The sequence below is a fragment of the Arachis hypogaea genome, chromosome 11, assembly GCF_003086295.3.
Source record: "Arachis hypogaea cultivar Tifrunner chromosome 11, arahy.Tifrunner.gnm2.J5K5, whole genome shotgun sequence".
In the NCBI taxonomy this organism is placed as follows: domain Eukaryota; kingdom Viridiplantae; phylum Streptophyta; class Magnoliopsida; order Fabales; family Fabaceae; genus Arachis; species Arachis hypogaea.
Window position 1 is genome coordinate 93,319,753 of NC_092046.1, and position 72,089 is coordinate 93,391,841.

Below are 72,089 nucleotides of genomic sequence, written 5' to 3' on the forward strand. Positions count from 1 at the left end.
ATTGACTCCCTGGTGGAAGAGGTCAATATGACTGAGAGTCTCGAATCAGAGCTAGAGGACATTTTTAAAGATGTTCAGCCTGATCTGGAGGAACCAAAAAAAATAGAAAAACCTCTGAAACCTCCTCAGGAAGAGGAGAAGCCTCCTAAACCCGAGCTCAAACCACTACCACCATCCCCTGAAATATGCATTTCTGGGAGAAGATGACACTTTTCCGGTAATCATAAGCACTGCTTTAGAGCCACAGGAAGAGAAAGCACTAATTCAAGTACTAAGGACACACAAAACTGCTCTTGGGTGGTCCATAAGTGATCTTAAGGGCATTAGCCCAGCCAGATGCATGCACAAGATCCTATTGGAGGATGATGCTAAGCCAGTGGTTCAACCACAGAGGCAGCTGAATCCAGCCATGAAGGAGGTGGTGCAGAAAGAGGTCACTAAGTTACTAGAGGCTGGGATTATTTATCCTATTTTTGATAGCCCCTGGGTTAGCCCTGTCCAAGTTGTCCCCAAGAAGGGAGGCATGACAGTGGTTCATAATGAAAAGAATGAACTGATTCCTACAAGGACAGTTACAGGGTGGCGTATGTGTATTGACTACAGAAGGCTCAACACAGCCACCAGGAAGGATCATTTTCCTTTACCATTCATAGACTAAATGCTAGAGAGACTAGCAGGCCATGAATACTACTGGTTTTTGGATGGCTATTCAGGTTACAACCAAATTACAGTGGATCCTCAGGACCAAGAGAAAATGGCATTCACATGTCCATCTGGAGTATTTGCCTACAGAAGGATGCCATTTGGTCTGTTCAATGCACCTGCAACCTTTCAGAGGTGCATGCTCTCTATCTTCTCTGATATGGTAGAGAAATTTTTGGAAGTCTTCATGAATGACTTCTCAGTATTTGGAGACTCATTCAGCTCCTGTCTTAACCATCTAGCACTTGTTCTGAAAAGGTGCTAAGAGACTAACTTGGTTTTAAACTGGGAGAAATGTCACTTTATGGTGACTGAAGGAATTGTCCTTGGGCACAAAATTTCGAATAAGGGAATAGAGGTGGATCAAGCTAAGGTAGAAGTAATTGAAAAGTTACCACCACCTGCCAATGTTAAGGCAATCATAAGTTTTTTGGGGCATGCAGGATTCTATAGGAGGTTTATAAAGGATTTTTCAAAAATTGCAAAACCTCTGAGCAATCTGCTAGCTGCTGACATGCCATTTGTCTTTGACACAGAGTGTCTGCAGGCGTTTGAGATTCTGAAAGCTAATCTGGTCACAGCACCAGTTATTTCTGCACCAGACTGGACGTTACCATTCGAACTAATGAGTGATGCCAGTGACCATGCCATAGGTGCAGTATTAGGATAGAGGCATAACAAGCTTCTGCATGTCATTTATTATGCTAGCCGTGTTTTAAATAACGTGCAAAAGAATTACACAACCACAGAAAAGGAGTTGCTTGTAGTGGTTTATGCCATTGACAAGTTCAGATCTTATTTAGTAGGATCAAAAGTGATTGTGTAAACTGACCATGCTACTCTAAAATATCCCCTCACAAAGCAGGATTCAAAACCCAAACTCATAAGATAGGTGTTGCTTCTGCAAGAGTTTGATATAGAAATAAGAGACAGAAAAGGGACAGAGAACCAAGTAGCAGATCACCTGTCCCGGATAGAACCAATAGCAGGAGCGTCTCTCCCTCCTACTGAAATCTCTGAAACTTTTTCAGATGAGCAACTCTTTGCCATTCAGGAAGTACCATGGTTTGCAGACATTGCAAACTATAAAGCTGTGAGATGAACCATATCTCTTTAAGAGATGTGTAGATGGAGTAATCCGTAAATGTGTGTCTAGAGAAAAGGCACAGAAGATCCTATGGCATTGCCATGGATCACAATATGGAGGACATTTTGAAGGTGAGCAAACAGCCACAAAGGTTCTCCAATATGGCTTCTACTAGCCTACTCTTTATAGAGACTCCCGAAAGTTTGTACGTAACTGTGACAGTTGCCAGAGGGCTAGTAATCTGCCTCACGGTTATGCCATGCCTTAGTAAGGGATCTTAGAGATTGAGTTATTTGATGTATGGGGTATTGACTTCATGAGGCCATTCCCACCATCATATTCAAACGCTTATGTTCTGGTGGCAGTAGACTATGTATCTAAATGGGTAGAGGTAATTGCAACACCCACTAATGATACTGAGACAGTGATGAAGTTCCTCCAGAAGCATATCTTCAGCAGGTTTGGTGTCCCTAGGATACTGATCAGTGATGGAGGCACTCATTTCTGCAATAAACAGCTTGACTCAGCTCTGGTCCGATATGGAATTAACCACAAAGTGGCGACTCCATATCATCCGCAGACAAATGGGCAGGCTGAAGTCTCAAATAGAGAACTAAAACGAATCCTGGAACGGACTGTAAGTACCCGTAGAAGAGATTGGGCAAGAAGTCTAGATGATGCTCTGTGGGCATACAGAACAGCATTCAAGACCCTTATAGGGACCTCTCCTACCAACTTGTGTATAGAACAGCCTGCCATCTGCCAGTGGAACTAGAACACAAAGCCTACTGGGCAACCAGATTCCTCAACCTTGATGCTAAGGTAGCTGGAGAGAAAAGATTACTCTAGTTGAATGAGCTGGAGGAGTTCAGACTCAATGCTTTCGAAAATGCTAAAATTTACAAAGAGAAAGCAAAAAGATGGAATGACAAAAAGTTATCATCTAGAGTCTTTGAACCAGGGCAGAAGGTTCTGCTGTTTAACTCTAGACTCATATTGTTCCCTGGGAAATTGAAATCCCGGTGGAAAGGACCATATGTGATTACAAGTATGTCACCATATGGATATGTGGAGCTTCAGGATATTGATTCTGACAAAAAGTTCATTGTTAATGGACAGAGAGTCAAACATTATCTTTAAGGCAATGTTGAGCAAGAGTGCTCAAAACTGAGACTAAATTAACAGCTCAGTAAAAGTCCAACTAAAGACAGTAAAGAAGCGCTTTCTGGGAGGCAACCCAGTCATTATAAAAAAATTAGATGTTTATAACAATTATATAAGTCCATTTAATTTTGATGCTTTTCAGTGAACAAGTCAAGGAAATAAAGGTTCAGAACAAAAACAAAAGGAATCACAAAGAAAAAGAGCTCACTGGCGTTAAAACGCCAGTAAAGAGGCAATTTGGGTGTTAAACGCCAGAATGGCTACCATTATAGGCGTTTAATGCCAGTAAAGGTATCATTCTAGGCGTTAAACGTAAGAATAGGCAGCATTCTGGGCGTTTAACGCCAGAAATGGCAGCATTCTGGGCATTCAGAAAAACACCTAGTAAAGAAGGATTTCTGGTGTTTAACGCCAGCCAGGGTACCTGGCTGGGCGTTAAACGCCCAAAATGGTCACCAGATGGGCGTTAATGCCAGAATGGCTATCATTCTGGGCATTTAACGCCAGAACAGCTATGGGGAGGTAATTTCGTTTCCAATTCAAATTTTTTAGAATTTTCATGTTTTAATTCATAATTATCTGCATCAAAATATTACAAATATTCATTTTTTATTTCCATTCCCAAAAATTAATAATCTTGTAAACTCTTTTTAATTCTTTTTCAATTCTTTTTAATTCTTTCTCAAAATGTTTTTGAAAACTCATCTATCTTTCCAATTTCTTTTCAAATCTTTTTAATTCATTCATATTATCTTTTTCTTAGATGCATAAACGAAAATTCAGATTTAACTTCCTCATATCATTTTCAAATCTTTCATATTTTACTAATCATATCCTTTATCAATCATATCTTCCTATCTTATCTTTTCAAAAATAATTCGAAACCCATTCCCTCCCTCCTTTTAAATACACATTCAGCCAGCCCCTCTTCACCCATCATTCGAATCCTTCTCTCCATCTATTCATCTGTTTTCTTTTTATTTTGCTTGAGGACAAGCAAATCTCTAAGTTTAGTGTGATTTCCGTGGTCCCTGAGCTAAAACAAACGAATCTCATGGCTCCCAAAAGAAGACAAACCACTTCAAGAGGCAAGAAAGAAAGCAATCCAAAGCCACTGTGGATGCATGAGAATTTCTTCACCAAAGAACATGCAGACCATTACTTCAAAATTGTGTGCAGAAGATTAATGATCCCAGAAGTTAGGTTCAATCTGAAAGAAGATGAATACCCGGAGATCTAAAAACAGATTCGAAACAGGGGCTGGGAAGTCCTGGCCAATCTTGAGATACATGTTGGAAGAAACATGATCTAGGAATTCTATGCAAATCTGTGGATGACGGATAAGCAAAGATTAGAGGGAACTCCTTTCCACTCCTTTCGGACCATGGTTAGAGGGAAGATTATTTACTTCCACTTTGACAAGGTGAGAGAAGTTCTCAAGCTTCCTCAACTACAAGATAATCCAGAATCCTTTAATAGGAGAATGGCCAAAGATAAAAGGCTAGATCAAGTTCTAGAGGACATATGCCTCCCTGGAACTGAGTGGATTACCAATACAAAAGGTGTCCCAAACTAGCTAAAGAGAGGAGATCTCAAACTAGTTGCTAGAGGTTGGCTAGATTTCATTGGGCGTTCTATACTCCCAACCAGCAACCGTTCTGAAGTCACTGTCAAGGGAGCAGTAATGATTCACTGTATTATGCTGGGGAAAGAAGTAGAGATTCATCAGCTGATTCCTGGTGAAATTTACATATTTGCAAACAAGGAATCCACTGATGCTAAATTGGCTTACCCAAGCTTGATCAGTCTGTTATGTAAAGATGCGGGGGTACAAATAGGCGTGGATGAATATATCCCAGTTGAACGCCCAATCACCAAAAAGGTGATGGATGGACCTCAAGTTTAAGACAACCCCATCAAAAGAAGGGCGCATGAGCTCCTCCCAGAAATTCCTCAATTTGAGGATTGGGCCCGCTTAGAAGCATCTGTTACCAAGCTGCAAGAGGCTATGGATCAACTCAAAGAAGAGCAGTAGAATCAAAATAGCATGATCTGCAAACTGCTTGATGCTACAATTTTAAGAAATTGCACGATCGGCAAAAATTCCTTCCGGCAAGTGCACCGGTTATCGTCAAGTAAAAACTCACAATAGAGTGAGGTCGAATCCCACAAGGATTGGTTGAGTGAGCAATTCGGATTAGAAGTGTGTTCTAGTTGAGCGGAATCAAGATTTAGATGAGAATTGCGGAATGTAAAATTGCATGAATTAAAGAGCGAGAAGCTAAATTGCTGAAATTAAAAAGGGATCGGGGTGATTGCATGAATTTAATTGCAGAATGTAAAGAGAAGTGATAGATCAGAAATGGGGAATTCATTGGGTTTCAGGAGATATTGAGATCTCCGAATCAAACATTTTTTTTTTCCTTCCTCAACCAATGCATTCATTGAATTTTGCTTGGCAATCTTATATGATTGGATCCCAATCCCTTGGCTCACCAATTCTCTCTAAAAACAAACAAATTCCCAATCCCTTGGTTTAAATGTTCATAAGAAGAGATGATGCTCGATCACTGATTATACCACACAGTTTCATGAACCACAATTTGGTAGGATTACATGTCACAATATCCATCCAAACCCCAATCCAATTCGCTGTGAGAAAGCTTCTCTAGCATGAATCCTCCATTCCTTTCCCAAGGTTCCGAAGGATTCCAATTATGGATAGTTTCTTTCCCAAGACAACTAACCAATGGAATTAGATCGAGAAGCTTTCTAACAAAATTCAAGAGAAAAGATTGAAGAAGAAGATAAAAACTATTATTGATTCATTGAATTACAATAGAGCTCCCTAACCCAATGAAAGGGGTTTAGTGAGTCATAGCTCTGAATTCAATTACAAAAAGTATGAAAACTAGAAAAAGTGATCCCCCAAAATTCCCCCCGAGTACCAACCAACTTAAATTCTATCCTATTTATACACTTTCTAAATTGAGCTTCTGTTGTGTTTCTTGGGCTTTGAGGCCTTTCCCTGTTTCCTTTTGCTTTGGGTTTATGATCCATAATCCTGATGAGGCTGCTGATCCAATTCTGTAACATTCACTGAGCCAACTTAGTGATAATCAAGTAATGACACATGACTCAACAATTTGAAATTCCAGACTCATCAATTCTTCAGGCCCAATCCCATAAACCATGATATTCAATTGGGTTTCATACCAGAGTACGTTTAAGTTAATGTTTGTGCTCAAATGCTAACTTAAACTGCAATATCTTTGGCCCAGAAACCTTTTCAATTAGTGGCGTTTAAGTTGCAGTTTAAGCTTAAACTGCAACTTAAACGTTGGACACTCCTGGAGGTGGTATAATTCAAGCACGTTTAAGCTTCAGTTTAAGGTTAAACTGAAGCTTAAACGTGGAAATGGAAGAAGGCAAGTCTGGAGTGTGGAGTTGTCGAACACGTTTAAGCTTCAGTTTAAGGTTAAACTGAAGCTTAAACGTGGAAATGGAAGAAGGCAAGTCTGGAGTGTGGATTGTCGAACACGTTTAAGCTTCAGTTTAAGGTTAAACTGAAGCTTAAACGTGGAAATGAAGAAAGCAACCCTGGAGGAGAATGGTCGAACACGTTTAAGCTCCAGTTTAAGCTTAAACTGGAGCTTAAACGTGGAAATGGCTCCCTGGTGCATTTCTCATTTCTGGCGTTTAACTTCCAGTTTAAGGTTAAACTAGAGGTTAAACGCCACTTTCAGCTTTTCCTCAGCTTTCATGATTTTGGCGTTTAAGCTCTAGTTTAAGCTTAAACTGGAGCTTAAACGCCACTGATAGTTCCCAGCATTATATGGCTTGGTAGTTTGAGTTCCAGTTTAAGCTTAAACTGGAACTTAAACTCCACATGTGATATTCAAGCTTCCTTTATTGATTTTGTTGCTTCCTTGCCTAGCCTCTTCTTCCCTGAAATCATCCAAACAACTGCATCAAAGTCTTGCAAAATTTCATGAGAAATCTTCCATTCATAGCATTCAAGTAATATAACTAAAAACTCATGGAATTTGCATCAAAATCATACTGTTTGGATGGTTCATTGCTTTGTTATTCATTTAACCATTCTTGGTTACTTTAAGCTCAAGAAAATGCATAAAACAACTAAAACTAACAGAAAAATACTAGTGAAACTAGCCTAAGATGCCTTGGCATCACAACACCAAACTTAATGCTTGCTTGTCCCTAAGCAAGTCCTGAGTTATTTGAGAGGAAAGTATGAAACAGAAAGCAATTACATTGGCTATATTAGCAAGCATTTGAAGTTCATCAAAAGGGTTTTATGCAGAAAGTTGCAGCATCACTTTTTCATTCTTATCAGGTAAGATTATCACTTTTTCATTGCATCCATCAAACACTGCTATGGCCTCTTGTTATTCTTATGTCCTTGGCACTTTTCTCTTCTTTGTTTTTCTTTTCTTTTTCTTAGAGCTCCTTTGCTCCTTGTTTGCTTAGTGTCATGTGTTGCACAAGCCTTTGGCATTTTCTTTTTCTTATCAGTGCACTACACATATCCACTACAGGTATTTTAGTTCACATTTCTTCTTGAGACATTGGTGCCCAGCACCTCTTTGTGTGACTAAATATTTTGTATTTAGGTTGCTCTTGATAATGGACTTTTGGTTGATAATCCCGGGTTAGTTAACCCAAGTTACCAAGTGTTGAAACACTCCTCAGAACCTATTCATCCAAGCATATCCTTAATACATAAACACCACAGGCATTTGTCTCAGAAGTTCAAACCATTGGTGCCTAGCTTATTTTCTCAAAATTTTTTTTTTTTTTGGTTGCCCTTTTTCAGTGGCTTTTTCTTCTTCTTTTTCTTTCTTTTTCATGGCCAAAGACATTTATTCATCAAGATCCATAGACAGTATTCAAACTTCTACACAAAAATGATAATTCTACACTCAATTTCCAGTGATCTGACTAAACAATCAAGCATGCATACCACCACTTAATTCTACTTAATTTGTCACTAATTGAGCCAAGCTACTTTTGTTCAAACTTTTCTTTTATTTTTGGAAAACAGAACAAGCATGGCAAGCATTTGTTTAAGAAGGTGAAGTTATATCCAAACATCTAGGCATTCACTTTATTCAAAGCAGTAAACAGACAAACATACTAGAAATTTCACATAAAACTTAAATGACTTAAAATGAAAGAAAGCTCATAAAGACACTTCACAAACTATTATTTGATTATTAAGGAACAAGACCACCTCTCATTTGTTGCTTGGTTCTTCTTGACTCTTGGGGTCCTGTTTCTTCTTGCTTCTTGTCTCTCTTTGACCACTTGTACTTCCTTTGTCTTTTCTTATGAGCTTTGTCCAGAATCCAGCTTTTTTCATTGTTTCTTCAACTCTTTCTTCAAGGATCACTGCCTTTTTCATTTCTCCTTCTTTCCTCCCCTTTTGTCTTTTTCATCCATTCTTATCCTTCCTTTTGTACCTGCACAAACAAACAACTTTGATATCATTTTTTTCGGTCCATGTGAATAATGAATAGTACTTGTACATGTTTTTCCTTCTTTTTGAATTGTAAATCAATGATTGACTTCCTGAGCTTATAGCCGTGACTCTTGTATTTATGCACACTTATTACTGGACACCAAACTTAGTGTTTGGTAATGTCTCCTGATGACATGAAATCCATGTTGGTTGTCCTTAATGAATGTGCATAATTCTAATAAATCATAGTCACTTTGGCTCTTTGATCCTAAACAATTTTACTACCTAAAGTAATTGAAATCAAAGTATTAAAACATGCAAATGGTATACTTGTCATGAATTTCTAAATCCAGAGGAACTTCTTGCTTTTCATTAACTGTGTTTAAAGAGGAACACCAAACTTAATGTTTGGTTGTGCACTTTGAATGAAAGATTGAATACAATTTGAATAAAATTTGGTGTGCCTTCAGGCACACCAAACTTAGAGACCAATTGTATTTTACATGCAATGTTTAGTGCACTCTTTCAACAGTTGTCCTGAGGATTCAAGTTCATGCATAAGAAACCATGCTTTATTAGATGCAAAGCAAAACAATAAAGAGTAAGGATACTAAAACATGGGTTGCCTCCCATGAAGCGCTTCTTTAACGTCACTAGCTTGATGGTTGCCCCTTGTTAGGGTGGATTGTAGTGCTTGATGTCCTCTCCTCTCACTATGAAAACGTCCCCATTTGATTCCTTCATGATTTCCAAATGTTCCATAGAAAGAACTTTCCTGATTGTGAACACTTGAGGGAGCTGGGAAGGAATGGTTTTGAGGCCAGGTGGGATTGGCAGATAATGACTTGATATCACTTTATCTCCCGGAGAGAAACCTTCAGTGGGAATTTTCTTGTTTCTCCACCCTCTTGGCAATTTCTTTACAATTCTTCCCTTTCTCTTGAGGATTTCTTCATTGACCCTTATGCCAGGAGGATCCTTCTGATCTGTTTCTATTGATTCTTGTGGCTTTAACTCTTGCAATTCTTGTTTGCCTTCCAAGGACTGTTTCAGAGTTTCAGCTGCTGGATTGCTTTCCTCCAAACACAGATGGCTACTATCATCCTTAGGCTTTTCAGGTTCTGGTTCAGGCTCAGATGCAGGTTTGAAAACATTGAAAATGAGCTGTTCATCATGTATTCTCAAAATTAGCTCTCCTTGTTCTACATCTATGAGCGCTCTAGCAGTGGCTAGAAATGGCCTTCCCAGAATGATAGGGTGTAGGTAGCTTTCCTCCATGTCCAAAATGACAAAGTCTGTGGGGAAGAAATAATTTCCCACTTTCACCAGCACATTCTCAACTACCCCTTCAGCTTGCTTCTGAGTTTTGTCAGCCAGTTGTATGATTACATCAGTGGATCTCACCTCATTCAGTTGTAGCCTCTTCATAAGAGTCAGAGGCATCACATTTATGCTAGCTCCTAGATCACAGAATCCTCTGTCAATTTTTGTTTCCCCTATGATGCAGGGGATATGAAAACTTCCTGGGTCTGTTTTCTTAGAGACTATGTCCTTCTTGATAAGGGCACTGCATTCTTTGTTCATTATTACAGTTTGTCCTCCCTTCAAAACTCTTTTCTTGCTCAGCAATTCCTTTAAATACTTGATATGTGTAGGCATCTGCTGGAGAATCTCAAGAAAGGGAATATTGATATGGAGAGACTTAAATGTCTCTAAAAACCTTGAATAGGTTTTCCCTTTTTCACCTCCTCCTAACCTCTGAGGAAATGGTGCTTTTGGTTGGTATGTTTCCAGCATGCCTTTTTGCAGTTCCTTGGCTTGCTCAGTTTCACTTTCCTGCTTAGCTTCTTCCACACCTTCCTTCAAGATTTCTGGCTCCTGTTCTGAGGGTCTGATTCCTTCTTCTTCTGAGACTTCCTTCAATATGGTGATGGCCTTGCATTCTTCCCATCTCACTCCCTTTTGTTCCCCTTTAGGATTCTTTTCTGTGTCACTAGGGAACACTGCAGTTGACTTGGGGGCCTGTTGAGATAGCTCTCCTACTTGAGACTCCATCCTCTTGAGTTTTTCACCATGGTTCCTTAAGGTAGATCTCACATCATCCCTAAAGCTTTTCAACTCACTTATGTCCTGACCCATGTTTGCCAGCATTCTTTCTATCCTGTTTAATTGATCTTGAAATTGTTGGTTCGGATTAGGTTGGATAGGTTGATTATTTTGGCCATGATATGATGGTTGGGAGTAAGTGTTTTGTGTGGCTTGGTATGATCTTTGGTTGGAGTTTTGGTACGTGGACTTGTTATGTTGGTTTTGCTGGTTTCCCCACCCAAAGTTTGGGTGGTTTTTCCAGCCTGGGTTGTAAGTGTTGGAATGTGGATCATATGGTTGCCTTTGTTGATTTCCTACATAATTGGCCTCTTCCCAATCACCTCCTTCAGTGCTTACTTCCTCTTGATCTTGTGTGTGTATTGCAGCCACTTGCTTTGTTTCTAATTTCCTGGTGAGCTCTGCTAGTTGCTTGGCAAACACCTTGTTTTGGGCTAAAATTGTATCAACATGGTTCAGCTCCATGACTCCCTTAGTGTTGTGTCTCTCTGAAGCATAGTAGTACTCATTCTCAGCCACTGTCTCAATCACTTCAATGGCTTCTTCCACAGTCTTTTTCCTGTTCAATGAACCTCCTGATGAATGGTCTACAGCCTTCCTTGATTCATAAGAAAGTCCATCATAGAAAATATGCAATTGCACCCAGTCATGGAACATGTCTGGTGGGCATTTCCTTGTCAAATCCTTGAACCTCTCCCATGCCTCGTAGAGAGTTTCACCATCTTGTTGTCTAAAAGTCTGAACCTCAGATCGAAGCCTATTGACCTTTTGTGGGGGGTAGAAACGTGCCAGAAACTTACTTTCCACCTCATCCCAAGTTGTTAGGCTCCCCCTTGGGAATGATTCCAGCCACTTAGCTGCCTTGTCCCTAAGTGAAAATGGGAACAAGAGCAGTTTATAGGTATCTTCCTGGACTCCATTGGACTTCACAGTGTCACAAATTCTCAGGAATTTTGTGAGATGTTGGTTTGGATCTTCATTAGCACTCCCACCAAATGAACAATGATCCTCCACAAGTGATATTAGCTGTGGTTTGAGTTCAAAATTGTTGGCCTGAATGGGTGGTTTCTGAATGCTGCTACCACAATTCCCAGAGGTTGGGTTTATGTATGAACCAAGAACCCTCCTCTCGGGAATGGCATTGTTTCCATCAGCTCTCTCATGGTTGTGAACTTCTCTATCCATGTTGAGATCTAGAGCTTCCTCAAAATTGTCCTCAGATTCTCCTTCAGATTCTTCTTCTCCCAGTACTCTCTTCCCTCTTGCTTCCCTTCTAAGTTTATGAAGGGTCCTCTCTGGTTCGGTATAATGAGGAGTTGATGTCTCTCCTCTCCTACCTGTCATACAAAAACACAGCACAGGCAACAAACAAGTGAAATACTCTTGGTTAATGGAAGAGTATGGTTAGAGCAGTTGAGGAATTAATTCAAATAGTTAGTGAGTCAGTGAGTTAGTTGCTTGAATTTAAAGGCATAAAGAAAGAAAGCATGTAACAGAGTGCAGAAATTAAAATTCAACAAGTAACTTGAACTGAATTAACAAAGCAAGAAAAATGCTCAATCTAGTTAACTTCCAATTTGAGAATTGTCAATCGAAAACCAATCCCCGGCAACGGCGCCATAAACTTGATGCTACGATTTTAAGAAATTGCACGATCGGCAAAAATTCCTTCCGGCAAGTGCACCGGTTATCGTCAAGTAAAAACTCACAATAGAGTGAGGTCGAATCCCACAAGGATTGGTTGAGTGAGCAATTCGGATTAGAAGTGTGTTCTAGTTGAGCAGAATCAAGATTTAGATGAGAATTGCGGAATGTAAAATTGCATGAATTAAAGAGCGAGAAGCTAAATTGCTGAAATTAAAAAGGGATCGGGGTGATTGCATGAATTTAATTGCAGAATGTAAAGAGAAGTGATAGATCAGAAATGGGGAATTCATTGGGTTTCAGGAGATATTGAGATCTCCGAATCAAACATTTTTTTTTCCCTTCCTCAACCAATGCATTCATTGAATTTTGCTTGGCAATCTTATATGATTGGATCCCAATCCCTTGGCTCACCAATTCTCTCTAAAAACAAACAAATTCCCAATCCCTTGGTTTAAATGTTCATAAGAAGAGATGATGCTCGATCACTGATTATACCACACAGTTTCATGAACCACAATTTGGTAGGATTACATGTCACAATATCCATCCAAACCCCAATCCAATTCGCTGTGAGAAAGCTTCTCTAGCATGAATCCTCCATTCCTTTCCCAAGGTTCCGAAGGATTCCAATTATGGATAGTTTCTTTCCCAAGACAACTAACCAATGGAATTAGATCGAGAAGCTTTCTAACAAAATTCAAGAGAAAATATTGAAGAAGATAAAAACTATTATTGATTCATTGAATTACAATAGAGCTCCCTAACCCAATGAAAGGGGTTTAGTGAGTCATAGCTCTGAATTCAATTACAAAAAGTATGAAAACTAGAAAAAGTGATCCCCCAAAATTCCCCCCCCCGAGTACCAACCAACTTAAATTCTATCCTATTTATACACTTTCTAAATTGAGCTTCTGTTGTGTTTCTTGGGCTTTGAGGCCTTTCCCTGTTTCCTTTTGCTTTGGGTTTATGATCCATAATCCTGATGAGGCTGCTGATCCAATTCTGTAACATTCACTGAGCCAACTTAGTGATAATCAAGTAATGACACATGACTCAACAATTTGAAATTCCAGACTCATCAATTCTTCAGGCCCAATCCCATAAACCATGATATTCAATTGGGTTTCATACCAGAGTACGTTTAAGTTAATGTTTGTGCTCAAATGCTAACTTAAACTGCAATATCTTTGGCCCAGAAACCTTTTCAATTAGTGGCATTTAAGTTGCAGTTTAAGCTTAAACTGCAACTTAAACGTTGGACACTCCTGGAGGTGGTATAATTCAAGCACGTTTAAGCTTCAGTTTAAGGTTAAACTGAAGCTTAAACGTGGAAATGGAAGAAGGCAAGTCTGGAGTGTGGAGTTGTCGAACACGTTTAAGCTTCAGTTTAAGGTTAAACTGAAGCTTAAACGTGGAAATGGAAGAAGGCAAGTCTGGAGTGTGGATTGTCGAACACGTTTAAGCTTCAGTTTAAGGTTAAACTGAAGCTTAAACGTGGAAATGAAGAAAGCAACCCTGGAGGAGAATGGTCGAACACGTTTAAGCTCCAGTTTAAGCTTAAACTGGAGCTTAAACGTGGAAATGGCTCCCTGGTGCATTTCTCATTTCTGGCGTTTAACTTCCAATTTAAGGTTAAACTAGAGGTTAAACGCCACTTTCAGCTTTTCCTCAGCTTTCATGATTTTGGCGTTTAAGCTCTAGTTTAAGCTTAAACTGGAGCTTAAACGCCACTGATAGTTCCCAGCATTATATGGCTTGGTAGTTTGAGTTCCAGTTTAAGCTTAAACTGGAACTTAAACTCCACATGTGATATTCAAGCTTCCTTTATTGATTTTGTTGCTTCCTTGCCTAGCCTCTTCTTCCCTGAAATCATCCAAACAACTGCATCAAAGTCTTGCAAAATTTCATGAGAAATCTTCCATTCATAGCATTCAAGTAATATAACTAAAAACTCATGGAATTTGCATCAAAATCATACTGTTTGGATGGTTCATTGCTTTGTTATTCATTTAACCATTCTTGGTTACTTTAAGCTCAAGAAAATGCATAAAACAACTAAAACTAACAGAAAAATGCTAGTGAAACTAGCCTAAGATGCCTTGGCATCACTGCTCAAAGAACAAGAGAAATAAGGGCGTGAGATACAGGAACTAAAGCGCCAGAAGTTGCCCCTTGAAGAGCTAGACGTCCCACAGATTGAAGGAGCAAGTATCTCTCAAAATAAAGGTTGTTGAGTCCTAACTCTGTGATAACTTTTATTATTAGAGACCTATTTTAAGAGTTGCATGAGTATTAGTATTAGAGTCATTTATTTTTATGTCTTTAATTTCCTTTCTTATTATTTGTTTGCTTTTATGTTTAGTTTCTGTCTTGTTCTTATCTTTATTACACTATTTTAGTGCTTAGAGTCTATGTCTTAAAGCTATGAATTATTCCATGAATCTCTCACCTTTCTTAAAAAAATGTTTTTATTTGCAAAAGAACAAGAAGTGCATAATTTCGAAATTTATCTTGAAATTAGTTTAATTATTTTGATGTGGTGGCAATACTTTTTGTTTTCTGAATTAATCCTTGAACAGTGTATATTTTTTATAGTGAAGTTTATGAATGTTAAAATTGTTGGCTCTTGAAAGAATAATGAAAAAAGAGAAATGTTATTGATAATTTAAAAAATCATAAAATTGATTCTTGAAGCAAGAAAAAGCAATGAAAAACACAAAGCTTGCGAAAAAAAAGAGAGAGAGAGAAAGAAAAAGAAAAAGCAAGCAGAAAAAGCTAGTAGCCCTTTAAACCAAAAGGCAAGGGTAAAGAGGATCCAAGGCTTTGAGCATTAATGGATAGGAGGGCCCAAAGGAATAAAATCCTGGCCTAAGCGGCTAAATCAAGCTGTCCCTAACCATGTGCTTGTGGCATGAAGGTCCAATTGAAAAGCTTGAGACTGAGTGGTTAAAGTCGTGGTCCAAAGCAAAAGAGTATGCTTAAGAGCTCTGGGCACCTCTAACTGGGGACTCTAGCAAAGCTGAGTCACAATCTGAAGAGGTTCACCCAGTCATGTGTCTGTGGCATTTATGTATCCGGTGGTAATACTGGAAAACAAAATGCTTAGGGTCACAGCCAAGACTCATAAAGTAGCTGTGTTCAAGAATCAACATACTAAACTAGGAGAATCAATAATACTATTTGAATTCTGAGTTCCTATGGATGCTAATCATTCTGAACTTCAAAGGATAAAGTGAGATGCCAAAACTGTTCAGAAGCAAAAAGGCTACTAGTCCCGCTCATCTAATTGGAACTAAGCTTCATTGATATTTTGGAATTTATTGTATATTCTCTTATTTTTATCCTAATTTGTTTTTAGTTTCTTGGGGATAAGCAACCATTTAAGTTTGGTGTTGTGATGAGCGGATAATTTATACCCTTTTTGGCATTATTTTTAGGTAGTTTTTAGTATGTTTTAGTTACTTTTTATTATATTTTTATTAGTTTTTATGCAAAAATCACATTTCTGGACTTTACTATGAGTTTGTGTGTTTTTCTATAATTTCAGGTATTTTCTGGCTGAAATTGAGGGACCTAAGCAAAAATCTGATTTAGAGGCTGAGAAAGGATTGCAGATGCTGTTGGATTCTGACCCTTCTGCACTCGAAATGGATTTTCTAGAGCTACAGAAGCCCAATTGGGGCGCTTTTAATTGCGTTGGAAAGTGGACATCTTGGGCTTTCTAGAAATATATAATAGTCCATACTTTGCCCAAGATTTGATGGCCCAAACTGGCGTTAAACGCTAGCCAGAGACCCTTTTCTGGAGTAAAACGCTAGAACTGGCACCAAAACTGGAGTTAAACGCCCAAACTGGCACCCAAGCTGGCGTTTAACTCCAAGAATGGCTATACACATGAAAGCTTCAATGCTCAGCCCAAGCACACACCAAGTGGACCCCGAAAGTGGATTTCTGCACTATCTGCACTTAGTTACTCATTTTCTGTAAACCTAAGTTACTAGTTTAGTATAAAAACTACTTTTAGAGATTCATTTTGTAACTCATGACATTTTACATCTCTTATTGTATTTTCTACGGCATGAGTCTCTAAACCCCATAGATGGGGTGAGGAGCTCTGCTGTGTTTCAATGGATTAATGCAATTACTACTGTTTTCTATTCAATCACGCTTGATTGTATTCTAAGATACTCACTCGTACTTCAATATAGAGAACATGATGATCCATGACACTCATCATTATTCTCAAATCTATGAACGCGTGCCTAACAACCACTCCCGTTCTATCTGAGCTCAACGTAGTCATTGGGTGACAGCTTGAGTGTGTATCTCTTGGGTCTCTGATCCACGGACAAAGTCCTTGAGATTAGAACCTCTATGGTATAAGCTAGAACCAATTGGCAGCATTCCTAGGATCCGGAAAGTCTAAACCTTGTCTATGGTATTCCGAGTAGGATTTGGGAAGGGATGACTGTGACGAGCTTCAAACTCGCGAATGTTGGGCGCAGTGACAGTATGCAAAAGGATAGAGAGATCCTATTCCGAGCTAGTGAGAACCGACAAATGATTAGCCGCGCTGTAGCTGTACCTAGTATTTTTCATCCGAGACGAGAAATCCGACAGTTGATTAGCCGTGCAGATATCGTACCTGGTATTTTTCATCCGAGAGGATCATACGGCTTGCCATTGAAGGAAGCCATGCGTGTTTGGAGAAGAAGACAGTAGAAAAACAGAGATTCAGACAACAGAGCATCTCCGGAACCTCAACCTGTTCCTCACTACTGAACGACAAGTACCATTTATTTCATGTTATTTACTTTTCATAAACAAAATCATTTTTATCATTAATCTCCTGACTAAGATTTACAAGATAACCATAGCTTGCTTCAAGCTGACAATCTCCGTGGGATCGACCCTTACTCACGTAAGGTATTACTTGGACGACCCAGTGCACTTGCTGGTTAGTTGTGCGGAGTTGTGAAAAGTGTGATCACAATTTCGTGCACCACGCGTACGCGTGAGTGTTCAGATTTTTAAAATGACGCGCACGCGTGAGTGACTTTGTGCCATGGGCACAGTTCCCGCATCAGGCCAGCACAACTCTCGGCCTGACACCTCTTTACATCGATTTTCCTAGGTCATGCGTGCGCGTTATTGACGCGTACGTGTGAGGTGCCAAATTTTCAAATGACGCGTACACGTGAGGGACGCGTGCGCGTGGTATTGCTTGTGCGATTGGCACACTTTCTGCATTGCTCCCACGTAACTTTCTGCCATTTTTTTGTGCAGAATGCAGATACAAATGCAGATTATATGCAAAAATCATGAAAAGAGTCACTAAATAAAACTAAGAGAAAAAAAGAACGATCATACCATGGTGGGTTGTCTCCCACCTAGCACTTTGCTCTAACGTCCTTAAGTTGGACGGTTCACAAGCTCAATCTGCTTCTGCTGGTGGATCTTCCAATAGGAATACCTCTAGCTCTTTGTGTTCCTTCACCTTCTCACCATGATAAAGCTTTAAGCGTTGTCCATTGACCATGATGCAATTGGAACTTGACGGATGACGCAGGTGGAAGACTCCATATGGCTTTGCTTTCTCCACTCTATAGGGACCGTCCCATCTGGATCTCAGCTTTCTTGGCATGACTCTCAGCCTGGAGTTGTAAAGGAGAACCAGATCTCCAGGTCTGAACTCTCTTCTCTTGATATGCTTGTCATGCACAGCCTTCACCTTCTCTTTGTATAATCTGGAGTTCTCATATGCTTCGAGTCGAAGGGTCTCTAGTTCTGCTAGTTGTAGCTTCCTTTCAGCGCCAGCTTTCTCCAATCCCATGTTGCATTCCCTTACAGCCCAGAAAGCCTTGTGTTCCACTTCTACTGGAAGGTGGCAAGCCTTTCCGTACACTAAGCGGAAGGGACTCATCCCAATGGGTGTCTTGTACGCTGTCCGATACGCCCAGAGCGCATCAACAAGTCTGGTGCTACAGTCCTTCCTATGAGGCTTTACTATCTTTTCCAAAATGTGCTTTATTTCTTTGTTAGACACCTCTGCTTGTCCATTGGTCTGGGGGTGGTAAGCCGTTGCCACTTTGTGAACGATCCCATGCTTCTTCAGTAGTCCTGCTAGTCTCCTGTTACAAAAGTGAGTGCCTTGATCACTCACGATTGCTCATGGTGATCCAAAGCGACAGATAATATGATTTCTAACAAAGGAGACAACAGTGTTAGCATCATCAGTGCGGGTAGAAATTACTTCAACCCATTTAGAAACATAATCTACAGCTAACAGTATATAAAGGTAACCACTAGAGGTTGGAAATGGACCTATGAAGTCAATGCCCCAAACATCAAAAATTTCACAGAAAAAGCATAATTTGTTGGGGCATCTCATCCTTCTTGGATATATTACCAAACTTTTGGCATGGGGACAAGATTTACAAAAGGTAGCAGTATTCTTAAAAATAGTGGGCCACCGGAATCCACAGTCTAAAATTTTTCTAGCTGTTCTTTGAGGGGCAAAGTGTCCTCCACTCTCAGAAGAGTGGCAGGCCTCTAAAATAGACTGGAATTCTGATTGGGGCACACATTGTCTAATTACCTGGTTAGCACCACACCTCCATAAATATGGGTCATCCCATATATAATATTTAGACTCGCTTTTCAGCTTGTCTCTTTGATGCTTAGTAAAGTTAGGAGGGAAAGTATGGCTAGCTAGATAATTAGCTACAGGTGCATACCAAGGAACTACTTCAGATACTGCGTGCAAGCTATCAAATGGAAAAGCATCATTGATAGGAGTGGAGTCAGTCTTAATGTGCTCAAGGCGACTCAAGTGGTCTGCCACTAAATTCCGGTTACCACTTCTATCCTTGATTTCTAAATCAAATTCTTGTAGCAACAGTATCCAACATATTAACCTTGGTTTGGACTCCTTTTTAGCTAATAAATATTTTAGAGCTGCATGGTCTGAGTACACTACCACCTTATTACCAAGTAAATAGGCTCAGAATTTATCCAGAGCAAAAATAATAGCCAGAAGCTCTTTTTCAGTAGTAGTGTAATTAGACTGAGCAGTGTCTAGGGTCTTAAAAGCATACGCAATTACGAAAGGATCCTTACCTTTGCGCTGAATCAACGCCGCTCCTACTGCATGATTGAAAGCATCACACATAATCTCAAATGGCTGGTTCTAGTCTGGTCCTCTCACAATCGGGGCTTGAGTTAAGGCAACCTTCAGCTGATCAAATGCATTCATGAAGTCCTTTCTCAGTTCGAACTCAACATCTTTCTACAGCATTCTGGATAAAGGTAATGCTACCTTACTGAAGTCCTTGATAAATCTCCTGTAGAAACCTGCATGGCCAAGGAACGAACGGACTTCCCTCATGGAGGAGGGGTAAGGCAAACTAGAAATGACATCTACCTTTGCTGGATCTACAGAAATATCAGTATTAGAAACAACATGTCCTAGTACAATACCTTGTTTTACCATAAAGTGACATTTTTCAAAATTTAAAATAAGGTTTGAACTAACACACCTGTCTAATACTCTAGCTAAACTATCCAAGCAAAGGCTAAATGAATCACCATATATGCTGAAATCATCCATGAAAACTTCCATACAGTTCTCAATAAGATCTGAGAAGATACTCATCATGCATCTTTAGAAAGTAGTCGGTGCATTACATAAGCCAAAAGGCATCCTTTTGTATGCATACGTTTCAAAGGGACATGTGAAAGTAGTCTTCTCCTGATCTTCAGAAGCTATATGTATTTGAAAATAGCCTGTATAACCATCTAAAAAGAAGTAATGTGATTTACCTGACAGGCGATCAAGCATCTGATCAATAAATGGCAAGGGGTAATGATCCTTGCGAGTAGCTTGGTTGAGATGCCTGTAATCAATGCAAACTCTCCATGAATTCTGCGCTCTAGTTGTCAGGAGCTCTCCATGCTCATTGATGCGCATAAACTTGTTATGCTACGATTTAGGAAATTGCACGATCGGCAAAATTCCTTCCGGCAAGTGCACCGGTTATCGTCAAGTAAAAACTCACAATAGAGTGAGGTCGAATCCCACAAGGATTGGTTGAGTGAGCAATTCAGATTAGAAGTGTGTTCTAGTTGAGCGGAATCAAGATTTAGATGAGAATTGCGGAATGTAAAATTGGCGGGAAAAGTAAATGACAAGAAATTGAAATGGCGGAATCTTAAATTGCATGAATTAAAGAGCATAAGCTAAATTGCTGAAATTAAAAGGGAATGGGGGTGATTGCATGAATTTAGTTGCAGAATGTAAAGAGAAAGTGGAAATCAGAAATGGGGAATTCATTGGGTTATAGGAGATATTGAGATCTCCGAATCAAAACATGTTTATCTCTTCCTCAACCAATGCGTTCATTGAATTTTGCTTGGCAATCTTATATGATTGGATACCAATCCCTTGGCTCACCAATTCTCTCTAAATACAAACAAATTCCCAATCCCTTGGTTTAAATGTTCATAAGAAGAGATGATGCTCGATCACTGATTATACCACACAGTTTCATGAACCACAATTTGGTAGGATTACATGTCACAATATCCATCCAAACCCCAATCCAATTCACTGTGAGAAAGCTTCTCTAGCATGAATCCTCCATTCCTTTCCCAAGGTTCCGAAGGATTCCAATTATGGGTAGTTTCTTTCCCAAGACAACTACCCAATGGAATTAGATCGAGAAGCTTTCTAACAAAATTCAAGAGAAAAGATTGAAGAAGAAGATAAACTATTATTGATTCATTGAATTACAATAGAGCTCCCTAACCCAATGAAAGGGGGTTTAGTGAGTCATAGCTCTGAATTCAATTACAAAGATATGAAAACTAGCTAAATGAAAAAGTAAAAGTCCTTCCTAACTTAAATTCTATCCTATTTATACACTTTCTATATTGAGCTTCTGTTGTGTTTCTTGGGCTTTGAGGCCTCTCCCTGCTTTCCTTTTGCCTTGGGTTTATGATCCATAATCTTGATGAGGCTGTTGATCCAAATTCTGTAACATTCATTGAGCCAACTTAGTGATAATCAAATAATGACACATGACTCAATAAATTGAAATTTCAGACTCATCAATCCTTCAGGCCCAATCCCATAAACCATGATATTCAATTGGGTTTCATACCAGAGTAAGTTTAAGTTAATGTTTGTGCTCAAATACTAACTTAAACCGCAATATTGTTGGCCCTGAAACCTTTTCCAAGAGTGGCGTTTAAGTTGCAGTTTAAGCTTAAACTGTAGCTTAAATGCCAGACACTTCCAGTGATGCCTTTTGTGGAAGCACGTTTAAGCTTCAGTTTAAGGTTAAACTGAAGCTTAAACGTGGAAATGGAAGAAGGCAGCCCTGGAGGGTAACTTAGTCGAACACGTTTAAGCTTCAGTTTAAGGTTAAACTGAAGCTTAAACGTGGAGATAGAAAAGGCAGCCCTGGAGGTCGAACACGTTTAAGCTCCAGTTTAAGGTTAAACTGGAGCTTAAACGTGGAAATGGAAGAAGGCATCCTGGAGGTCGAACACGTTTAAGCTCCAGTTTAAGGTTAAACTGGAGCTTAAACGTGGAAGCTGAGAAAGGTAGCCCTGGAGGTGTCGAACACGTTTAAGCTCCAGTTTAAGGTTAAACTGGAGCTTAAACGTGGAAATGGAGAAAGCAACCCTGGAGGAGAAAACTTGGTCGAACACGTTTAAGCTCCAGTTTAAGGTTAAACTGGAGCTTAAACGTGGAAATGGCTCCCTGGTGCACTTCCCATTTCTGGCGTTTAACCTCCAGTTTAAGGTTAAACTGGAGGTTAAACGTGGAAATGCTTCCTGATTGGCATTCTCATTCTGGCGTTTAACCTCCAGTTTAAGGTTAAACTGGAGGTTAAACGTGGAAATGCTTCTTTGGTGAGACTTTCATTCTGGCGTTTAACCTCCAGTTTAAGGTTAAACTGGAGGTTAAACTTCAGTTTCAGCATTTCTTAGCCTTCATGATTCTGGCGTTTAAGCTCCAGTTTAGGCTTAAACTGGAACTTAAACTCCACATGTGATATTCAAGCTTCCTTTATTGACTTTGTTGCTTCCTTGCCTAGCCTCTTCTTCCCTGAAATCATCCAAACAATTGCATCAAAGTCTTGCAAAATTTCATGAGAAATCTTCCATTCATAGCATTCAAGTAATATAACTAAAAACTCATGGAATTTGCATCAAAATCATACTGTTTGGATGGTTCATTGCTTTGTTCTTCTTTTAACCATTCTTGGTTACTTTAAGCTCAAGAAAATGCATAAAGCAACTAAAACTATCAAAAAAAATGCTAGTGAAACTAGCCTAAGATGCCTTGGCATCACTCATTCTTTACTGTTGTGACTCCAGACTTCTTGGGCACCACTTGTACTGGACTGACCCATTCACTGTCTGAGATGGGGTAAATGATATCTGCTTCAAGTAGCCTGGTCACTTCTTTCTTGACAACTTCTAAGATGGTGGGATTCAGTCTTCTTTGGGGTTGACGGACAGGTCTTGCTTCTTCTAAAAATATCCTATGCTCACAAACTTGAGGGCTAATGCCTACTATATCTGCCAGGCTCCACCCAATTGCTTTCTTGTATCTTCTCAGCACACTGAGCAGCTGCTCCTCCTGTTGGGAAGTGAGTTTCCTTGCAATGATAACTGGGAGCTTCTGATTATCCTCAAGGTAAGCATACTTGAGGTGGGGTGGAAGGGGCTTTAATTCCAATTTCTGCTCATGGCTGGGCATTTGATCATCTGGAGCTAGTGATGGTTGTAACGTGGCTTCATCTTGTCCAGGGGGTGTCCCCACACTTACATCTTGCTCCATATGCCTCTCTTCTACTTCCTCCTGGTGAATTGCAGCTACCATCTCATCAATGATGTCGCATTGGAAGATAGAATGATTTTCAGGGGGATGCTTCATAGCTTCATCCAGATTGAAGCTCACTGCTCTGCCATCTATCTCAAAAGAGTAAGTTCCTGAGAAGGCATCCAGCTTGAACTTTGAAGTCTTCAGGAAGGGCCTTCCAAGCAGGATGGATGATGGTCTTCCTGAGTCATTAGGGGGCATTTCCAAAATATAGAAGTCAATAGGAAATGTGAGCCCCTTAATGCTCACCAGTACGTCCTCAGCAATTCCAACCACAGAGATGATGCTTTTATCTGCTAAAACAAAACGAGCTGCCGACCTTTTTAAGGGAGGGAGCCTCAAAGCATCATATACAGACAATGGCATTATACTAACACACGCTCCTAAAACACACATACAGTCAGGAAATTTCACACCATCTATAGTAATAGTAACCATGCATGGACCTGGGTCACTACATTTTTCAGGTATATCACCTACCAATGCAGAAATGGAACTACCTAGAGGAATAATTTCTAAATTCTGTAATTTATCTTTATGCATGCACAAATCCTTTAGAAATTTAGCATATTTAGGTACCTGCTGAATGGAATCAAAAAGTGGAATGGTTACCTCAACCTTTTTAAATATTTCTAGCATTTTAGGGTCTAGTTCCATCTGCTTTCTGGACTTCCTAGCAAGGTGTGGAAATGGGATAAGAATGGCGCCACTTGCAGCTTCTGCGTCCCTTGGTGCACCATTCCTTGGCTGAGCTGCTTCTTCTTCAACCAAGTCTTGTACTACATCCTCCTCTTTAGCATCCTCTGCCTCCACAACGCCTTCAACTTGTATGTTTTCTTCTGAGCTTGGCTCCTCATGATTCCTCTCTTGCAGTGTGGTTCCGGACCTTAAAGTGATGGCATTGATGCCACCTTTGGGGTTGGGTATAGGTTGAGAAGGAATTGTACTGGAGCTTGAAGGTTGAGTGTTGGAGGTGCTCGACGATCCCATATGAGAAACAAGAGCTTGTATAGCAGAAGTCAGACCAGTAAGTGTGTTTTCCATGGTCGTTTGTCTTTGTGCAAGAGAGTGAAGCAACTCGTCATTGGGAGAGGAAGATGGGTAAGTGATTTGAGGGACCTGCTGTTGGTTGTTCTGAGGTGCTTGGGACAGCCTTTGGTGAGGTGCTCTGTAAGGTTGGTTTTGATTCTGCTGTCTGTTGTTGTTGTTCCACCTCTAATTTCCATTGATGTCTCTGCCTCCTCTATTGTAGTTGTCCTTCCATCCTTGGATGGAATTATCTCTCCATCCCTGGTTGGAGTTGTCTTGCCAACCTTGATTGTGGTTTCCACCTTGGTTGTAATTGCCGCCTTGTTGATTGTATCCTTGATTCGGGTGGTCATAGAAATTATGAGTAGCTGCCAAGGTGTTGTCTTCTTGTTGGAACTGCGGACACTCATCAGTGTAATGAGTATAATTAGCACATATTCCGCATACTCTTTGAGGAACTAACTGTTGACTTTGTTGTGATGAGGGGGCCTGAGGTTGTTGTTGATTTAGTTGTATCTGCTTCAGTAGGTTGGTCATCTCACATATAGCCTATGTGAAGGCAGTAGTCTCACTACTAGAGGAAACCTCTGCACCAGCCTTGGGGTGGTTGTTCCTGTGCCTGTGATTACGAGTGGACTCAGCTAAGTTGCTGATCAGTTGCCACGCTTCATCTGTGGTCTTGTACTTTTTCAAGGAACCATTACTTGCACCATCCAATGTAGTCTTGTCCTGAGGCTTCATGCCTTGAGTGAAGTAGTTGATCAACACCAATATGTCAATCATGTGATGGGGGTATGCGTCCAAAAGATTCTTGAAACGCTCCCAATACTCATAGAGAGTTTCTAATTCGCCTTGAACAATGCAGGAAATCTCTTTTCTCAATCTATCTGTAACTTCAGCTGGAAAGTATTTTTCCAAAAATTCTTTCCTGAGCGTCTCCCAGTTGATAACAGTCGCTTCAGGTTGGGAGTAGTACCACTCACTCACCTTTCCCTCAAGAGAAATTGGGAAGGTGATTAGCAGAATAGAAGTTTCATCTGCACCATGATGCCTAACAGTAGAACAGGCTGTTTGAAAATCCTTGAGGTGCTTGATAGGCTCCTGAGTAGGTAAGCCATGAAACTTGGGCATCAAGTTGATTAGCGCAGTCTTTAGTTTAAAATCTGCAGCCAGATTTGGGTGACGCACTTGATACGGTTGCAGAGTAAAGTCTGGGGCTCCAGCTTCCTGGAGAGTGATCCTCCTAGGTGCTGCTATGTTACCTGCATGTAAATCAACCGAATTAGTAGAAAAGGAGCTTGTTTCTTCCTCAGATGGCGCTTCGGATTCGCCCTCAGACGAGACAGGTGAATTGATAATAACCACTTCACCACCCTCAGAGGCTAACCTACGCCGAGCTCGCCTAATACGTGAAAGAGTTCTTTCAATTTCAGGATCAAATGCGGCTAAGCTCGGATCAGGCAACGAACGCGTCATTCAATAAAAGAAACATACAGCTCATGGTAATAAAAACAAAATAAAATACGCAAAAATTAAAAATATGTACACTAACTAATAATTTAGCACACAATTGCAACTCCCCGACAACGGCGCCAAAAATTGATGCGGGCAGAAATCGGCCAGTTAAGAAATTTATAATATAAGAATAGCGTTGTAAGTACAATTCTTAACCAGCAAAATCCGCTTATCAATTTAGAAGGGTTGTCACAAAATTAGAATAAAAATCCTAGGAGTATGAATCCCAGGTCGTCTCCCAACGAGTTGACAAAAGGGTGCTATCTTATTAACCAGGAGTTTTCCGAGAAATTTTGAGAGTTGAATAACAAGAAATAAATAAATGTAAATTAATACAATGAAAATTAAAAGAGATTTATGTATTCAAAATAAAAAGCCTTGACTGGGGAAATGATTAATTGGAAGTTCTTTCCTTGTTGAAATTCTCTCAAGTGTAGTATAAAGAGGTTGTTATTTTCACTTAATTAACCCTTACTAAATAAAGGAAAGTCAAGTGATTGAGCTAACTCTTATTCGCAAATCCTAGTACTCTCCCTTGGGAAAGTCAAGCGTTAGTAAATAGAGAATTAGCCAACAACTTCCAATTTAACTAATCACTTGAGCATTCCAACTCTAGGGTCTCCATTTAATCAACCCCCAAGTCAAGTTGGGAGTCTACTCCATTGACATAAAAATTACTTGCACAAAATTAAAAAGGGAATAGAAGGAAGTCATGATAGACAATAACTAAAAATTAATTAAAAGTAAAAGTAATCCTTTTGATGAGCGGATAATTTATACGCTTTTTGGCATTATTTTTAGGTAGTTTTTAGTATGCTTTAGTTACTTTTTATTATACTTTTATTAGTTTTTATGCAAAAATCACATTTCTGGACTTTACTATGAGTTTGTGTGTTTTTCTGTAATTTCAGGTATTTTCTGGCTGAAATTGAGGGACCTGAGCAAAAGTCTGATTTAGAGGCTGAGAAAAGACTACAGATGCTGTTGGATTCTGACCCTTCTGCACTTGAAGTGGATTTTCTAGAGCTACAGAATCCCAATTGGTGCGCTCTCAATTGCGTTGGAAAGTAGACATCTTGGGCTTTCCAGCAATGTATAATAGTCCATACTTTGCCCGATATTTGATGGCCCAAACTGGCGTCTAAATGCCAACCAGAGACCTTTTTGGCGTAAAACGCCAGAACTGGCACCAGAACTGGAGTTAAACGCCCAAACTGGCATCCAAGCTGGCGTTTAACTCTAGAAAAGGCCTATGCACGTGTAAAGCTCAATGCTCAGCCCAAGAACACACCAAGTGGGCTCCGGAAGTGGATTTCTGCACTATCTGCACTTAGTTACTTATTTTTTGTAATCCTTAGTAACTAGTTTAGTATAAATAGCACTTTTTACTATTATCTAAGGAGCTTGGAATATGACCTTGGGACTTTTATGTTATGTTTTGGAGGCTGGCCATTCAGCCATGCCTAGAACTTTTTCTCTTATGTAATTTCTACGGTGGAGTTTCTACACCTCATAGATTAAGGTGTGGAGCTCTGCTGTTCTTCATGAAGTAATACAAGTACTATTGTTTCTCTTTGTTCACGCCTACTTCTTCTCCAAGATATACTCTCGTACTTAATTCAGTTAAGTCAGAAACTTTCATGAACACTTAATCTTCAAAGCATGATTTCTTCTTAACTAAAACTCAAATCAAAACTCTGATTTCACCAAAATGATCCTCTCTTCTTCCTCTACATAACCATATAACATATCAAGGATGGAAATAAGGTGATATGGATGTCTCCCCCCCTCTTCAATTCGGTTTTCAAGGAAACATGCTTAAACATGTGTTTTCTTGATGTTCTTCCTTAGATCTCTTGCTTAGCTTGACTTGTGAACTAAGAATCTTCAATTCCCAGCACGTTTAAGGTGAGAAATCCCTTCCTAACATGTTGATTAAGGTTTGGTCAGTTGAGGTTTTTTGGATTCAAAGTTGTTCTTGATGTGTTTTAGGAGGAAAAAGTGCTTTAAGAACACTTCAACGAGTAACCAGATTTGGAGCAGCAAATCAAGGTAGGGTTTGATGAAATTAATCTTGATTAGTTATGTTTGAGATGTGTGATTATGATATGGTTTGGTTATGATTGAAATTGATTGCTTATCTGATTTATTCTTGGTGAAATTTTGTTGAAATTTTAATGAAATTTGATGATATTCAACTTTGAATTTATGTTCTTCATGGCTTCTGGAAAAACGAATCCTAACCCTTAAATTGGGGTTGAATTTGTGTTTAAATTAATTAGAAAATAAGGGGCTTTGGTGGCTTCAATTTTATTATGAATTATGGTAAAAATCGGTTTGCTGAAAAGACTAAAAAACGGATGAAAACAGAGAAAGAATCTGAAGAATTTACGAAAAATACTTTGAGTGTGGTGAAGAACATTGAAGAACACCTTTTAGATCTTAAAAAGAGCAAGTTTGTAATTATTTTGGGGTTTGAGGGGTTACTTGGTAATTTCTGAAAGTTAGGGTGGTTAAAGTAGAAATATTAAAAGTTACGGGTGGTAAAAAGTGAATTTTAAAGGTTAAAAGTTAAAGTGGGGTAATTTTCAAAAATTTAATGATAAAATAATAAATAATAATAAAAAATTAAATAATAATATTTAATTAAAAATAATATTTTAATAAAAATAATAAAATAATGCGAAAAAGGTAGTTTTTCGTAAAACTTTTAGAAAGACAACTTTAAACTCAGAATATCATAATCACCTTCATAAAACACTTAGGGAGTGTTAAAAACATATTAGTGAGGCAAAGACAAAGGAAAGATAAAAAGTTAAAGAAGAGATAAAAATCAAAGGAAAAGTCTGTAAAGTTTTAATAACAGGAAAACAGACAGAGATTAGTAAACGAACTAGGGCAACATAGTTAGTCCTTGAGTTGCGGCTAGGATTAGGTATTATATGAAAGGTTAAACTGTTTCAGTATAGACTTAATGAACCTATATTTGGGACAGACTTGTATCATACTTGGTTGTGCATTTTCTCTATTATGATTGTTGTATGAATGTATGCTTTCTTTGCTTGTATTTTATTCTCTGTCTCTGTGTTCTATTTTCTTGTATTCTTCTGTTTGTGTTCTGTTTTCTATTTTCTCTACTTCCTCTATTTATCTATCTTCTATTAACTGTTTCTCTATATTCTGTTATTCGCTTGCCAAACAACACGAAATTAATGAACGTAACTAATAACCCCGGCCCTACTAAGAACTCCCCAGTTCTTACCCCTTCTCTCTCCTTTCCCCCTCAGATGGTAGCAAGAGTACCCTTCCGTAGTTCGTTGATGATCGTTCCGCAAAAAGGACTCCGCTCTATGTAGTCTTATAAGTCTAGAGTGCTCTATTACCTGTTTATATGTATATACTGTGAGACCAGCCAACGTCTACACCCCGTTTGTATGCAAACTTTTACTTAAATCCTGTGTACGAGACTCCTGTTATGTGGCTACTTGATAAGATACCAGAGGAACGTTGATACGCACAAAACTTGTCTCTCAACAAATTTTCTTCGGCAAGTGTACCGAATTTTTCGTCAAGTAAAAACTCACAATAGAGTGAGGTCGAATCCCACAGAAATTGATTGATCAAGCAATTTTAATTAGAGGAATGTTCTAGTTGAGCGAACTAGAATTTGATTTGAGATTTGCAGAAAATTAAATGGTGGGAAAGTAAATAGCAGAAACAGTAAATGCTAGAAATAAAGAGCTGAATGTAAATGGCGGAAAGTAAATTGCAGAATCTTAAACAGGAATGGGGTAATTGCTCATAAAAGTAAATGGCAGAAATTAAAGAGAATGGGTAAGATCAGAAATGGGGAGTTCATTGGGCTCAGGAGATGTTGCATTCTTCGGATCAAGTTCATTTTCATCTCTTCCTCAATCAATGCATTCATTGATCTCCATGGCAATCTTAAGTGATCGAATTCCAATTTCTTGGTAATTCAATCTCTCAAATCTTGATCAATAGCCAATTCTTTGGTCAATTGCTCATGATAAGAGATGAAGTATGGTCACTGATTATACCACATGCATTTTCCAAATCAAGTGTTGGTAGGATTATAGTCACATATCCATCCAAACCCAATTTGGTCCAGCATGAGAAAGCATTTCTAGCATGATCTCTTTATTCCTCTTTCAAGGTTCAGAAGAGATCCAAGTATGAATAGCTTCTTTTCCAAGATAACTACCCAATTGGATGAAGATCGAAAGCTTTCTAGTAAAATCAAGAGAAAAGATAGAAGAAGGAGAATGAAAACTAATATTGATCCATCAAATTACAACAGAGCTCCCTAACCCAATGAAAGGGGTTTAATTGTTCATAGCTCTGAAAAATGAAAACCAAGATGGAGAATACATGATGAAAGTAAAACTAGAAGTGCAGAGAAAGTAAAATACAGAGAGTAGTTCAATGCCAAAGGCTCCCTAAAATTTCCAACTCCCTTACTAATTCAAAGCTACTCCTATATATACTACTCTTCTCATCTTCTAGTTAGCTCTTCAAGTCTTGGGTATGGGCCTCTGAATCTTGAGTTTGAAGCAGTTATCCTTTTCATTGGGCTTAGCTTTGCTTGCAGAGAGAAAAGGTGAAGTAGGCAGAGACTTTGACTCAGGACGTTAGTGGTGTCAACGTTAAGTGAAAGTGTGGGTTCGAGAACGTTAGTGACAATCACCTTTTTCACTAACATTCCTAACCCAAATATGATCACGTTGACTTCAACGTTAGTGGCACTAACGTGACCACTAACGTTGCCTCTTGGTCCTTCGCACACGTTATTGGGACTTACCTTTCCCAATAACGTGGAGAGTCCTCCCTTGTCTCTACGTTAGAGTCCACGTTAACTAGGTTAACGTGGCTTCTAACGTAGCAGTGCCAATTCTTTAAGAACGTTAGTGACACTTACCTTTGTCACTAACGTTCCAATGTGCCCCTTTTCCACGTTAGAGTCCACGTTAACTAGGTTAACATGGCTTCTAACGTAGTAATGCTAGCCATCCCCAACGTTAGTGACAAAGGTGAGTGTCACTAACGTTGGCTCATCATCTCTTTATCCACGTTAGCTTCCACGTTAACCAAGTTAACGTGGGAGTTAACGTTGCTCATGGTGGCTCTTGGTGGTTCACCCCAATGTTAGTGACAAAGGTAAATGTCACTAACGTTGGCTATCAATTGCTCTCTCCACGTTAGCTTCCATGTTAACTAAGTTAACGTGGGAGTTAACGTGGCTTATGGAGGCTTGGCCAACGTTAGTGACAAAGGTGAATGTCACTAACATTGGCTTCTCTTTTGCTTCTTAACGTTAGAGTCCACGTTAACTAAGTTAACGTGGCAACTAACGTGGCCAATTATGAGCTTAGTCCAACGTTAGTGACAAAGGAGAGTGTCACTAACGTTGGCCTTGTTGTCTTCTTCCACGTTAGAGTTCACGTTAACTTAGTTAACGTGACTCTTAACGTGGGCTTATGATGGCTTCGAGGGCGTTTTTGGCGATTACCTTTCTCATTAACTTTCCAAGTTAGCACCCATTCCACGTTAAAGGTCACGTTAGTCCACGTTAGTGGGACTAACGTGACTGCTAACGTGGTTCTTCTTTGCTTCCTTTGTCCTGAAATCAAGCAACAAAGTGCATCAAAGTTCTAGTCCAAGTCATGAGTCATGCATCATCCAATTTGTCATATAATTCATGCAAAATTCTCATGAAATCATGTAAAGTGCACAATGTATGCTTGAATCAAGATGTAAGTGAATATCTACCCAAAACTAGCTTATTTTCTAAGAAAATGCATGAAACTACCTTAAAAACAGTAAAGAAAAGGTCTATGAAACTGGCCAAAATGCCCTGGCATCACACGTCATATGGCAATGTCTGATCGTGCAGAGGAGTAGTAGATGATGTCCCATCTTTTGATGACATTTGACCTGACTCGAGTTTTGAAGACCTAGAACATACTTTCCCTCGCTTTAGTAGTTTAGAGGGACAGGTGAGTATAGATCCTAGGCTAGCCTGGGTGCCAATTTAGGGACTTCTTGTACAGGTCAGGGCCTGGGATGTTGTATGTATATATATGTATATAGTTATTATCTAGCTATATCTAGGGGTGTTCTAACTAAAAGTCTATACTCTAATAAAGGCTGTTTCACGAAATGTTATCAACTGCTTGAAATGTATTTATGTGTGGTTGTTTATAACCGTTTTATCTGTTATTAGTTGTGAATTGATTATGAATGAATCCGTCTATTAACCCAAATGTTTTCAAAAAAAAAGTACCTCATAAAATAACTATATTTTTAACAATGAATTACGCTCATATAATAAATAATAGGTAATAATTAGGAGGACAAGTTGGTAGCGCTCAGTTTCCGGTATGATCTAGACATACTGAAAATTGGGTCATTTCAATTTGGTATCAGAGCAGTTCGTTCCCAGTAGAGCCTGGGGAGTGGACTGACTATGCTTTACTGCATACTCTGCTTGTGTGTCTCATGCTGTTTGGGTATCTTCAAGATACATTTGGCATGAATGTCTATGAGCACTCATTTTGGGAATGTTTGTGCTTAACTTGAGATATTAAGAATGATCACCTTAATATTGATTGTTGTAACATCCCTTCCAACAAAATACCTTGCTTAAGTCAGGGTATTTCTACTAGAAAGAACGTTGCATGACCTTTTCCAATATTAACTACTTAATTACTGAGCCTTTGTATCGATTTCGCGTTTCAGTTTTAAGAAAATGCTAGAAAACTTTGTTTTTATTTATTAAAGACATGTATCAAGGATAAACATTGCAAATAATAAGAACAATCACATAAGTATTACTAATAGTAATTATTATACATAAGAAGTCATATAAACCCAGATACAACACCTACCCCTCTGTTAAAATAAAACCTCAAAGGACCAGAGTGAGGGGACTCTATGAAAGCAATTAAAACCATAAAGAAAGCCTACTAATTGCTTGCAGCTTCATATTGCATCTTCAAACCTGTGTCACTGAAAGGGTGGAAAATTTGGGGGTGAGAACCAAACCACATGTTCTCAGTAGAGGTCGAGAATGCCGTGAAAGTAAAGAATAAAGCGCAAATAGTTAATTTCATTCAGAGACATCTAAAAGAAAATTAACCTTCTTTAAAAGCATTAGTTAATTATTCAAAATCCTAGAACCATATTTTCTTTATAAAACTCTTAAAAATTTCCTAGACTGTATGAATGACCAACCTGTTCCAAGCATAGGTTCATTAAGTCTATGCTGAACCAGTTTGATTTTTCATACTTTACTAGACCATATCATAAAAGAAGTTACCTACGCGGTATAAATGATCATCCTGCTCCAAGCATAGGTTCATTAAGTCTATGCTGAACCAGTCAGATACTTTATACAAAACTAGACCTCAAACGTACCAGTCACGGCCTTAGGCCCAAACAACTCAATCAACACCCATTTCACCACAATCCAGCCAATCAGTTACAAACATAAGTAATGAGGTTCAAACACAATCAAGAGCAATTACATCAAGTATAGCAACTAGCAGTTAAACAGAATTATTCACGTAGGCAAACCAATTACAATATACACACCCAAACAATATCACATAGATGCATATGATGCATGTCTAGTCCTAGTGCAGGCCATGAGCTCATGTGTCGGTTAGCAGCTGCCTTCCCGACATTTATCCGGTCACGAGTTCACAATTTCCTGGATACGATTTTCCATTAAAATAAATGCGCATATAATTATTAGCAGCTCTATTGAGACAGCCTCTGCTTTCTACTCGCAGGAAACATATACTCTTGGGAACGAAAAACTACTCTTGGGTTGCCTCAGGGCAACAAACAAATAAACAAACATCTCTTGGGTTGCATTAAGTAACAAACAAATAAATAATATCTCTTGGGTTGCATTAAGCAACAAATATATATATAATATCTCTTGGGTTGCCGCAAGCAACAAACAAACATCTCTTGGGTTGCATTAAGCAACAGATAATCATACAATAAGTACTTTACTCTTTCCTTTTTCTTTCTTAATTGCAATGACGCAAGCGGGACAAGACTCACGCCCTTGCCAACAATCCCGTATACCAAATAATATTTACTTAAAAGAATCATTGAAGTTATTATCATTAAATAAGCCTTAAATATTGATTTTTATTAAGTCCTTGTACTTTTATAAAAATTTGGACATAATCTCCTTTAAAAATAGGACTTAGCCACCCTTACGGGTTCCTTCTTTCTCAACATTTCATCAGCCTCTTTCAGCAGTTGCCACAGCAATATATATTCTCAAAAAACATTTGATAATAGTATAGAAAATCTATTTCTTAAATTCCATATCCAAAATAATTGCCAACACAACTTGGTAGCCTGATTTCTATTTTATTTTTAAAATATCAAATGAATTCGGAATCACGCAAACTTTATATCTATGTGACCGTCTCAGATTAAGCTTTCTATTAAATTAAAAATCATAATTTTTCGCTGACTCTAGCTTCGGGAATATAAGCAAAACCGTGACTGCTCTGCAGTGTTTTAAAATCAGAAGACAGCAGCAGCATACAACATTCGAAATTTCATATAAAATCCAAATTAAATCCAACTACCTTCAAAATTAATGTGGTTAAACATAACTCATCCAAATTTCTTTCTCAATTAGTTCCAGGGTCATACCATTTTTAATGAAGAAGTAACGTAGCTTCGAAATTAGATAATTCTCTGCAGAATTCTGTTTTACAAATTATTGAACACAACCTCTTCCTAGTCCCATAACTCACTTATTAAAACATGGAAAACCCTGAACTTTAAATCACATATGCTAAACATACTTAATTTTCACCTCCAATTGGTTGCATCTCAATATCTATCCAGGATCAAAAGTTAGAAACTCTCAAAGTTACTAAATTAAGAAAACAGAATCTGGCTTTTTCTGCATAATGCATTATACTTCAAAAATTCATATCTTTAAAACTACAAGTCCAATTGTTCTGAAATTTTACGGTATTAGAATAATAGAAATAAAGTTTTATTTAAAATTGGTTCCATTTCAAAATTCAAACTGCAGAATTTCCAATAGAGGAATCAAGTTGCTGCTGTGTTAAACGTTCTGCAGAAAAACCAGATTTGACATCCATAATTCAAAAATTTACCATAAATCATAAACTTAATGAAAAAGTCTCAAATTCACCAGTTCAACTCTCTATATTCCCAAGCTTAATCCAGACTTAGTTCCATGCAAATCTGATCATCATAGAATTAGTTATAGATTTTCAAAGTTTCTAATTTCATTTAAATTAGTGCAGAAAATCAGATTCACGACTTAACTTTGAAAAATCATAACTAATGTTCCAGTTAATATGAAACCTTCAAAATTAAATCTCAACAATCACACTTAATATAATTTACTTAACATTTAAATTCTCATCATTTCAGTCACTATAGAGCCACTGATTCAATTTCAAAGTTGCTGTTTAATTTCAAGAGAACCTGATTTTCAGTAAACCATTTTGTATTCAAAATCCAACCCTTCAATACCCCTCAAAACCAATTCCAAATCAACCACCAACCAAGTTCATTAATATTACAATATACCAAATAACAGCTCAGCGACAACAAATCCAACATTACCCATTAAAATTCAGAAATTCTCAACAATTAGTCATCAAACAATTCTCAATCCACATAATCAATCAATATCACTAATCAACAATTCCAAATCACAATCTCAACCATTCCAATCACAATTTCAGCCACAATTCAATATTCACATAATCAATCAATTACTCACAGCTATTAAATCTATTTGCAGTTATTCAATAAACCTTGTAGGCATTCTTAAATTGAAATCATTTAAACCCCCTACCTCGATTAGCTAAACCGGAAGGAATTAACCACGATAAACCTGTTCTTTTTGAATTCATAGTAGCAGCAACAATTCCAACATTATTGGGACGCGGCAGCAGCATCAACCATGATCACACTCCAACAACAACAATTTTGACAACTCCAGCAGAACACAGCAACACTAAAACAAAGGTATCGGCTACCGTAATTAAAATAAGAATATAGCAGAGAAACAAAATTCTAAATAGAACAAGAGTGGAAACATTACAGGATTATGAATGGAGGTTCAAAGTCAAAATGAAGAAGATGGCGCAACAGTTTGTCTTCTCTAGCGATGAGCTCCAATTGTGGCGATTTCAATGAATACAGTATAATTAGGAATATTAGAGGCCGAGACAGGATCATTTCAAAGCGACAATGGTTCAGAAATGGTAACTCTAATAGCTAGGACAGAATTGACTCACCCGCAACGATAGCGGCGACTAGGAATTCGAAAGACAAACCCTAGTACCAACGGCAGCGGCGCTGCCTCCTCCTAGTCGTCGTGTTCTCCTTCTTCCTGTACGCGTTCTACTTCGCTCATCACCTCGCTTCACACGGTGGCGTTCTCCTCCTGTAGTGACTTGAACGGCGGCGGCTATCCCAAACAGAGACAGCGACGTCGTCTCCCCTTCTCTCCACGCGCAGCAGCTCTGATCGATGATGGTAGCAGTGACGGATGCACGAGGATGACGAAGTCAAAGCCTTCTTGATCATCCCAGCGTCTTCCTCCTATTCGCTTACTCCCTGACTCCCGACTTCTCCATCTCCCCCTCTCGATCTCTCTTCTTCCCCCTTCGAGCTCCCCTTTCTCTCTTCACTGTTTCCTTCCTTTTCTCTGAACGTATGTAGTGTGCGTTTTGTGAAATTAGGGTATTAATTAGGAAATTTGTGATCTTAAATTAAATTAGATTTTGATTTGATAAATTAGGGAAAAATATATACAAATAATATAACAATTTTACAAAATATTCATGATAGGATAACAATTTAGAATTCAAATATAATGCTATAAAGATTACTTTTAAAACGCATGAGATTTTATCTATCAATCTATTAACGAGCTCAAATAATTATTTTTAATTTAAATCATAGATTAAATATATTAATCACATTTTTATAAAATGTAGTTTAAACTCAATATTCAATTATTCAAATTAAATGATATAATTTTTTATTATTTTTCTATCACCGAAACTTTAATTTCAATTTACAAAATATCTAATTATAATAAAATTACTTAAACTTTAAGTATTTATAAAAATCCATTTAATCATTCCTAATAAATTAATCTCAAAAAGCTCAAACTAATAAAATAAACCATAATTTATCCATAATAGAAATTATTTAAATTATATAATTTTCAAAATACATGAAATAACCAACTATAAAAATTTACACAAGAATATTAATTGAATTAACTCTAAATATTAGTAAACTAATTCAATTACTCTTAATTAATTAATTTATAAAATAAAATATCAAATTAATAAAATAAATCCTAACTTTTTTCTGGATAAAAGTTACTTAAATTAAATTATATAATTCTTTCTTATTTTTCAATTACTAAAATTATACAAAATATTTCATTATATAAAATTACATTAAGAATCTTAATTAGTTTAAAATGAAATTATCTCTGAATCTATTTAATTATTTCTAATAAAATAATTTTTAAAATTATAAAGTTTAAACTTAATAAAATAAAATCACAATGTATTCATAATTAGATTTTCAAAAATGCGGGATGTTACATTCTATCCAACTTACAAAAATTTTCGCCCTCGAAAATTGATATAAGATGAAGAAAAGATTTATATTCACATCCCCTTTTGAATATTTTAAAGATACCAAGAAAATCATATCACATAAACATAGAAGAAAATATACTAGGTAATGCAAGAGTTGATAAAATAACTTAACTCATGATAAATTTTGAAATCCAAAATCAAATAGGCATAATATTCGTTCAGAACTTTTAACAAAGCATGAGCACTTCCTTTCGTCGTCTCAAAACTCCACAACTCCTTATAACTTCGTATACTAACCAAATTCACTTTCCACACGCACAAATCGCGTCCCTAAGAACTAGCGTATATAAGGAATACGAAATATGAGAAAAGAAAGACAAACGGCACGAAAGGTTTATGCGAGAAATTGGAAGAATGCTCAAGTTCACAGTTGGACAAAGATGGTATTTCGCAAGGTTTTGAAGGAATACATGAGATCGTCAACAAACAAGGATATATATAAGCAATGAAATGGAGCATAAAGGGAGTTAATTCGAAGCTTAGGAAGAAATTTTGAATCGAACAGTTTCAATATGAACATCATTAGGGAAAATAGTACAACAATTTTGAACAACTTCAATTTGAAATAGAGGGAATTAGTTTATCTTTTTCAAAAGAATATATATAAATCTAACATTTTTCAAAGTACTAAATTTAGTATAAATAATATGTTATATCAATTTAATTTTCAAATCAAAACAAATCATGCATGGTTTGTAAATTAAAGCTTGTTGGGCACTAAGGGTAAAATATTTTCTTTAAAAATCTTGGAGGATTACTTAAGTACATAATTAGGTAAGGATAGCCATAGAATTATAATAAAGTTGGAAGAGAATCAGGTTCAATTCAAAGAATAAATTTTGAAATAAAATTTTCTATAAATCAATAAAAGATAAGTGGTATATCACAGATAAACAAGATTAAACTACATAAAGAAGCTTCAGAGTTTATGTAAGAAAGTCTAGGCTGAATTAAAAACAATCCCCTCAAAATTTAAGCAAGGGTTGTGGATACAATCAAGTAAGAAAAGATGTAAATTGAAATTTTTCTCGAAGAGAATCTGAAACAAGTACTCAAGAAGGAAATTTCAAGAAATAGTAAGCTGCACCGAAATAATTCCGAATTCAGAGCAAGGAGCATAGAGTTTGTAAGGTAAAGATAAATGTTTCAAAAGATTCAAACAACAACCAGATACAGAGTCAAGCAAGGACGTGCACAAATGATAATACAAGGTTAGCAGGAAAGAGATCAGAAACTAGAAATTCTAATACAATTAATAGAGAAAGAGATAACACTAAGCACGAATAAAAAGCATACGTCGAAACGGAACTAATCTCTAGAATTTAGTTTCTAACGTCCCCAAAACCTCGTAATTCGCATTAACCTATCATTTCTATTTCGTCTATGATAACCCATTAGTGTTCCATATACATAAATCATTAGTATTAAGTTGGCCAAATTTGATACCATGAGGTATGCAATGGTAAACTAATAGCGTTAATCATCAGACAGTCATGTATATAAAACAAAAACTCTCGTCACCAAGACAAGTCTTAAGGCATGACAGACACTCAGAGTATGAAATGAAGCATAGTCAGTCCATTCCTAAGGCTCTAACAGGAATGAACTGCTCTGATACTATATTGTAACTTCCCTTCCAGCAAAACACCTTGCTTAAGTCAGGGTATTTCTACTAGAAAGAACGTTACGTGACCTTTTCCAATATTAACTACTTAATTTCTGAGCCTTTGTATCGATTTCGCGTTTCAGTTTTAAGAAAATGCTAGAAAATTTTGTTTTTATTTATTAAAGACATGTATCAAGGATAAACATTGCAAATAATAAGAACAATTACATAAGTATTATTAATAGTAATTCTTATACATAAGAAGTCATATAAATCCAGATACAACACCTACCCCTCTGTTAAAATAAAACCTCAAAGGACCAGAGCGAGGGGACTCTATGAAAGCAATTAAAACCATAAAGAAAGCCTACTAATTGCTTGCAGCTTCATATTGCATCTTCAAACCTGTGTCACTAAAAGGGTGGAAAATTTGGGGGTGAGAACCAAACCACATGTTCTCAGTAGAGGTCGAGAATGCCGTGAAAGTAAAGAATAAAGCGCAAATAGTTAATTTCATTCAGAGATATCTAAAAGAAAATTAACCTTCTTTAAAAGCATTAGTTAATTATTCAAAATCCTAGAACCATATTTTCTTTATAAAACTCTTAAAAATTTCCTAGACTGTATAAATGACCAACCTGTTCCAAGCATAGGTTCATTAAGTCTATGCTGAACCAATTTGATTTTTCATACTTTACTAGACCATATCATAAAAGAAGTTACCTACGCGGTATAAATGATCATCCTGCTCCAAGCATAGGTTCATTAAGTCTATGCTGAACCAGTCAGATACTTTATACAAAACAAGACCTCAAACGTACCAGTCACGGCCTTAGGCCCAAACAACTCAATCAACACCCATTTCACCACAATCCAGCCAATCAGTTACAAACACAAGTAATGAGGTTCAAACACAATCAAGAGCAATTACATCAAGTATAGCAACTAGCAGTTAAACAGAATTATTCACTTAGGCAAACCAATTACAATATACACACCCAAACAATATCACATAGATGCATATGATGCATGTCTAGTCCTAGTGCAGGCCATGAGCTCATGTGTCGATTAGCACCTGCCTTCCCGACATTTATCCGGTCACGAGTTCACGATTTCCGGGATACGATTTTCCGTTCAAATAAATGCGCATATAATTATTAGCAGCTCTATTGAGACAGCCTCTGCTTTCTACTCGCAGGAAACATATACTCCTGGGAACGAAAAATTACTCTTGGGTTGCCTCAAGGTAACAAACAAATAAACAAACATCTCTTGGGTTGCATTAAGTAACAAACAAATAAATAATATCTCTTGGGTTGCATTAAGCAACAAATATATATATATAATATCTCTTGGGTTGCATTAAGCAACAAATATATATATAATATCTCTTGGGTTGCCACAAGCAACAAACAAACATCTCTTGGGTTGCATTAAGCAACAGATAATCATACAATAAGTACTTTACTCTTTCCTTTCTCTTTCTTAATTGCAATGACGCAAGCAGGACAAGACCCACGCCCTTGCCAACAATTCCGTATACCAAATAATATTTTCTTAAAAGAATCATTGAAGTTATTATCATTAAATAAGCCTTAAATATTGATTTTTATTAAGTCCTTGTACTTTTATAAAAATTTGAACATAATCTCCTTTAAAAATAGGACTTAGCCACCCTTACAGGTTCCTTCTTTCTCAACATTTCATCAGCCTCTTTCAGCAGTTGCCACAGCAATATATATTCTCAAAAAACATTTGATAATAGTATAGAAAATCTATTTCTTAAATTCCATATCCAAAATAATTGCCAACACAACTTGGCAGCCTGATTTCCATTTTGTTTTTAAAATATCAAATGAATTCCGAATCACGCAAACTTGATATCCATGCGACCTTCTCACATTAAGCTTTCTATTAAACCAAAAATCATAATTTTTCGCTGACTCTAGCTTCGGAAATATAAGCAAAACCCTGACTGCTCTGCAGTGTTTTAAAATCAGAAGACAGCAGCAGCATACAACATTCGAAATTTCATATAAAATCCAAATTAAATCCAACTACCTTTAAAATTAATGTGATTAAAAATAACTCATCCAAATTTCTTTCTCAATTAGTTTCAGGGTCATACCATTTTTAATGAAGAAGTAACGTAGCTTCGAAAGTAGATAATTCTCTGCAGAATTCTGTTTTACAAATCATTAAACACAACCTCTTCCTGGTCCCATAACTCACTTATTAAAATATGGAAAACCCTGAACTTTAAATCACATATGCTAAACATACTTAATTTTCACCTCCAATTGGTTGCATCTCAATATCTATCCAAGATCAAAAGTTATAAACTCTCAAAGTTACTAAATTAAGAAAACAGAATCTGGCATTTTCTGCATAATGCATCATACTTCAAAACTTCATATCTTTAAAACTACAAGTTCAATTGTTCTGAAATTTTACGGTATTAAAATAATAGGAATAAAGTTTTATTTAAAATTAGTTCCATTTCAAAATTCAAACTGCAGAATTTCCAATAGAGGAATCAAGTTGCTGCTGTGTTAAACGTTCTGCAGAAAAACCAGATTTGACATCCATAATTCAAAAATTTACCATAAATCATAAACTTAATGAAAAAGTCTCAAATTCACCAGTCCAACTCCCTATATTCCCAATATTAATCCAGACTTAGTCCCACGCAAATCCGATCATCATAGAATTAGTTATAGATTTTCAAAATTTCTAATTTCATTTAAATTAGTGCAGAAAATCAGATTCACGACTTAACTTTAAAAAATCATAACTAATGTTCCAGTTAATATGAAACCTTCAAAATTAAATCTCAACAATCACACTTAATATAATTTACTTAACATTTAAATTCTCATCATTTCAGTCATTATAGAGCCACTGATTCACTTTCAAAGTTGCTGTTTAATTTCAAGAGAACCTGATTTTCAGTAAACCATTTTGTATTCAAAATCCAACCCTTCAATACCCCTCAAAACCAATTCCAAATCAACCACCAACCAAGTTCATTAACATTACAATATACCAAATAACAGCTCAGCAACAACAAATCCAACATTACCCATTAAAATTCAGAAATTCTCAACAATTAGTCATCAAACAATTCCCAATCCACATAATCAATCAATATCACTAATCAACAATTCTAAATCACAATCTTAACCATTTCAATCACAATTTCAGCCACAATTCAATATTCACATAATCAATCAATTACTCACAGCTATTAAATCTATTTGCAGTTATTCAATAAACCTTGTAGGCATTCTTAAATTGAAATCATTTAAACCCCCTACCTCGATTAGCTAAACCGGAAGGAATTAACCACGATAAACCTGTTCTTTTTGAATTCATAGCAGCAGCAACAATTCCAACATTATTGGGACGCGGCAGCAGCATCAACCATGATCACACTCCAACAACAACAATTTTGACAACTCCAGCAGAACACAGCAACACTAAAACAAAGGTATCGGCTACCGTAATTAAAATAAGAATATAGCAGAGAAACAAAATTCTAAATAGAACAAGAGTGGAAACATTACAGGATTATGAATGGAGGTTCAGAGTCAAAATGAAGAAGATGGCGCAACAGTTTGTCTTCTCTAGCGATGAGCTCCAATTGTGGCGATTCCAACGAATACAGTATAATTAGGAATATTAGAGGCCGAGACAGGATCATTTCAAAGCGACAATGGTTCAGAAATGGTAACTCTAATAGCTAGGACAGAATTGACTCACCCGCAACGACAGCGGCGACTAGGAATTCCAAAGACAAACCCTAGTAGCAACGGCAGCGGCGCTGCCTCCTCCTAGTCGTCGTGTTCTCCTTCTTCCTGTACGCGTTCTACTTCGCTCATCACCTCGCTTCACACGGTGGCGTTCTCCTCCTGTAGTGACTTGAACGGCGGCGGCTATCCCAAACAGAGATAGCAACGTCGTCTCCCCTGCTCTCCACGCGCAGCAGCTCTGATCGATGATGGTAGCAGTGACGGATGCACGAGGATGACGAAGTCGAAGCCTTCTTGATCATCCCAGCATCTTCCTCCTATTCCCTTACTCCCCGAATCCTGACTTCTCCATCTCCCCCTCTCGATCTCTCTTCTTCCCCCTTCGAGCTCCCCTTTCTCTCTTCACTGTTTCCTTCCTTTTCTCTGAACGTATGTAGTGTGCGTTTTGTAAAATTAGGGTATCAATTAGGAAATTTGTGATCTTAAATTAAATTAGATTTTGATTTGATAAATTAGGGAAAAATATATACAAGTAATATAATAATTTTACAAAATATTCATGATAGGATAACAATTTAGAATTCAAATATAATGCTATAAAGATTACTTTTAAAATGCATGAGATTTTATCTATCAATCTATTAACGAGCTCAAATAATTATTTTTAATTTAAATCATAGAGTAAATATATTAATCACATTTTTATAAAATGTATTTTAAAAGCAATATTCAATTATTCAAATTAAATGATATAATTTTTTATTATTTTTCTATCACCGAAACTTTAATTTCAATTTACAAAATATCTAATTATAATAAAATTACTTAAACTTTAAGTATTTATAAAAATCCATTTAATCATTCCTAATAAATTAATCTCAAAGAGCTCAAACTAATAAAACAAACCATAATTTATCCATAATAAAAATTATTTAAATTATATAATTTTCAAAATACATGAAATAACCAACTATAAAAATTTACACAAGAATATTAATTGAATTAACTCCAAATATTAGTAAACTAATTCAATTACTCTTAATTAATTAATTTATAAAATAAGATATCAAATTAATAAAATAAATCGTAACTTTTTTTAGTATAAAAGTTACTTAAATTAAATTATATAATTTTTTCTTATTTTTCAATTACTAAAATTATAAAAAATATTCCATTATATAAAATTACATTAAGAATCTTAATTGGTTTAAAATGAAATTATCTCTGAATCTATTTAATTATTTCTAATAAAATAATTTTTAAAATTATAAAGTTTAAACTTAATAAAATAAAATCACAATTTATTCATAATTAGATTTTCAAAAATGCGGGATGTTACAATTGTTTGGTGCAAACAAGACCTCAATGACTGTGAACAGGCATGGTTTAATCGAGTTCTGAACGACGAATCGATGCGAGGCACAGCTATCTTCATATCTATTATGATCTCTATGGTTTTGACTATGTGAGATTTGGGTGCTGCATGGAATGGACCGATCTCTTCATCAGGATGGATTGAAGGAAATAGACCTCTTGAAGATAGATTTCTTGCATGTGCTTGAAATTTTGAGGGTAAAATTTTTTTTTAAGAGGGTAGAATGTAACAACCCCGTTTTTCGAGTACGTGAGATCTTTTCTGAAGACATGGATTTCTCCAGAAGATCAGTAAGGGGAGAACCTCTGCTATATCATCAAGTATCTCAATCTTCATTGTCATTATGTCATCTTTAAGCTAGGACCTCTTTTGGGGCAAGCTCGATAACGCAATCACGAAGAACCTAGTTTTTAAACCGTATCGGGTAGGAGTTTTGATTCTGATTTTCTTAAATAGTCTCAGTTTGACGAACCGGACTCAATTCATGAGAGAAGAGAGATAATAGTATAATATTATCATTATATTAGTATTAAAAGCTTATTGAATGATATTATAGTTTTACCTGGTCAGTTTTAGTTGAAAATAGGAAATCGATTTAACCGGGTTCACAGTTTACTGGTGTAGCTTAACACCAACACTCCCTGATGATTTTAGCAATGCTAAGGTCTCATCATACATATTATATTCTCATAATAAATATGCTACTAGTGTCATTTATGCTAGTAGCTCAGAAATAATTTTTAGAGATGTTTTTACAAGTGTTCCGATACATCTAGTTTTAGTAGTTATACACCTGAGATATTTTAATATTATTTTAACCCACCTCCAAGCCAACCAATCACAACTCACCCTACATCCCCAAGACCTCCAAGGATGTCTCATTTCATCATTTTGGCTGAAAATAAAAAGAGAGAAAAGAGAGAAACTTCTATGAACACTTAATCTTCAAAGCTTGATTTCTTCTGAACTAAAACTCATATCAAAACTCCGATTTCACCAAAATGATCCTCTCTTCATCCTCTACATAACCATATAACATATCAAGGTTGGAAATAAGGTGAGATGGCTGTCTCCCTCCCTCTTCAGATCGGTTTTCAAGGAAACATGCTTAAACATGTGTTTTCTTGATGTTCTTCCTTAGATCTCTTGCTTAGCTTGACTCGTGAGCCAAGAATATTCAATTCCAAACTCGTTTAAGATGAGAAATCCCTTCCTAACATGTTGATTAAGGTTTGTTCAGTTGAGGTTTTTTGGATTCAAAGTTGTTCTTGATGTGTTTTAGGAGGAAAAAGTGCTTTAAGAACACTTCAACGAGTAACCGGATTTGGAGCAGCAAATCAAGGTAGGGTTTGATGAAATTAATCTTGATTAGTTGTGTTTGAGATGTGTGATTATGATATGGTTTGGTTATGCTTGAAATTGATTGCTTATATGAGTTATTCTTGGTGAAATTTTGTTGAAATTTTGATGAAATTTGATGATATTCAACTTTGAATTTATGTTCTTCATGGCTGCTGGAAAAACGAATCCTAACCCTTAAATTAGGGTTGAATTTGTGTTGAAATTAAGTGGGAAACAAGGGGCTTTGGTGGCTTCAATTTTATTATGAATTATGGTAAAAATCGGTTGCTGAAAAGACTGAAAAACGGATGAAAAAAGAGAAAGAATCTGAAGAATTTACGAAGAACACGAAGAAAACTTTGAGTGTGGTGAAGAACATTGAAGAACACCATTTAGATCTTAAAAAGAGCAATTTTGTAATTATTTTGGTGTTTGAGGAGTTACTTGGTAATTTCTGAAAGTTAGGGTGGTTAAAGTAGAAATATTAAAAGTTACGGGTGGTAAAAATTGAATTTTAAAGGTTAAAAGTTAGAGTGGGGTAATTTTCAAAAATTTAATGATAAAATAATAAATAATAATAAAATATTAAATAATAATATTTAATTAAAAATAATATTTTAATAAAAATAATAAAATAATGCGAAAAAAGCATTTTTTCGTAAAACTTTTAGAAAGACAACTTTAAGCTCGGAATCTCATAATCACATTCATAAAACACTTACGAAGTGGTAAAAACATATTAGTGAGGCAAAGATAAAGGAAAGATAAAAAGTTAAAGAAGAGATAAAAATCAAAGAAAAAGTCTGTAAAGTTTTAATAACAGAAAAACAGACAGAGATTAGTAAACGAACTAAGGCAACATAGTTAGTCCTTGAGTTGCGACTAAGGTTAGGTATTATATGAAAAGTTAAACTGTTTCAGTATAGACTTAATGAACCTATACTTGGGACAGACATGCATCATACTTGGTTGTGCATTTTCTCTATTATGATTATTGTATGAATGTATGCTTTCTTTGCTTGTTTTTTATTCTCTGTGTCTGTGTTCTATTTTCTTGTATTCTTCTGTTTGTGTTCTGTTTTCTATTTTCTCTACTTCCTCTATTTATCTATCTTCTATTAACTGTTTCTCTATATTCTGTTATTCGTTTGCCAAACAACACGGAATTAATGAACGTAACTAATAACCCCGACCCTACTAGGAACTCCCTAGTTCTTACCCCTTCTCTCTCCTTTCCCCCTCAGATAGGAGCAAGAGTACCCTTCCGTAGTTCGTTGATGATCGTTCTGCAAAAAGGACTCTGTTGTAGGTAGTCTTCTAAGTCTAGAGTGCTCTGTTACCTGTTTATATATATTTACTGTGAGACCAGCCAACGTCTACACCCCGTTTGTATGCAAACTTTTACTTAAATCCTGTGTACGAGACTCCTGTTAAGTGGCTACTTGATGAGATACCAGAGGAACGTCATATGGCAATGTTTGATTGTGCAGAGGAGTAGTAGATGATGTCCCATCTTTTGATGACATTTGACCTGACTCGAGTTTTGAAGACCTAGAACGTACTTTCCCTCACTTTGGTAGTTTAGAGGGACTAGGTGAGTATAGATTCTAGGCTAGCCTGGGTGCCAGCTTAGGGACTTCTTGTACAGGTCAGGGCCTGGGATGTTGTATGTATATATATGTATATAGTTATTATCTAGCTATATCTAGGGGTGTTCTAACTAAAAGTCTATACTCTAATAAAGGTTGTTTCACGAAATGTTATCAAGTGCTTGAAATGTATTTATGTGTGGTTGTTTATAACTGTTTTATCTGTTTTCAGTTGTGAATTGATTATGAATGAATCCGTCTATTAACCCAAACACATTCAAAAGAAAAAGTACCTCGCAGAATAACTACGTTTTTAACAACGAATTAGGCTCATCTATAACAATATATAATGCCAAAACAGAGTTTTTGGTGTCCAACTTTATGTTCCAATATTACCCTTAATGATAGAAGTTCTCCGTACATGCATGCGTCGGTTATTTTAAATAAAAAACTTCCACCGTTAACAACACATATTCTTCTATAATAATTATCTCTTTCTTCCCTTATTCTCTCTCACTTTAAGTTGCTATTACTAGAAAAACTTCTTTCATTTCTCATTCATCTTTTCATGCATCTTTCTTACTTCATCTAATATAATTTATTTTTTGTCATTAAATAAAAGTGTGAAACTATGTTTATATGTTTGTTTTGATTAATTACCGTTGATAGGATACTAATGGAAGTGGTCGACCGACTTGGCAAGACTATGCGTGGCGACGAAGATAAAACATGAGCGAAAAACAAAGGCAGCAATACTTCGCCAGAAGGCGGCGTGCCAGTTAAGTTATACATCCCATTAATAAATTTTTGCCGTTAGTATATCATTTAATATGAATTATCTTTTACAATATATTTTCATGCTAATAACAAATTTTTTAAATATTCAGGTACTAATAACAATAGTGAAGTTGGTCCAAGTAATAGACTGAATGATCCAAATATAGGTAAGAATCCTGTATATTTATTTAATTAATAATAATTTATTTTTTCTTAAGTTTTGATTCGATAAACCTTCCATAATTGTCCTAAATAAAATTGTTATAGATATTATTATAATATCTTAATGTACTTTAAATTAAATATCTATAACAATATATAAAGGGAATATGAGAGTTTAGTGTCCAATTTTCACTTTTCTATCTTAATCTTATTGATAAATCGTGTTTAATATAATTTTCGTCTTAAAATTTGGTCAAAAATAGAATTATTAGTTAATTTTCCTTTATTTTTTGTACAGTTACTTTTTTATTCTACACATAACTTCTACCCACGTTGTCTTTTTCTTTGTTCTATAGAGTACATATAGTACTCTCTCCCGATCTTTATTTCACTTAATTAAAAAAAATAATGATAAATATGTGTATGGACTATGGAGAATGGTAAAAAATAATAAAAATAAAAATTAAATTTTTTTAAAAAATAATGAAACAAAAGATAATTTAACATATTGAATATAAAATAAAAAAAGTAATTAAAATTATGTGAGAAAAAGAGTTCTATAAATTTAAATTTTATATCTGCTTCAAATTAAATAATATTGAAAAAATAAATAAATTTATAAATATTTATAAATCTTTATCTTAATTGTTACATATAAAAATAACATAATAATTTTAGTATCATACTTAAATTAATTTAAATTTTATTATTCTATACATTAAAAAATAAATAACTTATAAAATTTTTATTTTTTATCTCAAATTTATAATTTAAAAGCATAAAAATTAATTTTCTAAAAATATTAAAAAAAATAACAATATAAAAATTACAATTTTGTTTTGAAATTAAATAAAATTTTAAGAAAATCTTAAAAATATTATTAGTTAGAGACATAGAAGTTGACATATTAGATTTAGAGAAAGATTAAGAATGATTACAAATAAGTGTTAAAAATAGGGGAGGTATTCAATATTACAATATTTTTATATTCAATTGTATATCTATAACAATATATAATGCCAATACATGGTAGTTTGGTGTCCAATTTTCTATTTCTTATTTTAACCCTACTAAAAAAATTCAAAAATATTTTACGGTTACTTATTTCACTGACAAATTTCACTAACAGTTACAAAAATTTACGCATAACTTCTATTCAATTTTTTATTCTCACAATCTCTCTTTTTTATTTTTTTATTTTTTTCTAATTCTCCTTTATCTTATGAACTCTTCTCTGTACGGAATAATTATTTAAATAAGTTTTTGTGACATCTTAAACTAGATAAAGACGATGTCAAAAAGTTTATTTTCATAGCCATATATGAAATGAGAAAAAGAATAATTAGAAGCCAACAAGTGTTTAACCAGGGGTGATAAATAGTTTTTTGTATAGATCTTATTATATTGAAGTATTCATTTAAATTATATTTTGTTTAATTTTATGTTAGTTTTTGTTTGTATAGTGTTATTTTGAGTATGTTTGTACTTTAATGGTCTGACTAGCAGTTTATCTTCATTCTAATTATTCTATTAGAATTTTTTTGTAATCATAAAGAATATATCTTTTTTATTTTTTTTTATAATTTCATCCATTCTACTACTTTTTTTTTACTTCTCAATACACTTTGTTATATTTCTCTTGCTGTCGTTATTTTTTTACCTTCAATACCATCTATTTCAATTTTCATCACATCCATCGTTACAAATTTCATTTAGTTTTATTATAGTTACTACATTCACGTATAACTTCCACCTATATTTTTTTTCTCTTTAATTTACTTACCCAATTAATATTTTCATCATTCTTTTACCTTTTTAATTTGTCTCCAATATTTTACGTACAAAGATAGTGTTCTATCTTTTTCTCTTACCAAGAAAGAACTAATTTTTTTCATCTTATATGTATTCTTTATTTTTTTAAATATATCTATACCTATCAATGATGAATTGAAAAAGTCTAATATTTTGTTAAATTTATTTTTTCTTTTTTAAATTACTTCATAATATGGGATAATATTATTTTTTAATTTTTAAATTATTAATTATACAGAGTATTATATTTAAAGTCACATCAACATTAAAATAAAAAAAATACTTATCTAATAAATTTAAAGAGTGAATGATATATTAATAAAGAAATAAAATTAATTTCTTAAAAACAATAGAAAGGCGGCTGAACAGGCACGTTAGTGCCTGTTGAGCCGCTAGTAATAAATAATAGGTAATAATTAGGAGGACAAGTTAGTAGCGCTCAGTTTCCGGTATGATCTAAACATACTGAAAATTGGGTCGTTACACATCATGGCTTCTAAAACCTGGGTGATGTCTTTGCACCACTGCAACACCACTCCTCAAGATGGATTAACGTTTCCATTCAATTTGGGGATTACGATTTATAAAATGGGAATAGGGACTATTTTGACATAATAGGTGAACATATCTTACAAGCTTCCAACTGGGTACACATCTGTTAATATACCTGTCACTTAACGGTCCACGTGTACTCCCCGTTAACGGAAGCTGTGAGCCCATAAACGGAAGGACAAACGTGATTGATGTCAAATCTTTCGAGGACTAATTTGATTAAAAATATGTTTTGGGGACAAAAATGACGATCGTACAATCTTTCGGGGACCAATTTGATCATTAACCCTAAAAAATAGTCTTTCACACTCAATATTTCTCTGTGCTATAAGTCTTATTACCTTCCCAACATACACACACTATCGATCAGAAATTGTCCACTCCTGGCGAGCAGATACGATGCTGAAAGTGGAAAGATATTGTCCCATGGTTGCTGACATCCAAAACATATCCATATAGTGAGATGATCCCTCAAAAGGTGATAACATTGTTTGCTTTTCTCCATTTTCATTACAACCACTTCAAATAACTGTCGAGAAGAAAAATGCAAACCTCGGTCAACAAAAAACACAAAATATAGTGTAATTTCGCCGCCCTCTGCATACATTGAGATGAAATGAAATAGTGATTGGAAATAGCAGAGTTGGAACTTTGAACTATCTATAGTATAAATCCCCAAATTCTTCACATCATTATGTACATATGCATGGAAAAATATTTGTTGATCGTCGTTTCGCAACAGTGGCAAAAATTTACACTTAAATAATAATGCAAATATGAATTCTGACTGCTTTCAATCCTTGATCACATTTCGGCTGCTAATTCGACACAAAAACCTCAGAAAGTGGTATTGCAATTCTGTCTCAAACAGAATTGCCTTCATCATCTCCAAGGAGTGACAGAGAAAAAGGGGCACTGGCCACGTTAAACGATCTTGAGCCTACTTTATCAATATGTATCATCTCAAAGTCACCTTCCTGCATTATAAAAATCCAAAATGACAAGATTTAAGGTATAATATGGTTTTATTATGTGGGACTGATGCGAAGGCATATATGCAAATGCTTGAAATTCAGAATCAATCTTGAATCAAATAAACAACTATAACAATGGGGAATTAGCAGAAAAACTGTCATGTATATACTTCGAGTAGACAATTTATTTTATTGAAGCAAAATGATTAATATTTTTCCAGGAATATATAAATAAAGTAAAGGGTAGAAATTTTATGCTTCTATCCTTCGTTGTGGACTGTGGTTATATTACTACTACTTCCTCAATTTCTAAATGATAGTGTTTCTATAAAATTATAGATATTCCAAATTGATTGTCATTATGAAACTTCAAATAGTGATATTAGTAAAAAGTATTTTTATATCATTAATCATTTTGACCCTTGTTATTAAAGAGTGGTAGTTACTAGTTATTGCATCATTAGAGAACAAAGAATTGCCCAAAATAATGAAATAAATAAAATTGAAAGAAAAGCATCTCTTACCATTCTACCATTTGGTGTGTTCAATGGACATGCTGAAGAGTATTCAAAACTAGTCCCGGGAAGTATTGTTGGCTGTTCACCTACAACACCACTCCCCCTGTGATATTTAAAAAACAAAGCATAGAAGTTATGTTGAACTGGAAACACCATGGATTCAAAAGGAAAAAGAAACACCTAGAAAGCATAATACAACAAAATAGAAAAGGAAAAGATAATAAGCTCACCAGACATTTTCCATTTTCCCATTACCATCTGTTATAATCCAATGCCTTCTAAGAAGTTGAACAGGTTGGTCCGAGTTATTGGAGATTCTTATTCTATATGCAAAGAAGTATAGCCCCTTCGAAGGTTGACTTCTTCCCTCTATATATACACTCCTAACTTGAACCCTGATTCCCTGAATAAGTTGAAATATATGTCAAGAGTTCAGAATTCCCTTGTGTCCTAGCATGTGATGTCCCAGATTAGATAAAGCGCTAAAGGCATTTACTCCCAGAAATGACAAGTTTAACAGTTTCTACAAGAGAAGAAAAGAAGAAGAAAAAGAAAAAGAAAAAGAAATTTGGAACATTTTGGCAAGAGCTGAATCGACATTTCCATGTTTGAAATTATATTAAACTAATAGTTTAATCAAGGCAATCGAATCTAAACACTGTTTTAAAAAGGGAAGTCACATTTAATTCAGTTTAGATATAAGATTACGTCAAGATCGAATAATTTAAAATATGAGATTAGTATTTAACTGAATGTAGCGGTCATACCAATGTTGTAGCATCACTTGAACATTTTAAAAGTGAATGTGGGGCAATGCTTTTTAGTTCATCACGGTATTTCGCTGCATCCTGTGAAAAAGGGAGAGTACATCAGAATGCATATTTTTAAGAAAATATGTGTAACAGCACAAACACTGGAAAGAGGCCAAGTTTTGTCAATTCACAATAGAAGATGAAGGATAAGGGTACCAATCTCAGTCCAACAAACTTTGAACGAAAATTCAACTTGAGAAGAATAGGACAATTTAATTTCAAGTCAGATGGTGCTAGTGAGCTACTATCAGCTTGAGCATAGAAGCATAACTGCTTGAACTTTTGTTTGCTTACTGGCTGGCTTTATAACAAATAGTTACTGATTTTGAAAACACATGGAGCCGACAGTATTCATGGAATAACCAAGCAGAACTCAAGCATACATGCATGCAATCAAGCTTTCTTCTGCAAGATTATCAAGCCTACTCATATACCATACTACTTAAAAAGCTGAACTCTAATAATAATGTGCAGCCCATGATCAGTAATAGTATACAACTAATTATACCAACAGTAAATCAAACCAAAACAACGAGAAACTATTAGGTAGTGTTTATTTCCATAGACTGGAACTGAGACTGGGAAACTAGGACTCAGTATTATATTTGGTAGTTAGAGACTTGAACTAAAACTTCAGTCCCAGACACAAAAGTTCAGTCCCTTCAGTACCTCCAGAAAGTGGGGAACAGAGGGGACCGAAATTTTTGAAAATGGAGACTAAACTTTAATAATATTTTTAAAAAAAAAGGCTCTCATTTAATTTTTCAAATTCTAAATCTACCCCTCAATCTTTATATTTATCTTAAGCCAAATATGATAGTTAGACATAACTCAATCCAGTACATTTTATATCAAACACAGTACAGAGACTTAATTTAGTCTGTTTTTCAGTCTCTATCTCCCAATCTCTGTCTCTCAGTCTCAGTCTCAGAATGTATGTCGAAACATTGATATGCAGTTATATCCCATTAATGTTCTAATTCAAAATATGAAATGGGCAAGCTTCCTATTTAAACATTTTCCAGTTGAACAAGAAATTTAACCAACCGAAACAATGATCCTATAGTCAAGTACTCCACTCCAAGACCAATTGTTACCTGAGAGCTTCACCTATCGAAATCACATAACAGAATGCCCCCCAAAACCTCTTGTCAGTTCAGTTAGTTAGCTTCACACAGGAAGTTAGTTATTTTCCTCCCTAGTGGTTAGTCAGTTAGCAACTAACCGTGAATACATGTACAGCTTGAAGAGTAGTTAACTAGCTTAGTTTGAAAAGTTAGTTAGGCACAATAAATGAAATGCTTGAAAGAATAAAAATAAGAATAAAGACCTTGAATCTCTCATCAGCAATGGCTTCCTTGAGCAATCTCCTTAAACGCAAAACAGGCTCCTCCTCCTCAAACAGCTTGAGTGAGTCTCGAATCCTAGCGGCTTCTTTGTAATCCTACATACGCCAATGAATTTTTCGGGGGGGGGGGGGGGGGAGGAAGGAAAAGCTTAAATAATCATAAAAAACTGAACAGAAAATAAACAAAGAAAATCTGCTGCTACAATAAACATTTTGGCGATTCCAAAAAGATCATCACCTCAGATTTAGCAGCTACTTCCATCTGCTGCTTTAAGAGTGCGTAAGTGTGGCTCCGAGACTGAAAGGAGCTTGTGGTGCTGTCTTCTCTGCCACTTCCATAACCGTTTCTCTCCGAAGCACACGCCAAAATCGTCACTCTCCTTCTCATGCTGCAATTTGCCCATTCCCTCTTCCGATTCGTCGTGGTCGAGCTCAATAACCGTAAATCCCCTAAACTCTTTATGCTTAACGATTGCATTTCCCCCCTATTTTTCTTCTTCCTTCTCTTTCGGTTGCAATTGTAACCTAAGCTAAGCTACGCTAGTGAGACTGATGGCTTGAACATGCAGCCATTGATGATTGGAAACTTAGCCTAAGAATCTTCACCGCACTTTGGTTTTTCTGTGCAGCGTTACTGCATTGGTGCTACTATGGTTAACGTGTTCTCTCACACTGTTGAGTTGAATTGAAGCTTAAGATGCCAAATTAGCACCACAAACAAAACGTGAGGATACCAAATTATCCATTTGTAGAAAATCCAAAGAACGAAAATAAAATAAAATAAAATAAAATAAAATTATTTTATAAAAATTTTTCGTGTTTACTTGTTTCATTATTTAGAGTTATCAGTGCGCTAGGCGCTAGCTGCGATGGAGATGTAAATGAAAATATGAGTACGAGGAGGAAAGAAAAAATGTAAAATAAGTAAAGAATTTAAATTGTTTAATTTTTATTTTATTTATTTTAAAAATGCTACATAATTAATAGATTAGACAATTATACGTAATAACCATACTTAAAAAAAAAAAAATACTAGTCTATTTCGAATTTGTGATAATATACACTAATGTTTTAAAAGGCTGGTCCGACTAAAAATCGATGACATTTTTTATTTGATTTAATAAAAAGTTTGCAAATTATAAAAATCAATAAAAAATAATTAAACTGCTCAAAAACTGAACTGTTAGATCGAATCAAAATTTAACCAATTATTTTAAAACGGTATTGTTTGGACATTTTTAAAAAAATAAAAATTTTAAAAAATTTTTAAAATTTTTTTTTAAATTCTTTCCTCTCGTCAAAAACCAGAACAAGTGCTCTTCCCTCTTGCAAAAAAAGAAAAGAGGTGACAAACTCTAGCTTTTATTATCGCGGTCATTCTTACTACCATCTTCCCGTCGTTCTTCGCGACGCGTTGTCCATCTTTTTCATCTGGTATAGCTTCTTCGTCTCTATACTGCGTTTGTTTCTGAAAATAGGACAAGACAAGATACTAAAAATAAGACATAAAAGAGAGAGATACAGAATTGAGTGTTCTTGTTCTTAACTTCACATAATTAATAAATAATTAGCCAATAAATTAATTGTTAATCCAAAAATTTAGAAAATGGAATTTTATAGTTTAATGTGGTAAAATTAATTGAAACATGAATTTTGACACTAATTTTAAAGAATTTGTCCTAAGATTGGCTCGAACAAGTTGAACTGGGCCATAACCGAGTCCATGACCCAACCTAAGCCTCATTAAACAAAATGAACTCAGCATCCTCTTCTTCCCTCATAAGCTATTCACGCTACACAAAGAAAATGGGAGGAGGAAGGAGATTATCAAAACCTAAGCTTGATTTCAAATCAAGATAACTTTCAATTCGGAGCTCCGATCGCCGCACCATTTACGGCCACTTGACCACCGCGTCGGGTTCTACAAATCCATCGGAACAATTTTATAGATAACCCTCATTTTCACCCCAGCTGCTGTACCCCTTAATTTTCAAAATTATGAGAGTATATGTTGAGATTTTGTTGGTTTGGTGTTTTAGATTCGAATTAACTTGCGAGAATTGTCAGGTCTAGCTCACTTCAACTGTGGGTCAGGTATGAACCCTCAAATCCTTTGTGGAATGTTAAATTAGTGAACTTTATATTGATTGTGGTGATAATTGTGATGTTAGATTGAAAATTTATTGTTGGTTGGAGTCAAGATTGAAAATGTGGAGCTTGGATTGAACTTTGGTGGCTAGAGGGCCGTTTAGTGTGGTTTTGGAGTCTTGAGGCTTGGAAAACGCTGAACTGTTAGGTGTTCTGTGCATTAACGAGGAATCAACCAAGGTATGGCTTCGGTTTCTCATAACTAAAATATAATATGTTGTGAAAATTTAGGTTAGTTATTTGTAGGATAGGTTGAATTATTTATGATGTTGATGATTGAGATTATGAGGGTTAGCAATTTGAGGTTGTGGTATGCTATAATATTTGTGATCTTTATTCTTGTATATGAGATTGATAAATGATGATGATGATGTATATTAGAATGCTATTTTGAACTTGAAATATTGGATTGAAAACTTGATGGAGATGGTGAATTAGTATATTGAGAAGTGTTGTGATATAATTGAGGTTGGTTTGGAGCCATTATGGTAAGATTTGCTAAGTTTTAAAGGGTTTGGGATTTAAATGTTTTGAAAGTTGATATTTGGTATTGTAATGAAATCTTTGATTTTGATGAATTTCGACGAGCCATAATTCAGTATCTGGATCTTCGATTTTTATCAAACTTGTCTAGAATAAAAATTTGGTCGGAGAGGTTTACACTGTTTTAAGAATGAATGAAAAATGATTTAAAATGAAAAAGTTATGCGCGTCCGAAGTTTGGTGTGCAAAATAGGAATTCTGGACATAGCAGCTTTTTGCAACTTCTGCTATGCACGCGTACGCGAGGGGCACACGTCAGATGAGACTCATCAGCCATAGGGCAGGCATACATCATATACATTTGTCTGTTTGCTTTGGTTTGCATTCTTGGGTTTGCCTATTTGATATTCATGCTTAACTACTATATGTTCTGTTTGCTGTATCTATAAACTACCCGTGTTTTTCTTGTATGCATTGTTTGTCTGTGTAACTGAGATGTCCCTTGTTTGGAGGAGGAGTGACGAGGACAGTTCCACTGGTATTTCAGAGGATTGGAGGAAAGGTTATGAATTTAGGGACTAAGTTAGACTTGAGATAGAATTAATAATCCTTAGATACTTCACCTTAATTATGGTTTTCAATTTTAGTTTTAAATTTGAATCTGTTGTCAAAAGTTCTAGGATCACCTCTGCCTTTTCTGGGACCTTATATGTTAGTTATGTGGGCACCATTACCATACTGAGAACCTCTAGTTCTCACCCCATACATATTTTGTGGTTTTCAAATACAGGACGTGAGGCACCTCGCTGAGGCATATTGATGCGTCCGCATCTTATACCCTTTTTCCTAGCATTTTCAAGTTGTTTTTAGTTAGATTTTATTAAGTTTTATTATATTTTAGTGCAAAAATTCTCTTTGGATGACTTTCAGTTTTTGTGGTGTTTTTATGATTTCAGGTGAATTTTGGGCGAATTTGGAAGAGTCTTGTGCAAAGACGAAGAAAGGATAGTAGATGCTGTCAACACTGACCTCCTTGCATTCCAACGAGCATAACTTGAGCTACAGAGGTCCAATTGATGTGGTCTCAACGGCTTTAGAAATCTAACTTCTAGATCTTTCCAACGATGTATAATAGTCTATACTTTCTTCCATAATCACTACCAAAACTGGCGCTAAACGCCGAGCTTGGCGTTTAGCGCCCAAGAGGGACATAACCAGCACTCCCTCCCGATGCTGAATGCCCACCAGAATGCTAGAACTACCCCTTTTTGGCGCTGAATGCTAGTAGCATAAGTCCCACTTCACTCATGGAGCATCTTTAGTTGGGTTTAGCTCTTAATTGTTATCTTATCTTTTCTTTTTATAATTTTTAATTACAAACAATATCTTTTAGGTTTAGAATTCAAGTTTCAAATCAAAAGATTTGATTTGATCTAGATTTGATTTTGTTTTGATTTAGTTTGAATTTGAATTCTAGGATTAGTCTTAGAGGTTTTTACTATAAATAAGGGGCCTCCTTCCTCCCCAATGACATATTCGATCTCTCCTCTGGGAAGGGGACTCCTCACTTCTGCATTTTCTCTGTAAGTCATGAGCAACCAAACCTCCTGGTTAAGGTTAGGAAGTCTGTTTATTTCTATGGATTAATATTATTATTCTTCTATTACATTTAATATTTGATTCAATTCTATGGGGTTGTTTTCGTTCTTAATATTATGAATCTGGGTGGAACGAAAATATTCATACCCTAACCCGAGCTTTAGGGTCGGGTCGGCAAAAGGGAAAGGGGCCGATCTCAAGGCGGTCCCTCTCACTTTAGAAGAGATTGGAAGACTATCAGAAGGCCCAAAGAGACCAAATACAGCAAGGTCACCGTCTACTAGAAGGCGGTTACCGAAAGATATGATCTTACCAACAAGATATAAGATAAGATAAAGATCTTCCCCCCAAAGAAGATCACCAAACACCACTATAAATACACTGGAGCCCCAGGTATGACTCATACTCCAATTCTACTAAAAAACATGCCTAAAGCCCTTGCTAACTGATGAGCGGATATCTTATACACTTTTTAACAACACTTTCATATAGTTTTTAGTAGTTTTTATTTATTTTTTATTGAGTTTTTATAGGTTTTATTTTAAATTGAAATTTTTGGATTCTACTATGAGTTTTTGTATTTTTGTACAATTTCAGGTATTTTTTGGCTAAAATTGAGGAGCTGGAGCAGAAGTCTAATTCAGAGACAGAGAAAGCACTGTAGATGCTGTCCAAATCTAACCTGCCTGCATTTGAAAGAGCTTTTCTGGAGCTACAAAGGTCCAACTGGAGCACTCTCAACGGCTATGGAAAGCTGACTTCTGGAGCGTTTTAGAAAAATATAATAGTCTATATTTTGCTTCAGATTAGAAGGCCTAAAACTAGCGTCCAATGCCAGCTTCCTGCCCCTTCCAGGCATCCAGCGCCCAAAGAGCAGAGCCTAGCATCCCAAGCCCCAGAGAGGACCCCTAGTTGGCATTCCACGCCCCAGAGACCTCATGGCACGTGGATCTCATTAAAGCTCAGCCCAAACACTCACCAAGTGGGCATCAGAAGGGGATTTTAGCACTAAATAAATTGTTTTATCCTTACTAGTCATCTGTTTAGTATTTAAGGGATCTTATTCATGTAATTCACAGAATTTTACAGACTCTCCGATTCAGGAGAGCATCATTCAAGGTTTTATCTTTGTTTTTATTTTTAGTATGAGTTTCTAAACCTCCTAGGTTGAGGGGAGGAGCCCTGTTGAGTCCTATGAATTAATAAAAGTACTATTTCTTCTTCTTCGATCCGTGTCTGATCTATCTCTAAGATGTATATTTCGATCTTCATCGTGGTGAACAGGACAATCTGACAAATTGGCTCTGTTTATCACATTAAGATGAACGAGTCTGAGAAACACCCACGTCTACTTGGGTTCGCGTGAGTACCTGGAAGAAAAGCACGAGCCAAAAGCTATGGATTTACATCTCTCAGATGGTTAATCCACGTATTCATTGAGGACTTCTTGAGACACCAGTTTAGCCGATCTCCATGGAGATTAAGGTCTCCGTGGTATAGGCTAGATCCAAGAAGCAGCGTTCTCTGATCCAAAAGATTCTACCTTGTCTGTGGAGTTTTGAGTAGGATTGCCAAGAGAATGGATTGCTATGCGCTTTACCCTTCGTCAGATTGAATATCACAACCACTGGCCATGGCCGTGTTCAACTTGTAGCAGAGGGGATTGATGAGTCCAATTCACACCCCATTCAAAAATTGGTGAATTAGTTCTTTTAGCAAGCGCACCAAAGTTATCGTCAAGTAATTACCCACAGTAGAGTGGGATCATATCCATAGAGATTGGCAAATTCGCGCAGTTTTAATTAATTGATGAATTAGTCAAGCGGATCAATAGGATTCTGAAGTGTAGAATTGTAAATGACATAAATGTAACTGACTAGAATATAAAGAAAAGCAATAAAGTGCAGAAATATAAATGGCAGAATGTAAAGTACAGAATCATAAATGACTTAAATGTAAATGGGAATGGGGAATTGCTGAATGTAAAATTAAGCTATAGAGAAATGGAGAGATAAGAATGGGGAAATTCATTGAGATTGGGAGATGTTGTCTCTTTGGATCAAATCTAGCTTATATCCTCTTCAATCATGCAACTCATTGACCTCTTGGCAATCATGATTGATTGAGCCCCAATCCCTTGGTGACTCAATCTCTCAGATCTTGATCAATAGCCAATTCCTTGGTCTAATTGCTCATGAAGAGAGATATGCTTGGTCCCTGATTATACCACACACTATTATAGGTCCAAGTAGAGGGAGGATTATATGTCACATATCCAAACACCAAAACACAGATTTTACTCAAGTGTGAGAAGGGATTTCAAGAATGGTTTCATGTTTCCTTTCCCAAGGTTCCCATGAAACCCAATTGCATTCAATCTCTTTTTCAAGATAATTGAACACTAAGCATTAAGAACAAAATTCCTTCTAGTAAATCAAAGAGAAGATGAAGAGAAGAAGAATTTTACTATTATCAATCCATCAAGTACAATAGAGCTCCCTCTCTCAATGAGAGGGAAGTTAGCTACTCATAGCTCAAAAAGTACTCAAAAGTGAAGTGTAAAAAGTGGATCCAAAACTAACTGCTTAACCCCCTCTTCAGTACTCCTTGGGGGTATTTATACTACTCCTAGTAAAATAAAAGAATCACAAAAGTGAAAAAAGAAAATTACATTTTGTAGGGAAAAGAAAACACTCAATAAGCGTGACTTCTCAGCTGGCGTGTGCTGGCGCTTTACTGGTGTGTCACGTGCCCTTCATTTCTAGCTTGGCGTGCCATGCCCAATCCTTCAAGTGGCACGCTCATCTCTCCATCAACCTTGACGTGCCACGCCTTTGAACTCAAGTGGCACGCCATAGTGGAATTCTTGTGTTGGCGTGCCACGCCTTCGAACTCAAGTGGCACGCCTTTTGCCTTTTTCCACTTTTTTTTGCCTTTGGAAACTTGAACTGGTGTGCCACACCCAGGGTCTGGCATGCCACGCCCTTGATCTATGCTTGGCTAAGCTTCTCTGGAAAGTTGCACTAGCGTGGCATGCCCAGGGTCTGGCGTGCCACGCCCCTTTTGTGAGTGAGTGGTTCCTCTGTTTGGCGTGCCACGCCACGAACTCAAGTGGCACGCCCCAATGCTTCTTTGCTCTCTGAATGACACTGGCGTGCCACGCCTGGTTGCTGAAGTGGCACGCCTAAGTGATGAATGGTGAGTGGCGTGCCACGCCTTCGATACCAAGTGGCACGCCCCATGTAATTGGCCTCCTTCATCCTCTCTGGAAACTTATACCAGCGTGCCACGCCCATGATCTTGTCTTGGTTCCAGTAGTTGGCGTGCCACGCCTCAGCCGCACGCCATAGTGACATGCTTGGGTTGGCATGCTACGCCTTCGATACCAAGTGGCACGCCTAGTCCTTACTTTTGTTCTCTCTATGCATTGGCGTGCCACGCCTGGTTGCTCAAGTGGCACGCCTGAGTGAGGTTGAGAGGTTGGCGTGCCATGCCTTCGACTTCAAGTGGCACGCCCAGTCTTCAATTGCCTTCAGCACATTCTCTGGATTATTGTACCAGCGTGCCACGCCATGCTGTCCAAGTGGCACGCCCATGGATTTGTGAACTCTTCAAGCTTGGCGTGCCACGCCTGGGTTCTCAAGTGGCACGCCTAAGTGACTTCTTGGAGCTGGAGTGCCACGCCTTCGATACCAAGTGGCACGCCATAGTGGGGGTTCTTCTTGGAATGGTGAGTTGGCATGCCACGCCCCTTTGCTGAAGTGGCACGCCCATAGTAGTTGATGGGTCAGGCGTGCCACGCCCAACCTGGCGTGCCACGCCCCTTTTGTGTCATCCATTGTAGTTCTCTGGAATTTTGTATTAGCGTGCCACACCCACATGCATTCTTGGATTTCTTCTCTGGAATTTAGTACTGGCGTGCCACGCCAGTGCATTTTTGTGGCGTTTGCTCCAAGTGGCACGCCAGTTTCACACGCCCAACTTCTTGTTTGTCTTCTACCCATTTTTGATGCCCTTTTTCACCTGAAATTCAGCACAATTCATCTCAAAGTAGTGTACCATAATATTCATCAATTAATGCATGAATTGTACTGATCAAATAAGATTTATGCTCTTTTATAGTCTTCTTTATGGAAGAAAGTAGGGTAGATGATGCAAGTCATAACAACACCAAACTTAAGCTTTGCTTGTCCCAAGCAAATAAATGTGAGTAAACCTTTATAACTTGAGGCCTTGGTTTGAATGATTGCAATACAACTAAGAGTAAAACTAAGTGTTCAACACATGTATGAATATTTTAATGCCATAAAAAGCTCTTGGATCCTTGAGGGTTCTTTTAGGTATAAGCTTTAGGGGTCCTTTCTATTGATTGTCACCTTGAAGTAGTAAGGGTTGTTTTGCTTTCTTGACCACGACTCTAAGTGTTTTGTCTCAAGACAACCCTTTAATTAAGCTTTCAATTAACACTCCCAAACCAGTTGGTTTTAGGGTACTAGGTGTTGAGACACCCCTAAGAATTTACTTGCCCAGGTCTCTTCTTGACACATCTTCACCACAAGTATCTACTAAGATCTTTAATTCTTTTTGAGCTTTTTGATGTTTCTTTTTCTATCCCAGTAGTTGATGCTCAAAGCCTTGGGCCTTTATTGCTTACTACCTCTTGGTTCTATGGATATTCAAGGAACACCCCTTAGCCTTCCCTTGTTATACCTTCTAGGACTAGTTGCTCTCCATGACTCATTTTTTTTTAGTTCATCCAAGGTTCTACACTTAGTTTCTTATTTCTTAGTTTGTTTGATAATCTCTCTTGGCCTTGGTCTCTCTTATTGTTTTTACACAACTCACAGAAACTCTTATGGAGACAAGCTCTACTTTTATTTATGTTGAAATGAAGACTTGAAATACATGGCATTTTCTTTCTTGTAAAAAAAAAAACTCATAAAGACTTCAAACCGGAATTAAACTAAGCATAAAACATAAACTATCCTAGCATGATTATTTATTCAAAGAGTAAAAAATGAAAAACTTAAACAAGATTTCAAAAATTAGAAAGTGTCAACCATGGGACTCAACAACCTTGAGCAGCTTCATCTTTAGTTCATTGGCCCCTTCCCTTTGTCCTTCTTTTTGGAAGGGGAGGAGCCACCTTCATCTAGCTTGGAGGAACCTTCTTGTGCTTTGGCATCCTTGGGCTTCCAAAATCCTGCCCTCCTCATATAATTCCTTTCATCTTCTTTATGTTTGGCTAGAATTTCCTCTTGTCTTGCACTTAGCTCTTCCATTCCTTGCATGAAGGTTGGGTATCCTGGGTTTAAAGCGGCCACGACGTTACACAAGTGATTCAGCTTCGCTTGTGTATTGATGTCATACTGCCTTTCGGATATGGTTCTGGCATCATAGAGATGTCTGAATTTGGCCAAGTTCCTCTGTTGCCATTTGCCTTGCTCTACTATTTTGTCCAGTGCACTTCGCACCTCTCCCCAGTTAAATTATTCTTGCTGCTCCTTCCTCATATGCTCCCAATTCCCTTGGAGTTGTTGAATGTTTTGGTTGACTTGGCTCCATTGTTGTTGTTGAGTTTCTTTGAGTTGATTGACATCTTCCCTCAAGTGGTCTAGATCTCCCTTCATTTGGTGTACATCTCCTTGCAATTGTTCCCAGTTGAATCCCTCTGGAAATTGCTGATATTGGTAGTGTGGTGGTGGTGGTTGAAGTGCCAGGAAGTGAGGTTGTTCTTCTGCCTCTTCATCTTCTTGTTGTTTTTGTGGTCCATGAGCCTGAGCTCTTCGTTCTCTGGCCCTGTTGAGTGGGTAAACAGCCACCACCTTGGCCATCTTTTTGGCATTTATAAATTTGTCTTGCTTCACAAGCACCTCATCAATGATCTTTTCAACTCCAGCCTCATCACATAGCCTCTGTATAATGCTACAAAATGCCAACCTTGTGTTGTCACTGGTGCTTTTCAGCACTTTGTTGATGTTGTTGGCGATCATCTCCCCCACGTTGATGTTTTCTCCTTTCATGATGCTGTAGATGAGCACAGCTCTCTCCTTGGTCACCTCTGAAGTGTTGAATGTGGGGATTAGGGACCTCCTCACAAATTCTAGCCACCCTCTAGCTTGGGGCTCAAATCTCTTCTCCTCAATTGGTTGGGTATCCCATCTTTGTCATTTATCCATCGCACATTCATCACACAAATTTCATTCAGGATCTCCTCAAACCCAGTGTCTTGCTGCTTCATTCTTTCTTCATAGCTCCGAGTGAAGCTTGTCCTCTTCACCATTAGCATTCTTTCTATGCTAGAGGGGCTGTAGTCAATGGATTTCTCCCTTACATAGCTAATGTAGCCATAGTGTTGTCCTGGTTGAGGTACTGCATTATCATAGAATTCCCTCACCAAGCTTTCTACCACTTTCCTTGGTGGGTTGCATAGAAGTGACCAACCCCTATTGTTGATCTCAATGTTGATTTCAAGATGCTCATTCCTCCCTAGTTGAAACCCAACTTCTGGAATGATCTCCCTCTCACTCACCCAACCATAGAATTGATTTTGGTTGAATGCGGAGAGGAACTTGTAGTCATTGAAAGAGCTTGAGGATCCAGAGGTGAGGATCCAGAGGTTAGTTCCTTGGTTTTTCTTTTCTTTGAGGCTGAGCTTTTTGGTGGTGCCATTGATGCCAAGGCATTTTGGCCAGTTTTACTGACCTTTTCTTTACTGTTTTAGGGTAGTTTCATGCATTTTCTTAGTTAATAAGAAAGTTTTGGGTATATAATCACTTACATCTTGATTCAAGCAAACATTCTGAATTTTATATGAATTTATGAGAATTATGCATGAATTGAATGATAAAGTGGATGATGCATGATCTCATGAGTTAGAACATAGCTTTGATGCACTTTACTTGCTTGATTTCAGGATAAAGAAAGCAAGGAAGATGCCACGTTAACAGCCACGTTAGTCTAACTAACGTGACCATTAATGTGGAATGGGAGCTAGCTTACAACGTTAATGAGAAAAGTGATCGCCAATAACGCCTTCGTGAGCCATCATAGCCCACGTTAATTGCCACGTTAACTACATTAACGTGGAAGCTAACGTGGAAGAGAAATAAAGCTCCAACGTTAGTAGTAAAAGTGAATACCACTAACGTTGGAAAAAGGGGCACACTTAGCCACGTTAAGAGTCACGTTAATTACATTAACGTGAACTCTAATGTGGAAGGAACAAAGAAGTGCCAACGTTAGTGACACTCACCTTTGTCACTAACGTTGGACCAAGCCACTATTAGCCACATTAGTTGCCATGTTAACTACATTAACGTGGAAGCTAACGTGGAGGAAAGAAATAATGAGCCAACGTTAGTGACACTCACCTTTGTCACTAACGTTGGAGATGGCAATCACCACCACGTTAGTGGCCACGTTAATACAATTAACGTGAGGCACTAACGTGAGAAGGGGCGTTTGGAGCATTAGTGACAAAGGTAAGTGTCACTAACGTTCTCGAGGCTGAGGCATGCCCACGTTAGGAGTCACGTTAGCTACACTAACGTGGACTCTAACGTAGGGAGGAAGGGCAACAAGCAAACGTTATTGGAAAAAGGTGAATGCCAATAACATTTGTGAAGGACCAAGAGGCAACGTTAGTGGTCACGTTAGTGCCACTAACATTGAAGTTATCGTGGACCATCTTGGGTTAGGAACGTTAGTGAAAAAGGTGATCGTCACTAACGTTCTCGAACCCACATTTTCACTTAACGTTAACAACACTAACGTCCTAACTAACGTCCATGCCTAACTCACATTTTCTCTGCAAGCAAAGCTGAGCCCACTGAAGACTGCAACTGCTTCAACTTAAGATCCAAAGGCCCATATCCAAGACTTGAAGAGCCAACTAGAAGATCAGAAGAGTAGTATATATAGGAGTAGTTTTGAACTAGTAAGGGAGCTTTTTTGGCATTGGGAGAACTACTCTATGTATAATTTTACTTTTTTTGCAAATTCTAGTTTTACTTTCAGAATGTATTTTCCATCTTTGCTTTCCATTCCCAGAGCTATGAACAACTAAACCCCTTTCATTGGGTTATGGAGCTCTGTTGTAATTTGATGGATCAATAATAGCTTTCATTATTCTTCTTCTTTCTTTTCTCTTGATTTTACTAGAAAGCTTTCAATCTTCATCTAATTGGGTAGTTGTCTTGGAAAAGAAGCTATTCATACTTTAATTTCTTCGGAACCTTGGAAGAGGAATGAAGAGATCATGCTAGAAATGCTTTCTCATGTTGGACCAAATTGGGGTTTGGACGGATATAGTGACATATAATTCTCCCAATACTTTGATTTGGAAATACATGTGGTATAATTAGTGACCATACTTCATCTCTTCTCATGAGCAATTAGACCAAGGAATTGGCTATTGATCAAGATTTGAGGGATTGAATTACCAAGAAATTGGAATTCAATCACTTAAGATTGCCAAGAAGATCAATGAATGCATTGATTGAGGAAGAGATGAAAATGAACTTGATCCAAAGAATACAACATCTCCTGAGCCCAATGAACTCCCCATTTCTGATCTTACCCATTCTCTTTACTTTCTGCCATTTACTTTTATGTTCATCTTCCCCATTCCCCATTTAAGATTCTGCAATTTACTTTCCGTCATTTAATTTCAGTTCTTTATTTCCAGCAATTATATTTTCTGCCATTTACTTTCTCAACATTTAATTTCCTGCAATTCTCAAATCAAATTTTGCTTAGCTCAACTAGAACATTCCTTCAATTAAAGTTGCTTGACCAATCAATCCCTGTGGGATTCGACCTCACTCTATTGTGAGTTTTCACTTGACAACAATTCGGTATACTTGCTGAGGGAAAATTGTTGAGAGACAAGTTTCCGTGCATCAAGTTTATGGCGCCGTTGCGGGGATTGATTTTGTATCAACAATGATTAAATTGGTGGATAATTAGATTGAGCATTTTTCTTTTGTTTGATTTAATTTCTGTTTAATTGATTCACTTTCAGTTTCAGTTATTTTCTTCCCGTTTGTGGTGTTCTCTTATTTGTTACAATTTAGTTCACTAACCCACTAACTGTTTGATATATTGCATCACTCACACTAATAGCATTTTTAACAAGAATACTCTCCATCTCCCTTTTGCTTTGGCCTTGTTGGTTGTATGACAGGTAGAAGAAGTAGGGCTTCAACTTCTTTTGATTCTGAACCTGAGAGGACCTTCCTTAGATTAAGGAGGGAAGCAAGAGGAAAGAGAGTTGTTGGTGCTGAAGAAGAGGAAGAGTACTTTGAACCAGACATGGATGAGAATATGGAGAACCATCATGAAGAAGAGGCTCACAATAATGGAAGAGAAGGTCTAGCGCATCATGCTGGGCAAGAGAGAAGAGTTCTGGGATCCTACATAAATCCAAACCCAGGAAACTGTGGAAGTAGCATCCAAAAGCCAACCATACATGCCAATAATTTTGAACTAATGCCACAACTTATCACCCTTGTTCAGAATAACTGTTCATTCAGAGGAAGTGTCCAAGAAGATCCCAATCAACATCTCACTACATTCCTGAGGATATGCGATACTGTAAAGTCTAATGGTGTTTATCCTGATACCTATAGACTACTTCTGTTTCCCTTCTCACTCAAGGACAAAGCATTTAAATGGCTGGAATCATTCCCGAAGGAGAGTATAACAACCTGGGAAGATATGGTGAACAAATTCTTGGCGAGATTCTATCCTCCTCAAAGAAACAACAGGTTGAGAGCTGAGGTACAAACCTTCAGGCAACAAGATGGTGAAACTCTCTATGAAGCATGGGAGAGGTTTAAGGACTTGACAAGAAGGTGCCCGCCAGATATGTTCACTGAATGGGTGCAGTTACACATTTTTTATGAAGGTCTTTCTTATGAATCAAAGAAGGCAATAGACCACTCATTTGGTGGATCTCTGAACAAGAAGAAGACCATTGAAGAAGCCATATATGTCATTGAGACTGTAGCTGAGAATGACTACTTCTATGCTTCTGAAAGAGGCAACACTAGAGGAGTGATAGAGCTAAACAACGTGGATGCACTGCTGGCCCAAAACAAGATGATCACCAAGCAGCTGGCTGATCTTACCAAGAAGATGGAGAGGAACCAAGTAGCAGCAGTCACCACCTCATTAGCAACCTAAGAAGGAGTTAATGTAGAAGCAGAGGGTGATCAGGAACAAGCCAACTACATTGGAAACTCACCTAGGCAGACCCATGACCCATACTCCAAAACTTATAATCCTGGTTGGAGAAACCACCTAAACTTTGGGTGGGGAAATCAACAAGATCAAGGCCAAGATCAGAGACGTCACAACCCCAACAACAATGTGGCTCACCAACATTCCACACAGAGACCATATCAGCACCCACCTAACAACACATCTCAACATCCATACCAAATCCAAAATGGCCATCCTCATCCCTCCAACCCCAACTTACCATCATCCGAAGATAGACTCTCAAGGATTGAGACTCTACTTGAAGGCATATGTAAGGAACTCCAAGATAACAAGGTGTTCAAGGAGGAGGTGCAAGCCAATATCAAAAACCAGGGAGACACCAATAAGAGGCTAGAATTTCAAGTGGGATACCTCTCTGAGAAGATTCCCAAACCTACTGACAGCTTCCCAAGTGACACAGAGAAAAACCCAAGAGGTGAAGCAAAGAAAGTAAGATGGGAAGAATGCAAGATGGTCACTATAAGTGATAGGGAGACTGAGGAAGAGCTGAACAAACCCTTCGAACACTATGGAGATACTTCAATAGAGAAGCAAGAAGAGGGTCACCAAGAAACCAAAATTACACAGAAGGAGATGCTGAAACTCTATGCACCTTTTCCCCAAAGGCTCAAGGGTGGTGTAGAAAAGAGAATATACTCAAAGTTCCTTGATATGTTTGCATCTCTCCATGTAAACATACCATTCATCAAGGCTCTCCAACAAAGGCCCTCATACATTAAGTATATGAAGGAGCTGCTGACCAGGAAAAGCTCACTTAAGGGAGGACAAACAATAATGATGAAAAAGGAGTGCAGTGCGCTCATTCAACCAGAGTTACCTACAAAAAGGAAGGACTCAGGGAGTTTTCACATCCCCTGTGCCATAGGAGAAACAATGTTTGATAAAGGACTCTGTGACCTGGGAGCAAGCATCAACTTAATGCCTTTATCCCTTATGAAGAAGCTGCAGATTAATGAGCTAATGCCCACAGACGTAGTCATCAGGCTTGCTGACAAAACTCAAAAACAAGCAGTAGGAGTGGTTGAAAATGTGTTGGTGAAGGTTGGAAACTACTTCCTTCCCACAGACTTTGTCATATTGGAAATGGAAGAGAGTCACCTTCACCCAATCATATTGGGAAGACCATTCCTAGCTACAGCCAGAGCACTCATAGACGTAAAGCGAGGAGAGCTAATACTGAGGATACATGACGAACAACTCGCATTCAATGTCTTCAAACCCTCACAGGAAGCAGATCAGGAAAACAAGGAACCAAGGGGAGAGCACGACAAAGCACTGGTGGAAGACACAAGCATTGAAGAACAAGCTGTTGGTGCATGAATTGTGAATCACACTTTTCACAACTCGTACCACTGACCAGCAAGTGCACTGGGTCGTCCAAGTAATACCTCACCTGAGTAAGGGTCGAATCCCACGGAGATTGTTGGTTTGAAGCAATCTATGGTTATCTTGTAAATCTTAGTCAAGAATTCAATTATGTTTACCAGTTGAATTGCGAATAACCAAGAGAGCATAAATTAAAGGTTACTTGTTGTGCAGTAATGGAGAATATGTTGGAGTTTTGGAGATGCTTTGTCTTCTGAATCTCTGCTTTCCTCTGTCTTCTGATTCACGCACGCACGTCCTCCTATGGCAAGCTGTGTGTTGGTGGATCACCGTTGTCAATGGCTACCTTCCATCCTTCCAGTGAAAACTACGCTCACGCGCTCTGTCACAGCACGGCTAATCACCGGTTGGTTCTCGATCCGGTTGGAATAGGATTTACTATCCTTTTGCGTCTGTCACTAACGCCCAGCCTTCAGGAGTTTGAAGCTCGTCACAGTCATTCAATCCTTGAATCCTACTCGGAATACCACAGACAAGGTTTAGACTTTCTGGATTCTCATGAATGCCGCCATCAGTTCTAGCTTATACCACGGAGATTCTGATTAAGGAATCTAAGAGATACTCATTCAATCGTATATAGAACGGAGGTGGTTGTCAGGCACTCATTCATGATTTGAGGAAGATGATGAATGTCACAGATCATCACCTTCATCACAGTTAAGCGCGAATGAACATCTTAGATAGGAACAAGCGTGTTTGAATGGAAAACTGAAATACTTGCATTAATTCATCGAGACACAGCAGAGCTCCTCACCCCCAACAATGGGGTTTAGAGACTCATGCCGTCAGAGAATACAAGGGTTTGATCTAAAATGTCATCAGATACAAAATAAGTCTCTAAAAGTTGTTTTTATACTAAACTAGTAGCCTAGGGTTACAAAATATGAGTAGACTATGATGGATGATGCAGAGATCCACTTCTGGGGCCCACTTGGTGTGTGCTGGGCTGAGACTTAAGCAATTCACGTGTAGAGGCCATTTGTGGAGTTGAACGCCAGTTTTTATGCCAGTTTGGGCGTTCAACTCCAGCTTTTGATCCTTTTCTGGCGCTGGACGCCAGAATTGGGCAGAGAACTGGCGTTGAACGCCAGTTTACGTCATCTATCCTTGTGCAAAGTATGGACTATTATATATTTCTGGAAAGCCCTGGATGTCTACTTTCCAACGCAATTGGAAGCATGCCATTTCGAGTTCTGTAGCTCCAGAAAATCCACTTTGAGTGCAGGGAGGTCAGAATCCAACAGCATCAGCAGTCCTTTTTCAGCCTGAATCAGATTTTTGCTCAGCTCCTTCAATTTCAGCCAGAAAAATACCTGAAATTACAGAAAAACACACAACTCATAGTAAAGTCCAGAAATATGAATTTTTCCTAAAAACTAATAAAAATAGACTAAAAACTAACTAAAACATACTCAAAACTATATGAAATTATCCCAAAAAAGCGTATAAAATATCCGCTCATCACAACACCAAACTTAAACTGTTGCTTGTCCTCAAGCAACTAGATAAATAAAATAGAAGATTAATAGGTTGGGAAGCAATAATATCTCAGAGTTTTTGATTGAAGCTCAGATTCTAATTAGATGAGCGGGACTAGTAGCTTTTTGCTTCTGAACAGTTTTGGCATCTCACTTTATCCATTGAAGCTCAGAGTGATTGGCATCTATAGGAACTTAGAATTCAGATAGTGTTATTGATTCTCTTAGTTCAGTGTGATGATTCTTGAACACAGCTTCTTTATGAGTCTTGGCTGTGGCCCTAAGCACTTTGTTTTCCAGTATTACCACCGGATACATAAATGCCACAAACACATAACTGGGTGAACCTTTTCAGATTGTGACTCAGCTTTGCTAAAGTCCCCAATTAGAGGTGTCCAGAGTTCTTAAGCACACTCTTCTTTTTGCTTTGGACCTTGACTTTAACCGCTCAGTCTCAAGTTTTCACTTGACACCTTCACGCCACAAGCACATGGTTAGGGACAGCTTGGTTTAGCCGCTTAGACCAGGATTTTAGTCCTTTTAGGCCCTCCTATCCACTGATGCTCAAAGCCTTGGGATCCTTTTCATTTGCCCTTGCCTTTTGGTTTTAAGGGTTATTGGCTTTTTCTGCTTGCTTTTTCTCTCTCTTCTCTTTTTTTTTTTGAATGCTTTGTTCTTTGCTGCTTTTTCTTGCTTCAAGAATCATTTTTTTGATTTTTCAGATTATCAATAACATGTCTCATG

At 37.1% G+C, this 72,089-nt stretch overlaps 1 protein-coding gene, 2 long non-coding RNA genes and 3 other non-coding genes across 6 annotated transcripts; 2 read left to right on the forward strand and 4 right to left on the reverse strand.

Annotated features, from left to right (window-relative positions):
- Nucleotides 1-11,196: 11,196 nt before the first annotated feature.
- LOC112724438 (small nucleolar RNA R71) lies at nucleotides 11,197-11,300 on the forward strand. Its single transcript, XR_003163600.1, has one exon. It is a non-coding gene; the product is annotated as a small nucleolar RNA R71 (small nucleolar RNA).
- Nucleotides 11,301-24,892: 13,592 nt separating this feature from the next.
- LOC112725924 (small nucleolar RNA R71) lies at nucleotides 24,893-24,996 on the forward strand. The gene has a single exon (XR_003165003.1). It is a non-coding gene; the product is annotated as a small nucleolar RNA R71 (small nucleolar RNA).
- A 7,455-nt stretch (nucleotides 24,997-32,451) lies between these two features.
- On the reverse strand, nucleotides 32,452-35,932 carry LOC112722298 (uncharacterized). Its single transcript, XR_003162591.3, has 3 exons — nucleotides 35,765-35,932; nucleotides 35,516-35,677; nucleotides 32,452-32,652 (listed from the first exon to the last, which is right to left on the reverse strand). It is a non-coding gene; the product is annotated as an uncharacterized lncRNA (long non-coding RNA).
- Nucleotides 35,933-39,157: 3,225 nt separating this feature from the next.
- LOC112722300 (uncharacterized) lies at nucleotides 39,158-42,675 on the reverse strand. The gene is made up of 3 exons (XR_003162592.3): nucleotides 42,519-42,675; nucleotides 42,270-42,431; nucleotides 39,158-39,365 (listed from the first exon to the last, which is right to left on the reverse strand). It is a non-coding gene; the product is annotated as an uncharacterized lncRNA (long non-coding RNA).
- An 8,280-nt stretch (nucleotides 42,676-50,955) lies between these two features.
- On the reverse strand, nucleotides 50,956-55,003 carry LOC112722301 (uncharacterized). Its single transcript, XM_025773283.3, has 6 exons — nucleotides 54,203-55,003; nucleotides 53,947-54,060; nucleotides 52,572-52,652; nucleotides 52,035-52,207; nucleotides 51,811-51,907; nucleotides 50,956-51,289 (listed from the first exon to the last, which is right to left on the reverse strand). Exons 1-6 carry the CDS (start codon nucleotides 54,440-54,442, stop codon nucleotides 51,176-51,178), a joined length of 819 nt encoding a protein of 272 aa, XP_025629068.1. The 5' UTR covers nucleotides 54,443-55,003; the 3' UTR covers nucleotides 50,956-51,175.
- A 12,959-nt stretch (nucleotides 55,004-67,962) lies between these two features.
- On the reverse strand, nucleotides 67,963-68,069 carry LOC112724853 (small nucleolar RNA R71). Its single transcript, XR_003163996.1, has one exon. It is a non-coding gene; the product is annotated as a small nucleolar RNA R71 (small nucleolar RNA).
- Nucleotides 68,070-72,089: the final 4,020 nt, after the last annotated feature.

What these genes read in the sequence shown, in the direction of transcription:
- LOC112722301 (XM_025773283.3), bottom strand. Translation starts at nt 54,442, where the DNA reads ATGCAATCGTTAAGCATAAAGAGTTTAGGGGATTTACGGTTATTGAGC. An exon ending in AAGTAGCTGCTAAATCTGAG is followed by an intron (nt 54,061 to 54,202) that starts GTGATGATCTTT and finishes TGGCGTATGTAG; the next exon opens with GATTACAAAGAAGCCGCTAG. An exon ending in GGGAAAATGGAAAATGTCTG is followed by an intron (nt 51,908 to 52,034) that starts GTGAGCTTATTA and finishes TAAATATCACAG; the next exon opens with GGGGAGTGGTGTTGTAGGTG.